At 37.4% G+C, this 64,078-nt stretch overlaps 3 protein-coding genes across 4 annotated transcripts in view; 2 read left to right on the forward strand and 1 right to left on the reverse strand.

Moving 5' to 3' along the window:
- The window catches only part of Smp_084940.1 (putative gtp-binding protein rit), a gene marked incomplete at its 3' end in the record, with an annotated part of 10,710 nt that extends 7,706 nt beyond the window's left edge, over positions 1 to 3,004 (forward strand). Inside the window, exon 4 of one of the 2 annotated variants that reach the window (XM_018799485.1) lies at positions 1,748 to 3,004. In XM_018799485.1, coding sequence (XP_018651270.1) covers positions 1,748 to 1,814 — 67 coding nt within the window. The remainder of the gene's footprint in view (positions 1 to 1,747) is intronic. The other variant, XM_018799483.1, reaches the window with a different exon arrangement.
- A 3,178-nt stretch (positions 3,005 to 6,182) lies between these two features.
- On the reverse strand, positions 6,183 to 9,947 carry Smp_084930 (putative dual specificity protein phosphatase). The gene is made up of 3 exons (XM_018799488.1): positions 9,756 to 9,947; positions 7,250 to 7,573; positions 6,183 to 6,569 (listed from the first exon to the last, which is right to left on the reverse strand). Exons 2-3 carry the CDS (start codon positions 7,488 to 7,490, stop codon positions 6,190 to 6,192), a joined length of 621 nt encoding a protein of 206 aa, XP_018651271.1. The 5' UTR covers positions 7,491 to 7,573; positions 9,756 to 9,947; the 3' UTR covers positions 6,183 to 6,189.
- A 14,620-nt stretch (positions 9,948 to 24,567) lies between these two features.
- Smp_168200 (hypothetical protein) lies at positions 24,568 to 55,092 on the forward strand (the record flags this gene model as incomplete). Its single annotated transcript, XM_018799489.1, has 5 exons — positions 24,568 to 24,974; positions 32,776 to 33,123; positions 34,964 to 36,333; positions 43,432 to 43,571; positions 54,130 to 55,092. The coding sequence occupies 5 exons, from the start codon at positions 24,568 to 24,570 to the stop codon at positions 54,271 to 54,273; spliced, it is 2,409 nt and encodes an 802-aa protein (XP_018651272.1). The 3' UTR covers positions 54,274 to 55,092.
- Positions 55,093 to 64,078: the final 8,986 nt, after the last annotated feature.

Consider the following 64,078-nt stretch of genomic DNA (forward strand, 5'->3'; position numbering starts at 1 on the left):
TAAAGGTATTTAACAGAATTTCGAGTGGGAGATTTCCTTCTGTTGAAGGGCGATTTGGGGCTAGCTGTTTTCGTAGCCAGTTTAGGTGTCAAATCCACCTGTCTCATCCCACCTCTACTTCGTATATGATTTGGCCTAGCGTTCTGACCACACGTGCTACAGTCCAGGGACCGTGGATTGGTCTGTAGTCCCGAGCAAACACCGGACATCTAGCCTTGTACAGCTTCTGGGACTTGGTCTGTGGTGGTGTGGTTCTCGGAAGCATCAGCTTGTGAATCGTCCTCAATCTTCTCATGAGGATCTCTGCTGGGGACTTTTGTTCTGGTAGGATATCATTCGGTGTCGTTCGATAAACGAGTAAGAAGCTCTGTAGTGTTTGGACTGGCATCGCATAATGGGGAGGATTTCTGGCCATTTTGAAAACGCATCGACTACAACTAGATAAGTAATTCCATTGATTGGACCAACAAGGTTGACATGTATCCTGGATCAGGGATACTCGGGCTGTGGTCTTGAAACCGGCGGTACTTTACCGTTAAGTTTCTCCGCTTGCTAACACTGCGTGCATTTGCCTACCAACTCCATGATATGCTGCTCCATAAGAGGTCAGTATGCATAACTTATGGCTGTGGGTTTCATTCATTTTACACCAGGGTGACCACTATGAAACTGCTTCAGCACCTTTGATGGTAGGGATTCTGACACCACCACAATCTCAAAACATCAAGCATCCGTTCATGACACAATGAATCGGTGAATATTCATTAGATGTAGTCTAGGTATTTCACATAGCCAGATTATAATACAATTCAAATTAGATTAAGCAATATAACTCAACTGATACTGATGACTTAAATCTACTGACTAACCCATGAGGCGAGGTCGTGGGTGCACACTGCTGAGGTGTCCCACAATAGGATGAAACGGCCGTCCAGTGCTTCCAGATGGTCTAGCTTCAATTGACTCACGCTTTCAACTAACTCATGTTTCTTTGTCAAAAGCTCAAAGTATTTAATACGTCATAAGTAATTTGACTACGAATTCAATTCGAACAAACTAGACTTTTATAGGTTATCTTTCTCATAAATTAATGCGGTTCAACGAAACGATATAAATTATTTGTACTTTATCTTATTTATTGAATTACACCTTTGAAGTTTTTATTTGGTTTTGTCGATTCTATGGCATTTTAGCCTACCAATAGATTTATGTTTTCAAATATTTGAAAATTAAATTAACTTTTCTGGTTCCAGTCAGCTATAATCAACATAGAACCTGATACAAATAATATATCAGCTTAATCGGCCATACCATATCAGTTATGGAGAGATGAAAATGATAAAAGGAATATTGAAAGAGTCAGTATATTCTACTGATATCAATGATGATCATGAGAAAAACTAAATAATGTATTTTGATTATTAGTTATTGAAGCAAAAACATTTCATTATATAAGCGCTATTTCACTGTTTAGTAAGAGTGTAGTTCATTTATTAAGTATAGACTTATGTACTGGGCTTTAAGTTTTCCTATCTGTGTAGAAAAACTAGTGCTAGTACTTGATGGCTTTCCAACACGAAATGATCGAGGTGAATTTTAAGTCTGTTGATGATGAAGTCTTTAACTAGTCAATCCACTGTTTTATTTCAATTGTTTAGCTTAATAATAAGTGACTGTGACTAGACAAACTAATGAAAATAAAGCCCTTGATTAATAAAATTATTTTGCTTCCATGTTTTTTTTTCAGAAAACTGCCTCCACCACAACTAATCTCGAAAGGTGATCGTAAAAAAGTTCGTTGTTTGTTATTATGACATGTTGGTTAGTGTGTAGGCTACTTAAACTTTCCTCATTTATTTAAACAAAGCGTAATCATCTTCAGTGCCTAGATGCTTCAATATTTAATGATATCAATGATAAAACATCTGTATACATCCTGCATACCCTTACCCTGCGTCTTCATACCATGTTTTCTTCCTAACCGATTTACAATGTGCTCCTGGACGTCCAAACAGATATGTAAAATGGGAATGTTAATTATGGTATTCCAGTGAATTTGGCTAAAATATCATATCAGTTAAACCTGTGATTTGGTATTTACTTTCTTCTACTCCTCACTACCTTCAGTCTCCAGGATTTTTAAAACATCTACTACTAATATTTTTGTTATATGCTTTGAAACGATTGCATTAATGCGGTGTTAGACAGTAACCAAAACAATAGTAATGACCCAAATTGCGCCGATTCAACCTAGTTAACTACTTATTTTTCCCCATCATATTAAACATGCATACACAAGCACTGACATTTTGTACAGGATTTGCTTTGATATTTTATTTCTCTGTAGAACAAGATCTTTATCCTAACTGCTATCAGTTATCATACTTGTACCTTCCAATTTTCACTATTGTATCAAGTCTTGCCTATGACCACACTATAGAGAAGTGGCATTTTTAAATAATGTTGAACTTTAATGCTTCTACGTGATATCTTGTACCTTAGTAATATGTATTTGGCTGTTCGTATAGTTTTTATACTTACCGGATCATGTTTTGTACTTATTCAATACTAATGATGTAATATTTGTGCGTTGTGGCTGACTGAACGGTGTGATATTAAAAACGACAGTAGTAATAATAACGTTTATCTGTCAGAATCGTTTATCTAGGCTAATACAACCACTTTCTGTAAATTTTTTGTTTTCTCTACAGTTCCTGTTTGCAACATGCACATCTATGTCTGGTTAATTTTCTAATTTATCCTTTGCAAGATGGTCACGTATATTTCTACTCTGAAAAAGTCGATCAGCTTGCTGTCAAACATATGTGGCTCACCCAGTTTTCAGCGTCTGTACATCGTAAAGATCGGTTTCTTTTTCCTCTGTACCTTTCTTTCTGTTTCTGTATTTGTGTATCCCCTTTTGTTTTTACTACCTATTAATCCGTCTCGTAGGTGTTGTACATTTCTACCTATTGATTACTTTAATAATGTTTTTCTACCATGTTATTACGGATCTAGTAACTGTGTTGCTTTTTATCATCTAATGGGTTGCTCTTTGGTATTTTAACCACTTATTTTAACTTCAGGGTGTTCAGTATACATGTTCATTTGGCTAGATTTTCCAATGCTGTCTACTGTCCATTTAGAAGAGGGCTACATATCAATGACCTTGTAAACAACTGATTACAGCAGTCCCCAAAGAAAATGGACTAGTGTTTAGTTGTATACTCTAATTAATTGGTTATTTATTATTCTGCATCAAATTCTTCTTCATTAAATTACATCAAGAAGACTGTTAAGTGTTTATATAAAATTATAATAACCCAAAGTATGGTCTTGTCTTATAGAAGTCCATTTGATTTCCTGAAGAAAATTCGCTAAAATCGTGCTTATTTTAAATATATGTTCATATACAGGTAGAGTACTCACGTCTTCATCATAATTGATGTTTAAGACATCATGATGAGTTGGCTTATACTAATGAAGATTTCAGGAAATTTCTGAACTCAGTGTTAATTCTTACTGGGGTATCTTAAGCATGTCTCTTATTGTGTAATGCATCATAGAGATAACTATTTTGCTGACTAGAGTATAGTAAAACAATGTTTCAATCAAAGTAATGATAGGAAAACATGTAGTCAAAGGCGCTAAATACTAGGGTAGCAGATAGGGAAGAATACATTTACCCGTAGGCGCAATTAAAGGAACCATTTTACCTTCAACCTGGTGCATCGATGCTGCCGGCTGATTCCAAAGCAATACCTGGAATTTTTTGTAAAGTTGCTAACAATTAAACTAAGTATACGTATCTTCTAGTCAGTGAATTTGTTTCTTATTCTATTTGAAGAGATTTTTCGCATTATTCTAATTTGTATGCACATGTCCACATATTTGATAAAAAAAAGCTTGAATCTGCAGGCTTTTTCAATGGTTAAATCCTACGTAGTATGTATTTGTAGGAAATTTCGGTTATATCCTTTGCAATCCTACAATTATTAGTGATTTTTCAAAGCTTGTAGATTTTATGACCCGGAAAAATCCTAAACTTTTATATGGCTGTGCAAAGGATCTGTGCTGAGTAACCGTCAGGTTTACTTAGGCATCATACTTAATACCTCAAGTAAACTAGCGGTTCTTGTTTGATTTTCGATATGTATAAGGTATCGCAGTTATATTTTGCTTTATGTCAGTGAAGGTACGGCCACTGTGTTGCACCATCTCTCGGACCCCAGCCAGGGAGTCGGGAAGGACCAACATAAACCAGCCCTTTGCAGCTTTCTTTCATACCACGATATCATGTCATACACTGACCAACACTCCGCTTTTTCCAACCAGTCCCAGCGCCGGCAAATAATGCACGACGTGGGATTATCTGGGACGACATTCGTAGATCATGTCCAAGCCACCGAAGTCGGTGTTTCAAGATAGTGACACCAATTGGGTTATCGTCTCGGCGCCCGAACACACGATGCCGAACCCCTGCATTACTAACATGGTAATACCACTGGATGACAGCAATCGTTTGGACAACGATGATCAAACACAGAGTCGTCCAACATCCTCAACTCAGAGAGGCCAGGTTTCACAAGCATCGAGCGAAACTGCTCTCACCGACGCGTTGCAGATCCAACCTTTTACAGCCAGACTAACATCACGAAGGCGTCAAAGATGGCCCAGATTGGCATAAGCCTCACCGGCTTTCACTATACGTGCATCGATCTCATCACTCACGCCACCACCAGCATTTATGTAGCTACCTAGATACACGAACTTCTCAACTACTTCAATCTGTTCACCATCCAGGGTGATTACAGGATTAGAATCCTGCCAGTCTCGTAGGAGGACTTTGCACTTGGAGGCTGCAAAGCACATACTGTACCTGCGGACACTGATTGCCAACTGATTAAGTGCGGATTGCATGCCTTGGGCATTATCGCACAATAAGGCAATATCATCCGCATACTCAAGGTCGAGAAGTCTTTCTCCAGGCAGCAGATCCACACCGCCAATACTTACATCCATCAGAGCTGTTTCCAGGATGTCATCGATAGCAAAGTTGAAGAGGAATGGTGGGATTGGACAACCCTGCCTAACCCCACTGCTCAAATGGAACAAGGGAGACTGGTAGGTCCTGAGTTCGAATCTCACGAGGCGGGATCGTAGGTGCTCAGTGCTGAAGAGTCCCATAATATGATGAAACGGCCATCCAGTGCTTCCAGGTTTTCCTTGGTGGTCTAGCTTCAATTGACTCATGATCTCAACTATGTAAAATGTTATAAGCAATGATGGATAGTGGCTAGCACTGAAATCCACAACCCGCGTTTCGTCACGACTCAGTATCTGAGTGGATAACGCGGTGGCGTTTGGAGCGAAAGGTACTGGGTTCGAGTCCCAGAGTGAATATCAACTTTGAGATGTGGGTACATCCAGCTGAAGGGTCCCAAATAGGACGAAACGCGCGTCCTGGATTCCACTGCTAGCTACTATCCATCGTTGCTCATACTTGAATAGAATGTATTCAACATGTTTGTTATAAAACAAAACAAACAAGTAAATTCTTAATGATTCAAGATCTGTCGAAATTAATTGTTATAAAATAATAGTGTTCATATTAAATATATAATTCAATATAATTATTATTAATGCAGTTATTAATTTTTTTTAATTTGTGGAATTAACGATATCAGTTACGTGTTCAATTTATCCGATGGAAAATTAGTTAAAATTATCAAAGACAAACTATGGTTGTCTTGAAAAGTAACAACAATAATTTAAAATAAGAAAAGAAAAAGAAACAACTAGATTTCAAATATTTTTTTCACTCTTATAAACTGAAATCTAAAAAATATTTTTGGTGAGACTATAATTTATGAACGAACTAATTAGATTTAGGATAAGAGATATTAAATGTTGGCGCAAAATTCATTCATCTATTTGGTCAAATAACGTTTTGATAGTTTAGTTAATATCAATTAGTGATGAACACTTTAAATCTAGTTCTTAACTCTAACCATCAATTGTGAATCATAATCTTTATTTTTCATACAGGTTTATAACCCTTGTTTAACTGTGTAGTAGGTTGGTGGATAACCCTCAAGGTCATCTAAGTCGCTCAAAGGTCATTCAATAATAAAAGAAGAAAGTGAAAACTGAAATGTTTTTTTAAAAAAAATAGGAAATATCACTTATTCAATTTAATTTCATTAATTGTGATTTAAAATTTACATTGATACATATATTTCTAGAATTATTTACTAAATTATAAGCTTTTTCATATGAATAATTATAAATTCTAATTAAATATGCAATAATAATAGATGGTGCACGTGAAATACCAGCTTCACAATGTATAAAACAACAACCATTATATTGTTTTACATTATTTAAAAAATTACAACATTCATTTATTGTATCATTTAATTGAAATTTTAAATTATCATAAACAGTAAGAGATAAATAATGAAAAAATTCGGGAAAATAATTTGGTGTTATATTTGAAATAAGATTAATTATATGTGTAACTTTATTAAGTTTTAATAAATCCAAATCTTTAGCTACATCAACAGAACCTACAATAAAAAACATGGAATGTATATATATATATATTAAAGTAGTCGAACGCGTCGACAACTTCACTTATCTTGTAAGTCCTAGTGTCTGACGAAATCTCAGCACGGAAATATTGTTCGCATCTTCTGGGATCACCGGGTAAGTAATAGTGAGGTTAGACACAGGGTATTAGGGAGTGATGGTAAATCAGTTGATGAGGTTATGAATCTTCATCGACTGAGATGGTTGGGCCACGTGTTACGTATGCCAGAACACCGATTACCACGACGCGCAATGCTGACTAGTATTGGGGATGGTTGAGAGTTAGGGGGGCCAATCCAAAACGTGGCATCAGAGCATGAAATCACCAACTTCTAGCCTGAGCCATGTTGGTAGATGCAGACTACCTGGTTGGGGTCCGCGTGACTATCGTAACCAATGGTTGGAGACTCTAGGTGACATGGCTCAGAATCGATCACAATGGCGTAGGTGTATACACTCTTTATCTTCCCTTAAACCTTGAGATTAAAATTGCTTCATAACTTTTTTCCTTCCTATACTATATCCTTATATACAACCTTTTATATACTACCACCACTATTTCTATGAATCCGGTGTTGATCTTGTTGTGCTAACGAGGTATGGCAACTTGGACCGGTGCATACATGCATATATATATATTTGAATTACATTAACTTACCAAATAAAATTGTAAATTCTGGAAGATTTATTTTTCCTATTTGTAGATCCAAATTAAAATTTGGAATAAAACCATGAGAAGAAAAACTAGGTTCCGGTCGAGTAAATTTATCAATTTTTTCAATTTCCAAACCATATTTATTAATTTTAGTAGTCGATCCATCTAAATGTCGAACTTCTACAAGAGTTGGTTTTAAAGAATTCATATTGAAACTTTGAATAGCATCTCTTATATTATTCATATTTTTTGAACCTGTAACGTTTAGTCTTAGGAAGGTTTTCGTCTGTTTCGAAGGTATCTTATCTGCTGAAGGAATGAGATTACCTGGAAGAAAAAGGTGGATCGACGACTCAGTAAGGAAATAAAGTGCACTTACACTTGATAATCAAAACAATCGAAAACCAGAAATAACAATATTGCGATGCGAGACTATAATTTGTTGACGAACTTGAGCGACCTTAAGAAGACACTTACTTACCAGGGTCAAAAGAGTCACGGATTAGTGTGAGGACTTAACAATAGGATAGGAAGTTAGGATTATGATTTAGACTAAAAGATTTCTATCACGAACTGAAATTCAGCTTTAAGGCCGAAATACTATTTAGCCATATGGATAACAAAACTTCTCACCGAAATCGAAAACTTCATATCCTTAATTTTATTAGTTCGTCCGTAAATTATAGTCCCACCAATAAAATTTCTGCGCTGTTTTGATGTTGCCTACCTATATATAGTGGCAGTGCTATTGTATCAAAAAGTTCCAGTGAGGCTTCTGTTGACCTAAAGGTTGTTCTTTGGCAGCGCCTGTTTGATCAAAGGTTCTTTTGGAAGAATTTGAACTTGGCTTTAACGATTTCCAACGAGTAAGGAACCTCGCAAGATGTTTTTTTGCTAGAGAATTATCCTTGTGAGGTATCCCAGAAAACATGGACACTAATAGTGCAGTCTACGGCATTCAAGAGTGCATGTTCATAAAGCTATCCTTAAATCTTAAGAACACATTAACCTAGCTAGTGATAAGATTAGCCAAGGAAAGATATTCTAGACCCTATCTAATGAAGATAACTGTTCTTAATTGGCAACTGCCGCTGTTGAGGCGCTTCAAGCTAACTGGGACCCATTTGCATTCGGACAGGTTACATGATTCAAGGACCAAGCAATAAAGCGAACTGGAGCCGTCTAGGGCAAACAAATAAGTAGAGTGGATAGGGCCTATACATTAGGAAAGCCCTTTCTAGGTAGGTTCTCACTCTATTCACATAGGGCTCATTAAGACAAACAGGACGAGGAAGTTCGGGTTTCAATTTGAAGGCATTAATTACTTTTAGACGAAAGCTGTTAATTTACCAAACGAAATCCAATGGTCCCGTGAACTAAGCAACGCTAACATTACTCATCCAATGGGAATACCTGGAACATTTGGGTTGTCTCATATCATGGATCAGGAGCTGATAGTACTCGGAATGCCTTTGTTTCACAACTACAGAAAAAAAGAGAGAAGGGACAGCCCTATACCTACCATGTTGCTTGGTGACACACGCAACGTACACCAAAGAGTTTACCGATCTTGATGAATCTGTATGGTTCTCAGTGAGATTGTCTAATACCTCAAGACATCTAGTTGGAGTCATCCACAAAAAGAACACTGATGACACCGAGTACAAAAACCGTATGCTGTAGGAATTATCATGCTCTTATCACCTCGGATACACTCACATCCTGAATTTAGGACTTCAACCTTTCTCATGTCGACTTTCCTGAACACACATACAGTGATGAAAACTCTACTGAAGCTAGGTTCTTCAACCCCATTGAACTAGGACTGTCCGAAAACGTGAAATTAGCAACTCGGTGGGGAAACAGTCAGACGCAGTCACGTTTAGACTGTATATTGACAAACAAAGAATTCCCAATTGAAAACCTCTCAATGATGACTTATCTGGGAAGAAGTGATTACACCATCACAGTCTTTTATTTTATTAGCAGGACTGGGCTAATACGTCCCACGAACAATAGGCGTTGGAATTTAAGACGTTTGGATGTGCCAGCTTTGCAGGACAATCTACAGCAGGTGTACTGGGACGTCCACACTCAACTTAATGTGGGTGCTAACTGGAATTTCTTAATGCACATAAAATTACGTGCTACAAACCAGTCTGCCCCACAAACGTTCCCCAAAAGTTAAAAACAACCTACAGTCATAAGGAATTAAACTCTTCGAATTTTAAAACCTAAGAGATACTACTAGGTGGAATACAAACGAAGTAATCATTACAGCAGATATAGGGAGTTCAAACAAGCAAGACACCAATGCACTGAAGCACTCAAAGAAGATAGGCCTCATCATCAAATAAGACTAATCGACACCCGCGATCCCCCTATTTCAGAGAAAATTTTGATAGATTTGGGTTTTCCTTGAGGAAATGGAACAAAAACCCGAAATTTTCCCAGGTTTGGGGAAAACCACCACATTTCTTACAACTCTGGCGAAAACCCGAAAATTTACCCAAGGTAGTGAGATTGGGTAGATCTGTCTCCAATCCGGAAAGTTTATTGTTATACAGTCTCTCTTCGGCAAGACAAAGTCGAATTTTCCCAGTTTTTAGATCCCAATAGCTCAACCAACAACGACGATGGTGGTGCAGAACTTTTGGCGATGCAGTTTGTCCAAAAATGTCACATAGGCACGGTGAAAAGTCAGGTCCATTCAAAGTCGCCAGCCGTCCCGTCTCAATGACCTTGAAAGGCCTGACAAAAAGCGGTTATTCCTAATTTCAATTGCTGAGGGTTTGTTGGTTTACATGAATATCAGGTCATTCATATGTAAGTAATTTTTCGCTGCAGCACAAAATCATTGCGAAGAACATCAATTTAGCTATCTCTGTCTTGTAGTGCACACGTTGGACCGATTGTTGCTTCGTAACTTCCCAATCTCCCCATTTTGGGGAAAATTTATACGGTTTGTGTAAATGTTGGTCGAGGGTGTCTTGTTCGGCTCTTCGGGAAGCGAAAAGAATTGCGAGCAGATGTAACCTGGATCGTGGATGAATTTTGACATACCGGTGTCCTTGCAGTCATATGCTATTCCCATACATAAGAAGACAAACTCCTACATGTAAGCTCGATCAACTGCGAAATATAAACTATATAGTTCATCATATTCTTAGACATTTCAACTGATGGAGGATAGATAACACTCACACCTTCCATAATAAAAACAATTTTACTACCCAAACTAAGCAAATAGTATGTACAGATTCAACGAAGCCAATTTTTACTTAAGAATGATCAACAAGTAGTTAAGACTGTGGTCTCTCTAACGCTTGTCTTTGTGTAGTATTATTTACGATAGAAAATGTGGATTGGAATGTAACAAAGTGTGTAGATGTGACAGGAACTGTTTACTATAAGAAGTTCTTTCTAGTAGCGTTTTTAACTAAAATATATATTCAATTTGTAAGCTAATTTTTCTGCATCAAATGTTGCTGTTTCTGAACTAGTAGTAATGATGCATCAATAAACTTTTGCCAAATTTTTATTTTCGTCTTCGTACTTTCATGGGGAGATATACCGATAATCATAATGGGTAACTGTTTGTGAAAATTAAAAACTACTAAATTTTTGCTTTATAAGTACCCATTTCGTTACAAAAACTTCTAGCACTGCATCAGTTTAGACGTTTCGCTAGAATGTTGCGTTGTATTCACAAGTTTCTTCACTAAGACAGTAAATGCGGATGAATACTTGTGGTGGCATTGTTCCCTAACCACATGGTCTTCGAAGCCAAGCATATAATGACTGAAAAGATGTATATTCGACATATAACACTTGGAGAAGGGCGTGGAGACATTCATTCAATCGGATGGCATGGCTCAGTCTTTCAGACGCGCTCATTACGTGTAACTTATTACTATTCACATTAAATATACTATTCTATCACCAGCATACGTATTTCAGTTTGGGAAGGACAGGAGGTTTGATGGCCTATATTAGTCCTGGCAATGATGGTCTCTCAGTTGGTCCAACTTTCTTTCGAAAGAGTGGACGGACGGAGCCTCAACCACGTGCTGAGGTAATGAATTCCACTCGTTGATTATTCGATGGGAAAGTCGGTAGTCAGCTGACAAGTAATTCGTTCTGGGCTTGTGAACATCTTCGGAGTGCCCTCGTAAACTTTCTTTTTTGGGAGACAAGAAAAATGAGGGCATATAAGGTGCAAATCTGTCACTAAGCAATTTGCAAACTGTATTCCAGTTACCTCTATTCTTCGATATGACAGCGGGGATAGGTTTAATTTGGTCAGTCTAGTATCATACGGGAACTCCGCCTGTAGCTCTTCTAGAATTACTGCCGGTCCCAAGCCCACACAAAGGAGGAGGGTTGGGCATGGGGTTAGCGACCCGATCCCGTATAAAACCAACTCGCTAAAAAAACGCTAACCAGAAAAAATTATCCAAACCATTTAAACTTCGCCCTGGTAGTTGAAGGAATAATTGTGACGTCTCATGATGAAAGTCGAGTTCCTTCGGAATTCATGAGGCCGATGCACTTTCTAACATGGAGGTGCTTGGAATCAGTAAATCACATTGGACGCAGGTTAGACAACAACGACTGTCTTCAGGGGAACTTCTGTTATACTCCGGTCATGAAGAAGAAAATGCCCCGCATACACAAGGAGTCACATTGATGCCGTTCAGAAAAGCACAAAATGCACTCATTGGATGAGAATCTCATAGACCAAGGATCATCAAAGCCTCCTTCAAAACAAAGAGAGAGGGCATTACAATGAACGTCATCCAATGCTATGCGCCTACTAACGACTACGATGAAGGCGTTAAAGACTAATTCTACGATAGGCTGCAGTCGATCTTCGAGAAGTGCCCAACCAAGGACCTGACCATTCTGATGGGAGATCTCAATGCTAAGGTTGGAATGGACAATACTGGATACGAAGACATCATGGGACAACATGGACCGGGAGGAAGGAACAAAAATGGTGAGAGATTTGCAAACCTATGTGCCTTCAATAAACTGGTCATAGGTGGCACCATATTCCCACATAGACGCATTCACAAAACCACATGGATTTCGCAGGATCACAGAGTAACAACTGGAATAACAACTGGACAGAACTTGAAAGGAAGGCTCAGGACAGAGTTGGATGGAGAATGCTGATGAGCGGCCTATGCTCCTCGACGAGGAGTAATAGGCGTAAGTAAGTATCGTACGGGAGCTTCGCTATTCTGGGAATCAGCTTAGTTGCTGTTCTCTGAACCCTTTCCAAGAGCTCACTGTATTTTTTTAAACAGGAGCTAACCGCTCGTATGCAGTACTCAAGTTTAAGACGCACGAACATTGTATACAAAGTCAAAAACGTTTTTGCGTCGATATGACTCTAAGCCCTACGTATTGACCATAAACTTCTAACACATTTGGTGACTGTTGCACGACAGTATGCAGTAGTCTTTTAGTCTTGGCTGACGATGAATCCCTATTAATTGTGTGTCTGGACAACAGGTGGCTCAGTGTCATTCATCGTGTATGTATCTGTACCTTGATGACCGATATGCATCACAATACAGTTGGAAATATTTATCGGCAATTGCCAGGTTTGGGACCATTCAGATAATTTCACCCTTACTTTGTATCGCTCTCCATATCTTGACATCGTCAGCATATAGCAAAACTGACGACGATAGTAGACGAGGGAGGTCATTTACGTACAGGAGGAATAACACTGGCCCCAAAACTGTACCCTAGGGGACTCCACTAGGCATAGTTTCCCATCCAGACAACTTGAAGTTCACCCTTACTCTTTGTTGACGCCCAACTAGGAAGTCTTTTATCCACGTCAACAGATTGCCTCCAATCCCGACATTCCTTAGCTTATATGACAGCCGGTTGTGCGGGACTTTGTCGAAAGCTTTGCTGAAATCTATGTAGGCTACGTCTACAGGTAACTTTTGGTCCTTAAGAGCGCACCAGCTTTCACGAGCGGCTAAGAAGTTATTGAGACAGAATTACCTATTCTAAAACCATGCTGCTTCTCCAAAAGATCTGGTTTTCATCGAGGTACTTAAACAGCTCCTTCCAAATAATCTTTTCTAGGACTTTAACAACCACACTAGTTGGGCAAATGGGTCGGTAATTCTCAGGTTTATGTTTCATATCTGTTTGGAAGACAGGCAAGTAAAAGTTTCCGGCTTCTAACGTCTACAAGTATTTCATAGGATTGCAAAAAATCAATACCGATAATGGGAACAAGGACGTCAATTTCTATGAAGCTGCGTGAAAAGTTGAATTTGGGACCGAAATGTAATTGTAACTGCCTTTACCGTATATCTTGATCTCAGATCTATTAATAATAATAATTTATTCACAAATAACAGTTTATTACATGAAGCATGTCAGTTTACAGACAAGATCAAATTGTCACAGAAGTTACAATTTTCACTGTAGTGAATTACTCAGCTGGGTTGATACATTATAAGATATGAATGTAGATGGTTTCAGTAAGAAACGTATCCTCAATATCACAATTGGCGCACTTTATGAAGCTTGCGTTGCGACATGCAACTGATGGTCGGGAATAAATCCATGCCGATTTGGGGGCTGCTAGAAACCACAACTTTATATCACTCTGAAATATCTGAGGCTTTTATAATGGTGCGGGGCGAAGTCACGCGTTCCATATCTGTCTTCAGTGGCGTATCTCAAGGGGGCTGAAAAAGGGTGTTAGAAAAAGAAGGGACCAGAAGCAGAATAGTGGGAGAGGACAGAGCATGGGTTCTGTAATTGGTTACATTCATTCTAATAACAATGGGGTTCGTTATATTCTTTTTGCATCTAGATATTAGGTGGCTCAAAATAAAGTGCCTCACCGGTGGGCGGGAGTTCAAGGAATAGTTAATGAATCTCTTTAGAGTCTAGTAACAAGGTTATTAGCCTTTTGAAATTGGTAAAAGTGTCACAGTTATGGATAGGTATTGGCAACATGTTCCACAATAAACTATACTGCACTGTAAAAAAATTACAACGCATTTTTTGGTGTTTTACGCTAAGTAGTGTGTGTGCATTGTTTCTTAGTCTATAGGCTGGGTCATGGATCGTGGAAATATCGAATTGTTCCTTAGCCTACAGTGCCATAAGGGTTCTAAAGAGAGGTGAGCACATATACCTATGTGATTGACAGTGGAATCACTTCCTAGCAGTTGGCGTTGTATGTGTCAATGCTGAAGCTTTATAGGCGGAAAATTTTAATATCAAAAATAAAGAAAAAGAAGCATCGATAGTAACAGTAGGAAACAATCCACTAGAGCATGACATAAACAGATTTTGGTATTTTACTCATGATACTGAACATACACTGCAACTTTAGGTCGGACTTCCGAAATCAGATTGTGAATATAAAGCTTCGTAAATGGATTTTCGACACATGGTAGCAAGACAATCAGTTCGGATGTACCGCCACTTCTGCATTGTTATCAAAAACTCAGATTAATAAATATTCTCCTTTAAAATCTCTCCATCTAATACTAACTCTGATTAGTATAGCCTCTGGAACAACTCTCTCACGGGTAATAAGATCAGTACCAATAATACCTAGATGACAAAGGGTGAAGCCATACTTGTTAGTATACCTTGTCACTTTATATTTTGCTTCAGGACGTACAACTTTTAGGCCAAATAGTTATCCATAGCGTTCTGAAATCAGCCTTATGTATACTTCATTGCCGGATTCTCAACATTTTTTGCCATCACAGCATTAGTTCGTTCTAAAGGATTTGACCTGCTGATTTCTAGATCAAGGTTTTACGTAGGTTGTGAGTCATTTTTATGGGAACCAAACCATGGCGTTCCCTTAGATTGGCGACAGTGTGGACACTGTTGCTTACTTACTTAATCATGTTATCCTTCGCAAAGAAGCATAGGTCTTCCACTAGCATGCTCCATCCTGCTCCGTCCTGGGCAATCCTGTCCAGTTGTTTCCAATTATCATTCACTCTTTCGATATCTGCTTCTTATTTCCGACGCAATATGCTGCTTGATCTTCCTCTTCCCCTTTCCCATCCAAGATTCAAACTTAGGGCTTGACTCGTGATGCATTACGATAATTTCTGAATTATGTGTCCTATCCACCTCCAACGTCTTTTCCCGATTTCCTCTTCAACTAGAAGCTGGTTTATTCCCTCCTATAGTAGGTTGTTGCTAATGGTATCCGGTCAATGGACATTGAGTATCTTGAGTAGGAAAGTGTTTATAAATGCTTGCAGTTTTATGATAGTGGTTGTAGTCATTCTGAAAGTTTTAGCACCGTACAGTAGAACTGTCTCCACGTTCGTACTGAGGACTATGACTCTGATATTTGTTAGCAGTCGTTTTGAGTTCAATATGTTCGTCAACTGTAGAAATGCCGTCCTTTCTTTGCCAATCCTCGACCTTATGTCTGCATCAGATCCTCCTTGTTCATCGATGATGCTGTCCGTCAGAACATGTAGTGTTGATTACTCACTGGGCCCGCTTGAGTATCTGATCTATCTGAATCTGCCACCTAAATATTTGAACAAGTTGTCTGTTATTTCTATTTTGTATTAACATCTCATTGTGTCTATTAATCCCAAAACCTATACAGACAATTTTATAAAAAGCCTACGTCCTTTCGCTGAAAAATCACAAAAAAGTACAATAAGAGACATCGTGGCGGTTGGCAATATGCATTAAAGAGTATGAATATTATTCAAATGTCAATTCCCGATCTGCTGAATCTCACAGCCGATCACTAATTAATAAGGTGGACTATCTTCAATTCTTACAGAGTCAAAACATGCATCGTAATTGTGACACCATCACAATTCAAGAATCTCGATGAACTGATATACAGGGCGATTGCTTAGTATCACTACGTGATTCCAATATCCATCGACAGGATCAATCAAGCAATAAAAAGAAGTGTGGCGGAGGTGTAGTCACGTTTGTTGTCGATCTACTTTTGCTTGTTTCAAGTTTTCAAATGACTTTATCGACTGTCTAACTTTAAAATGCTGTCCAAAACACCTGGATAAATACAAATATATTTATCTTACCAACATCTACATGACTCCATAGTGCACAACATCTGGTTTTTCTTTCGCTGATGAATTTACTGAGATTTCTGTTACTGCCTTGAGTGGCCCTCATTCAGTTGTATGTGGTGATTTCAATTCGTGTGACTGCAGCTTCCTCACATCACTAGATCACCAAAATGTAGTAGATTTTCCTACACTTTTAGATGTTCATTTGAAATTCGTTTTCATTGATGATATGGGTACATATGTGACTCGTAGATGTGATCGATTGACTAGCTCGGATCACTGTATAATTCATGTTCTACCTAAAGTATATGAAAACGTGAAAAGAGTACACCCTTACACCAGACCAAAAAAGTCATATATAGGAATTACTCAGAAGAAAATATACAAAATATGAAAAAGATGTTTCGTACGACTATCTGGGAATTATTTACAAATGACTCACTGGAAAACACCACTGATGTTATCACCTGTTATCTTAAATTCTGTTTTGATGTTTGTTGTCCTACTGAAACCGCTTTTTTAAGTTTTGACGGACTTACATCTACACAACTAAAACGACTACGGGGGGGGGTAAAAGAAAGAGTGTACAAGAAGAAGAACGCTATTAAAGTTATTAAGCTAAATGGTCCAATAAACACAGATATTAGACGTCTAAATCCTATGTTCACTCAGAAACTCCTATCTTGTAAAAATTCACCAAGTGTGTGGAAACTATTTAAAGAACTTACAGGTGAAATGCAGATTAGGAGCGATAGCCAGCTGAATGTTTATGACATAGATAAGTATTTGCATATCAGTTATCTGACGTCATGCTCCATATATGCATAGGTTTGAAGAATAATTGTGTTCCAATTTTCACTGAAAATGATGTCCGAAAATGTCTCCAGTCACTTAATTCATCCCAATGTTTCAGACCTGATGGCATCCCAAACCTCCTTTTTAAAGATGTGCTGTCGTTCTATTTTATCCATTCACGAATATCTTTAACAGATTCTTCTCAACTAATCTCATACAGAAAATGAAGAGAAAGACGAAGATAATCCCTATACCTAAGAAAGTATATGGTGATAAGAATGTGAAATTTAGACCCGTAGTAATAACTTCATCTATCCACAAGTTAATGGAGAAAATATTGATACTCCCACTTCAACCTGCAATAAAAGAGCCCTGTGATCCGTGCCAGTTCGCTTACAAATGCAAAAGAAGCACTTAGATGCCGTTGTTGTTCGGCATCGCAATGAAGTGTTCAACTTGGGTCCATTGCTCTTTATAATTTATATCAACAATATATGCAAGTGCTTTACCACAGGTAAGACCTACCTTTACGCTGATGACTTAAAAGTCATCTATAAAACTGACATTGGTGATGTACGAAGTACTATGCAAACGATCCAACATGAACTCAACAAAGTAGACGACTGGTGCAAACGCTGGGGGCTAGAGCTCAACACAGAGAAATGCGGTTGGCTATGTATTGGTAACACGTCACTTAAACTAACACTTAACAAAAACCCACTGCTCAGACTGACATCAGTAACTGACCTTGGGGTACATTACTCCGACAGTCTTAACTTCTCTGAACATATTTCAACTAAAGCATCTCAAATGCGGGGATTGCTCGGCTTCATCCTTCGTAATTTCTTTCAAAAGGAAACGAAAATCATCCTGTATAAAACCTGCGTAAGACTCATCGTCGAATACTGCTCGTTCTTATTTTCCAACCTACGCCTATCTGATATACTTAAGGTGGAAGGAATACAGCGAGACTTCACCCGCAAAATACTTAAGAATGACCAACTCACTGACTACAAATCCAGATGCCACATCTTAGGACTAGAACCCCTCTGGAAAAGAAGGCTTAGGTCTAACTTAATTCTTTATTTCAAACTCCTTAAAAACCTTACTTATTCCAATTGTAATGTAGCTCTCTACCAAGACTCACATGGATACAACCTTCGAGACAAAGTATCCACAGTCAAAATTGAAAAACACAGATCAAAAACACGTGGAAACTTCTTCCTTATCAAGTACGCATTGATATGGAACAGTCTGCCTTCTGAAGTACGCATGGCAGACAAATTACATACGTTTACAAGACTCATTAATCAACCCCTCACCTGCATAGATCTGGTGCAAACGAACACATCCACGTCCCACACAGACATCATAGGCTCTCTACATATATAGACTGAATCGCCTTATTTCCCTACCTTGTAGTTGTATTAGATACTTTCCCCTCACTAATTCTTTTCAATTGAAGTAGACAGGCAACTCACTGGATCTATCAATACTCGGTCGCTAAACGACGCTTATAAATACCCTGAAACACCAGAAGAAACGCACAATCGACTGACTACTGCCAGTGGTCGTACAACCACAGAACCTGTCACCCATCAACCGGTTAGCATAGAACAAAACAACCTCAGCGCGAATTTAGTGTGAGTTAATTCTTGTCTATTCTTTATCAGTTTTTACTCATCTGTACACCATGTTGCCTTGTCATTAATATTATTTCACCACTCGTTATCTTACCTTATCTGTAACTAATATAAATCTCCACTTTTCCGCCTACTATGGTAAACAAATATCCTACACTATACCTTTCCTAATGCCTATACTCTGATTTGTAACCTACACTTCACTATATAGTCAATAAAAACATTGCATCGAAGCCTTACCCACAGTCCATAATTTGTAACTGTCTGATAAGCTTGTAACATGGTACTTATAGAAATAGTGTTTTCCAACAGGATGTGAAACACAGAGCATTGTGTGAGGTATGATATGTATCCAAAAAATAAGCGTAAATGAGCCTAACATCACAAAAGGAGGGAGGGTGGAGTTACTGACCAGCAAGCACTGATGGTGTGGGCGATGATTTCAATCCACCCGTGTTTGTGGGGCAGAACATTTTGTTTGTATCAGGCTCTTTATGGATGAGAACAAGTCAATAGGTCTGTGATATTGAGATTGTTCACCTACACTCACCATTACGACTCATGTTTCTAATTTTTGTGCTGGATTAACTATTCTACTAAGACAACCTTTAACATTCTAACTCGGACTTTTACATGAACACTGTGTGGTAGGCATCGGATGAGAAAAGAAAAAAACTGACTGTAAAGGATATGGTTGCTATTTTACTTAACACTACTCTCTCTATGCACTCTCTGTTCTTCCTCATTCCAACCTTGACTTCCCTCCTTCATTGGAACCCACTCCACCTTGATAAATATCACAACTCATTGTTCTTTATTACTGCCTTCTCTCTTCTGGAGCCCCTAATCGCAGTTCACTCTTGCAACATGAGCTAGTATCAATTTAATCTAATAATTTATCATACCTCCATCTGTTCCACTAATAAATGTTAAGCATTGGTTATCGCTCATATCCAAATGCCTTGCTGCTCCTCGGTTTCTCTTTTGTTTTTTCTCTTCAGAATCTTGCTCTGAGGGTGAAGCTATGTAACTTCGGACATCTGGAACAAGCTCGACGAACGCGCTTTCCCAAGGTCATAGCTCGAACCAGGCGCTCCACAAGCCTACTTTATAACAACTATAAACTTAAAAAGCTGCATTACATAAATACTTAGCACTACCGAAACCCTATTACACTTTTTGTCGAGATTGGATCTGGTATATAACGTGGACTCTATGCCCCTTTGGAAACTATTCTTATGAAAACACATTATATGTGAACGAATGAACTGCTATCAACTTTTATAGATTATAATTACTAAACAAGCTTGCTTGGGATGCATACTGTGAACCAGTATATGTTGTAAATTGTAGATCATGCCTGTAAAAATGGCGTGTACCTGCTACTGCAGAAATATATTATTATTATTATTAATATAGGTAACTTGGAAAAGGGTAAGAAGTATGTTCGATGCGCTTCTCTGGACTATACCTTTGCTTTTTATTTTATTCCAAGACACCTCTTACTTAAAAAGCTGATCCGCGTCAACACTGACAGCTGGATAATCAATTGGCTATGTTCCTACCTTTCTGGAAGAAAATAATACACTGTGTTTGGAGGAAAGCGTCCAATGTCTCTTCTGTCTAATGAAGGTATGCCACAAGGAGTTGTTCTTTCGTCTCTCCTTCTCCCTTTTTTCTGCATGATTTGCCATCTTCCTCGGAAAACACTTTTGTGAAATATGCGGACGACCTCAATGTGTGTATGCCAATTTCAACCTCCTTACATCCCATAGAAATAAACGAGTTTTTGCCTCGAATTGAATGGTGGTCTGTTGAAAATGGTCTCTTACTTAATCCATCTAAATGTCAGGCTGTCAACTTTAGCCTAAGACATGGGAAACACCTACAAACTATTTTGGGATCCCATAATGCTTGCGCCAATGGAGACTCCTTGATAAACACAATGTCGAAGGTCAATTATTTTGGTGTGACCTTTTCCTCTAATCTTTCTTGGTCTTCTCATATTCTACTGTCATCGAGAAAATTTTACCGTTTGACTTAGTACATAAAGAGGCTGCATGCTTTTGGGATTACTCGCCATTTACTCTTACAATTTGTCAATTCCTACACATTACCTAATATTCTTTACTTTTCTTCATTATTCTTTCCCGGGCTTTTGAGAAAAGACTTTGCTGTACTGTGGAGAGTGCTGAAAGCATTAAGCAAGGTGTGCGGTGAATCCATTGAGGTCATTATTATTATGGTTGAGGATAGACATCTAAAATCTCGCAAACTTCTGGCAGATATTATCTCATCAGATACTACCCATCCACTTCATTCATATCTTTCTCCTTGTATATCATCTGGTAGAACGAGATATAAATGAACTAAAATCCATGCACGCAAGCAAACCAGTAAACGTTCTGTAATACCTCACCTAGCAAGTATACTATGTGACGAACAGGTTGTTGGAGTTGACCTAGTCAGTAGCCTGTATTCCTAAGCATGTCTCAAATTTGATGAGCCTTAAAGACTCATCTTTTTCACCTTTCCTTTCATTTCTTGTTTTTGTTTCTGGTAAAAAACTTGTTGAAATACCTCGTGCTGAGAATTCTATATTGTGCCATAATATAATATAAATAAAGCCATGAACAATAATAATTTACAGATCCCAGACAGATCAATCTATTTATTCTTCTTGAGTCACATTTCGGCCTTGTCAATTATTCGCTTGTCGGCCTTGACCGTTTTTATATGGAAGTATGTGGGTGTATCGCTTACTCTACTCATCACCCGTCTTCAGCTTATTTTCATGCGGCAACAAGTATTGGGTCACGCTTGATCTAATGACATGACACGCTTGTCTCCTTCACATCGCTTTTCCGCTTCTGATTCTTAGTTTCTGTCTAAATAGAGGAGCGCCTGAAATAAATTCATCCCAATCAATTCGTATTTGGCTCTTTATTATGAAAGATTGTGTTCATGGCATTTTTGTAGTCATAGTGATCCTAACCACATAATCCTCAAAACTGAACAAGAGATCATTGTGAAAATAGATATTCAACATTTAGTACGGAGAGAAGACCAACAATGGTGAAAGAGGGAACATTCATTCATTTCAATCGGATGATATGGCTCACAAACGTGTTTATTCTATGCAGCTTGTCTCTACTCACATTGAATATATTACTCTATCTTTAGCTTAAATTTTTTCTTGACAAACGCCAGACGTTACATTGCGGATAATTACTATACGACGAGTCAGAATAGACAATGATTTGGCTTCCACGTAAGACCTCATAGATTAGGTGGTCATATCACGACAAATCTATAATTTTAGGATCAGATCTATTATTATAATAGTACTAATAACGAAAACAGACCATAGTTCTACATATTCATTAGTTATTTGAAATTGAAGTCAGATCGATGGGGATTTAAAAGCTAAAGCATCTGAGGATACGACTGGCGTTCTAGTTTGACAATTAGCGGCCAGTAGTACCTTCTATATTCGAAACCTTCTTATGCCCGATAGAAATCAGAAGTCAGACGAGAAGAGGTAGGAAAGATATATTTGGTACGTTACCAATATATCGAGAGGCGTTCGTTCTTAGCTAACTATTGAAAACGTAGGAGCTTGTAGTATCAGTTTATATGTTAAGCCCATGCACTTTATTCTAGTTACTGGCCAAGCCGATTCGCCTGTCATGAGTCATATTTTGATCTTGTTAATTATTCGCTTATTAACCTTGACTATATTTTTATATGAGCGTATATGTGTACCCTTCGTATCCTATTCATCATATGTCTGTCATTCATTTTTGTCTGATTATAAATATTGAGTAATGCTTCCTCATAGCGAGTTGGCTTCCCAGCCATCTCCACCATGCATCATCTTTGCTTCGCTCGCTTACACTTGCTAATGTGCCCACAGCTTTCTGGTCTGCATCATTTATCAATATAAATGTAGTTACCGCTTCCTTTTGCCTTCTGATTTTATACACCGTTAAGATTGGTATAATAACGGTTATCGAAGTGAACTATTATTGAAGCACGGCACTACAAGCTGTGTCCCACGCCGAGTTGAAACGTGATCTGGTGCGGATGCATGACCGAAAGCCTTCAGTTAAACAAGTCCACTTAAACAACGTGGTCAGCATCCAATGTCGAACACTTGATGATCTATTTATTTTGTGGAGTTATTTACAGCTACAGAGCAATCTTACTCGCATAGTTTGCCTCAATTAACCTGGTAGATTTTATGGCACAGACAAACAAAGAGGAACATGATCATGATGATTCACCTCGCTCATAATCCTCTTTATCTCAATAGGTTACTAATACAATCCAGTGAAAATTATATTGAGTAGGATATCTCAATCGATCGCGACATTAATAGAGTTGCAAAAATATGTACAAATGTTTTCATCATTAGAATACGTAATATGTCAAATTTGCTATCAGAATCAGTATGAATGGCACTAATGAGTTAGCGTTGAAACAGTTATAAGGACCGCAACTAGATAGTCTGCATCTAGTTGCGTGACTCAGCCGAACAGTCAGTGGTTTCATGGGCAGATACTTTGTCATGGTCTTGTAATCTCTAACCTTTATCCAATATACCATATTATCAGCAACTACTGTGCGTCGAGATAGTAGGAGGATGGAAATACCCAGTGCATAAACCGTAACTGGTGACTTACGGATGTCCTCTGTCTCCAAAAACTGTGTTTAACGCTAATAAAGAATAACAGATTCAGTTGCTGTGTAATATAATAGTTCTCTGATTGATATAAGAAAATCTCCTCTACACCACAGGTGACACAGGCTGGCAAATACCAAGAGAGTTTTCTGAAATAGTCCCAATATTCCAATAGACACTAACTCAACAGGGTTGACGAAAATTCCAAGATAAGTGGAGTGGCCGACACATTTGACGACTTCACTCCCTATCACTAGTTTAGACGTTGACACAGACTCGTTTCGAAACAACGTTTTGCATTGGGGAGAGAATGGAATCCCAAACATGCTAATACTGTTGTTCAGGGTGACCGGAAGACTGTGGTTTTTGTTAGAACATTACGGTATACATATTCAATTACAAAAACGTCAATGTGCTTGCAGATCGATCAGTAGTACTGAAGAATATCTTCTTGAGAAATTTACCTAAGTTACTCCTATTATCACACGAAGTTTTTTCATCTTGAGGGACTCAGACAAAAGTCTTCATCCCTCCAAAAAGAAGAATCTTGTCTGTTAACCAGAACTCAGGTCTGAAGATAATCAACGTAGATAATCTATGTCGAAAGGTTGTGGGCCTACTCCAGTTAGGCGGGAATGGTGTAACCAACAGCTAACGTCGAAGTCACACCTTATGGTCAGCACCTAACATGGATTATTCCTTCGTCGCATCAAGGTACTATGGGTGCTTTGAAGACTGTACAACACAAAGGACGTTATTACAGAAATATATTAGATTAGGTGCAAGCGATAGAGTGACCACCAACTCATGGGTCAGTCCATGGCGTAAGATTAATTGATGCGTGTTGGTTGTCCTTGGCCTTGATGGGGATTGATGAACCGTTCAATATTCATTGAATCAACTGCCAGATGATCTGGCTAAGACTCAGCGACATTTCACTAGCCCTACACATCTTAAGAAACAGATTGGTTTCCATTTCCTCCGAGAAAATTTGAGGTCTGAACCTCTACAAGCGGGTTTAATACACAGTCTGATCATGAATTCATACATGAATCAGAAATGAGGTGAACGTTCTTTTTATTGGTCTGCATTTTAATGCGTCTTAATGACTGGCGGTTAGTTCGTATGGCATTAGACTGCGGTTCGTCAGTTCACTCTTGGAGCCTTTTGCCTTACCATATTGTAAAACATATATACAGTTATTTAGGCGATGAAGTCGTTTACGTTTCTACAGTATGCAAACGCTGGCGTGGGGTCGCATACACCGATAGATCTGTATGGAAGAAACTACATATATGTCCTCCTAATTTTCCAGAAGTTGAAGCTTTCAAGAATCAGATTATCCCCATGAAAAATTGTAACGAGATTACTCTTGAATTCGATCCAAGGGATGAGTCTCATGTTGCTGTTTTGGAATACATACTGAATGCTTTGTGCTCGAATGCTGGAATACATTCCATATCCCTACGACCGACATTAAAACTTTTATACAATAAGTCCTCTTCAAATATCTCGAACCGGCTTTCAAAGAAGTAAGTCACGGCAAATTATTTCCTGCAAATTAAGTCGTGAACAAGCTGTGTCATACATACCCAATCTCCCTATTTTGGGGAAATCCCCAAAGTTTGGGGGATTTTGGGGTTTTTGTGCCATTTCCCCAAAATTTCTTATAGCGGCTCCCCCAAAATAAGGAGATTGAGTAATCATGTACATGTAGCCCGTCCCCATTGTGAAGTTGTGGCGAGACTATAACTTGTGGACGAACCAATAAGATCTAAGATTCCGAGTCATTGATTTCGGCGCAGATATCATCCATCCCCGTGGCTAACTTTCATTCTGGCATTATTGTCGGTGTCAGTCCGTGTTAACAACCCCAAACGTTGTTCGACTCGAACTGCTAGTCTCGATTACCCGCTATCATGACTAGTAAGTGGTTAAAGCTTCTCAAAGACACTTCGGTATCACTCAAACGTTGTTCATAGATTGCAATCTCGATACGGTTGTTTGGGTCCGACGTCGTCGAATAAACAGACATGCCTCCACAATTTGAAAGGTAAATTAATAGTCATTTTTCAGCATTAGAGGTTAGGTTTAAACTACGCCCAGCAACCCATTTCACTATGTAGTACTCCGTTATCAATAACTGACTTCACTCTAAATTTACGATAAGGTAACAAGTAAACTAACAATATATGGTAAAATATTTTTAAGACCCTAGGAATTCTCCAAAGGGTTTCAATTATGAGAAATTTAAACTACATTATCATTTAACAAGGTAATCACGAGGTGCAGAGATAAATAAAACTCAGTTGGCACAAGTGCAAATTGGTTGGAAATCATTTGTTTGATGGAAATTTAATTACATTTTTCTTGGGGAAAGCCATTTACTTTCTTACATCTTTCACCCACGTAACTTTGGAATTGAGTCCTAAGCTTTTTCGGGACTATATAAATGAGTCGAATAGTCAACAGATAATTGATCGTAAGGGTACTGTTAGTACCTTGAACTTCATTTCGGGTTAACAGTCATTCTTCTCTATATAGAAGTTTCCTACAGTAGTCAGGACGAAAACCTGTGACCTGTCACAAAGTGTTATATTTGTTGTTATCAATTTCAGATCACTGGCTGTATGTTACCTTAATTCCACCGACGCTCCATGATTGAATTGAGACAGAGAACGTCCGGTTATAATGAGTTAGATGGAATTGTTTTCAACTATGTTGACTAATTAGCCATATCTCGTTTTACAGAGGGATATTTTGTATTCTAAGACTTATTCATTCCCAACCACCTATTGAGACGTGCTGTACTGGATAGCCTGGATATATGTATAGAGTAATGGCCTAATGGTTAAAGCGTCTTACTTTCAGCTAATGAGCCGCGTGTTCGGATCCCTCCCCACCCACTTCGATTATCCATACCTAATAGTACGGCTAACTCCCACAATGTCTCGGAATTAATTACACTAATCTATACCCTTTAAATGCTTAAATATTTTGATGTTGAGATAAAGCTGAGGGGTGAGATCAAGACATCTCAGTGACCTACCAAGCCATTCATTGTGGTATGGAAAAACCGTATAGGCTTGCCGTTTACTGATCCACTGCAGTTCCTTTGTTGGGGCCCTAGAAATGAGGCTATTCAGTCGCTTAAGACAGTATCAGATATGGCTCAGAATTTAAGCCAGTGGGGATCTTGCTTTAGTCTTCTGGTTTACTCTTTTTAAAGGTGAGATGAGCTTCCTTAACTTCAGGAGAATTATTTCCATATTATATGTTGAGCCGAACTTTATCCCCTACATGACACTACCCTATCACAAGTTTCCAATACCAATGGTAAGTTATAAAAAATACGGGACTACTCACGTAACAGTTATGTGTTGCAGGTTTCAAACAGTTTCTTATTTATTTTATTTATTTATTTATACACATAAATATTGGTACAAAGAGGCACCAAATACATATGCGCCACACAAATCTTATTTGATTCGTGTGAGGGCTGTGATACTGCCCGGGTTCCCAAACCGAAACAGGTGGTTTTTTTAGGGGGTCACACCCCGAGCCTTTGACCGAAAGATCTGATCCACAAGGCAGTGGAGCATCGTGAGGAGATGCAGTCCCATGGAAGACGGTGACCAACAATAGGTTTATACGCCATTTGTTCCATCAGGATCCTGGAGCCCATGTGCACCATTGGTTTGGAATCAGGGTTTTCCCACTCCCCTAGGTATGCTTTCCGTGTCCACCGGCCCGGTTAAAGCGCCGTACATTGGCTTTTCGTCCTCTCAATTTCGTAAACAACACCCCTGCCACGAGAAGGCAGTGAGTAGGACTTCCCTGACAGAGGCTATATACGCGTGACCATGTGAGAGCATTTCGAGAGGGAGAGCGGACTTTCCCCACTCTCGACCGTACCAGGGCATTTTGTTTCTTAGCCCTTGCGACCAATCCATCAGGTTGCGAGGTCATCAAGACTGGTCATGTTTCTTGTTCTGATTACATAGAAGAAAATTATCTCTAATGGTGTGAGAAACCCACGGGGATGTCAACAGTCTACATAATTTCCACGGTACTTACTTACTTACTTTCGCCTGTTACCCCTCGTCGAGGAGCATGGGCCGCTCACCAGCATTCTCCATCCAACTCTGTCCTGAGCCTTCCTTTCCAGTTGTTATTCATCCTTTACACGTCTGCTTCTATTTCCCGGCGTAATGTGTTCTTTGGTCTTCCTCTTTTCCGCTTCCCTTCCGGATACCAAGTTAGGGATTGCCTTGCAATGCACATTGGTGGTTTCTTTAATGTATGTCCGATCCACTCCCAATGTCTTTTCCTAATTTCCTCTTCAGCTGGAAGCTGGTTTGTCCTCTCCCATAAAACGCTGTTGCTGATAGTATCCGGCCAATGGATGTTGAGTATTTTGCGTAGATAACTGTTTATAAATACTTGTACCTTCCTGATGATGGTCGTAGTAGTTCTCCGCGTTTCAGCTCCGTACAGTAGGACTGTCTTGACGTTCGTATTGAAGATTCTGACTTTGGAATTAGTTGACAGTTGTTTTGAGTTCTATATGTTCTTCGATTGTAGAAATGCTGCTCTTGCTTTGCCAATCCTCGCCTTTACATCTGCATCCGATCCTCCTTGTTTATCAGCGATGCTTCCCAGGTACGTGAATATTTCCACCTCTTCCAGAGTTTCGCCATCAAGTGTGATTGGGTTGGTGTTCTCCGTGTTGCATTTGAGAATCTTGCTTTTTCCTTTGTGAATGTGGAGGCCTATCGATGCAGAGGCTGCTGCTACATTTGTTGTCTTCGTTTGTATTTGTTCGTGTGTATGAGAGAGGAGGGCTAGGTCATCTGCGAAGTCCAAATCATCTAATTGATTCTGAGAAGTCCATTGTATTCCGTATTTCCCCTCAGATGTCGAAGTCTTCATAATCCAGTCAATCACCAGAAGGATGAGGAATGGGGAGAGTAGACAGCCTTGTCTGACTCCGGTCCTTACTGGAAATGCATCTGTCAACTGTCCTTCATGCACGACTTTGCACTGTAGTCCATCGTATGAGTTTTGGATAATGTTGACAATCTTTTCAGGAACTCCATAGTGTCGAAGAAGTTTCTATAATGTTCTGTCCACGCTGTCAAACGCCTTCTCATAGTCAATGAAGTTGATGTATAGTGATGAGTTCTACTCAACTGATTGTTCAACGATGATCCGTAGTGTCGCAATCTGGTCTGTGCACGAGCGATCCTTACGGAATCCAGCCTGTTGATCTCGAAGTTGTTCGTCTACTGCGTCTTTCATCCGATTCAGCAGCACTCTGTTGAAAACTTTTCCTGGTACTGATAACAAACTGATGCCTCTGTAATTCTCATATTTGCTCAGATCTCCTTTCTTTGGTATCTTGATGAGGTATCCTTCTTTCCAGTCCGTTGGCACTTGTTCCTCTTCCCAAATCTTCTTGAATAGAAGGTGAAGCATGTTTGCAGTTACTTCAATGTCTGACTTCAGTGCTTCAGCTGGTATCTTGTCAGGTCCTGCCGCCTTCCCACTTTTGATTTGTCTGATGGTCATCTTGACTTCTTCGACCGTTGGTGGAGTGATATCTATAGGAAGGTCAGTGTGTGCTGCTTCGATGTTCGGTGGATTCAATGGGGCTGGTCTATTCAGCAGTTCCTCGAAGTATTCTGCCCATCTTTTCCTCTGTTCTTGAGTTTCAGTGATTGTCTTTCCTTCTTTGTCCTTGACTGGCCTCTCTTGTTTACTATATCTCCCTGCCAATTTCTTTGTTGTATCATATAGTTGTCTCATATTCCCTTCTCTTGCAGCTTTTTCCGCCGTCGTTGCTAGTTCTCTCATGTATTTCTGCTTGTCGGCCTTAATGCTTTTCTTCACTTCCTTGTTTGCTTCTGCGTAGTCTGCTCGTGCTTTGACTTTCTCTGCTCGTGTTTGACTGTTTTTAATTGCTAGTTTCTTGTTCTTCCTTTCTTGAATTTTGTCCAGGGTTCCCATAGAGATCCATTCCTTGTGATGATGCTTCTTAGGACCAAGAACCTCCTGACACGTTGAAGTTAGTGCTTCTTTTATCCCTTTCCAGTTGTCCTCCAAAGTAGTTTCCTGTTCTTTCAGTAGATCCTGTAGAGCTTGGAACCTGTTGTTGAGAGTTATCTTGAATTCGTGGAGCTTGTCAGTATCTCGAAGGAAGGCTGTATTGAACCTTTGTAGTGCTGTTTGTCCAGTCGTCCAGTGTTTCTTTAGCTTCAGTCTCATCTTGGCCACAACTAGGTGGTGATCTGAAGCTATGTCAGCTCCTCTCCGGGTTCTCACATCTTCCATTGATCTTCGGAATTTTTTGTTGATACAGATGTGATCTATCTGGTTCTCTGTGGTGTGGTCCGGTGAGATCCATGTAGCTTTGTGTATGCGCTTGTGTGGGAATATTGTGCCGCCTATAACCAATTTGTTGAATGCACATAGGTTTGCAGGTCTCTCCCCATTTTCATTTCTCTCTCCTAGTCCATGTCGTCCAATTACATCTTATCCTGTGTTGTCCACTCCAACTTTGGCATTTAGATCTCCCATCAGGATGGTGAGGTCCTTTCGTGAGCACTTCTCTATAGTTGATTGCAGCCTTGAGTAGAACTGATCTTTATCATCGTCGTTGCTATCATTGGTGGGTGCATAGCATTGGATAACGTTCATTGTGATCCCCTCCTTCTTTGTTCTGAATGATGCTTTGATTATCCTGGGTCCATGAGATTCCCATCCCACAAGTGCATTTCGTGCTTCTTTGGACAGAATTAGAGCAACTCCGTGAGTGTGTGGAGCATTTTCCCCTTCGTGACCGGAGTACAGCAGCATCTCTCCTGTACCTAGCCTTTGTTGTCCAGTTTGTGTCCAATGGGTTTCGCTGATTCCGAGTACTGCCAAGTTGTATCTTCTCATTTCCATTGCTATTTGACTGGTCTTCCCTGTCTCCCACATTGTCTGGACGTTCCATGTACCTATAAAGAGTGTTGCTCAGGTTGTTAGAAGGTGCATCGGCCTCGTGACTTCCGAAAAATTTCGGCTTTCATCATGGGGCGTCATAATTATTCCTTCAACTCCCAGGGCAGAGTTTAAATGGTTTGAATTATTTTTTCTGGTTAGCGTTTTTTTAGCGAGTTAGCTTTTCTACGGGATGGGGTCGCTAACCCCATGCCCAACCCCCCTCCTTTACCCGGGCTTGGGACCGGCAGTAACTCTAGAAGAGCTACAGGCGGAGTTACTTTCCACGGTACTTGAGATCAACTAAGGACTGTGTATGAAGAATAAACTACAACTGGGTTATTCATATGTGTACAAAAGGTATTTACCCACCCGGTAGCATTTTTCTGCGTTAGTTCAAGATTTTGAAATTTCCTGAGTGTGTCCCCACTTTTATAGTTTTGTACACCTCATTTTCCTATTGTTCACTGAAAGAGAAACAAACGTACTCGATCTACTGATATAATAATATTTAATCAGCCAAACCTGTATTTCTAACCGTCTTCAGTTATTCTGAAGAATAGTGCAATAAGGTTATAGTGATGGTGAAGCAGTCACTTGGAAAACGAAAGACAACTTTCGAACCGTGTGTAGCAAGTTAGATCCCCTCTACAGTATCCAGCTTAGCCTAGTAATACTACTACTCCTATACAAAATTTATAGTTCAAGGAAAAGCAACATAGATCCTAACACATGTATCACTTCAAGTTGCCATGCCATATTAACTCAGCGAGATAAAATTATCGTCAAAGAAATCCCAGAGTAGTAGAAGTAGTAACGGTATCAGCAGTATTAAAAAATGACGAGGTATAGAGAATGAGGTTTACAAGGAGATTTTCAGACACAGGTTCTACAGAAAGACAAAGAGTGAATGCACCTCCGATATTGGGAACAATTCCAAGCCAAAGTCTCTAACCATTGGTTACGGTAATACATGGGTTTGCACTTAGTTAATAAGATCATGTATCACATTTGTAAGTCACAGGTTCAACCCACTTCACTTCGGTTAGAAGATTCGAGAACTATCATCTGAAACCGCAAAGATGATTATTTTATTCCAATGTACATTCTCGTATTTGGACTGTCTAGATTTAGTTTTTAGTAAAAGTAAAACAAGCACATCTTTCTCTACTCTTTTCAGTTTGAAGTTGTGAAGATTGTTGGATTTCATTGATATCATGAATCGATCAATGTTAGACCACCAGTAAAAACGTGGAAGCACTGAACGGCTGACTCATCCTCGTATGGGACTCCTCAGCAGTGCTCAACCATGATCGCGCACGCGGGATTCAAACTAAAGGCCTTTGCTCTCGCGCGAACGCTTAACCTGTAGATCGTCATTAGTGAGCACATGATAATTTTCAGTTTGGGGTTGTGGAGGCTGTTGAATTTCATCCATGTTGACTAGCTTCGCGAAATAATTCTCGGAGTTCTAGTTAGAAGTTGTGACCAGTGGAATTCAACCATGTCGACGTGAGGCAGTTATCCATGGAGGACAATGAAGGATGGTGACGCAACATCGTGAATTGGTTGAAATTAGACAATAACGCCGTTGGACGTCAGCTCAGTGGTCTGGAGGTTAGGCGTTCACGTGCGAGACGGTGTGTTGTGGATCTGATCCCCGTTGTGGGGTCATTAGCGCGCACTACCGAGGAGTCCTATACTGGGACGAAACGGCCTTCCAGTGCTTCCAGGTTTTAAATGGTGGTCTAACATTAATGGGCCCACTATTTCAATGAGATTTGTATGCTATTGTTCGCTAAGAAAGAAAAATAATTTCAACCAAATCCATAAAACCCGTACGAGCAATCTGGAGTACTTATTGGTCCTGCTTTCTGCCTAACCCAGTCAGCTAAGACCAATCTCAGCCTCTGTAATATAAATCATTCATTTCAAGCATACAGACCACATCGTACCATAAAATAAGAAAACAACATTTGTAAAAGATTTAGCCAAATGTGGCTGTGAATAAGGGAGATAGTAATTGATAGACAGGGCATAACTCAAGAATGGTAAGTAGTATACTGTTAGTTCATAGGTCAAAATAAAGCTCATAATAAAAGGGACAGGAATATGAATAGTTTAGTCATTTAACAGGCGTAAGATAAAAATATACGCATAGTATTGGTCCATAAATGGATCCCAAATTTACCATTCATTATTCTTATCGGGACATAACAGATTTTCACTGTATTTTAAGCTATAAGGGTGCTTTTTTTAGATATTCGACCATATAATTATCTATTTTCACTGTTTTTTCTGTACTTAAAAGCATGTTATTATTCTTTCATTTTCTCGTTTAAACTTCAGAATAATAAATGCCTTATGCGACGTCATTATGAATGCTAAATGTTTAAAAAATTTTTATTGGGGTGGAACTTATTGTGGAAGTTATGAAGTCAGCCGTGTATTACAATCATTGACAAAAAGTCAAAAGCATAATTTATTATCACTACAAATTATCAGATTATTTCAAATCAATCAATCCATGTCCTATTTGAATACAAGATTATTTATATTTTCCAACCTCAACCAGTTTTCTATTAATTACCTAAATCTTTCGGAGGATATACTTTTAATTTTATCGGAGAATTCAAACCATCTTCGTATTTTAAAACTTTTTGTACAAAACAATGTTCAAGATCTTCCTATTATTCGGTGAGTTTTATGATTTTAAATAGTTGTATAGTATACTGTTCATAAGAATATAGTTATTGAAAAACTTATTTTTAAGTTTCTATCAGTTGAAATTAATTTCTCTGATGTGTTTCTCTTAGTACTTCTCTTATTATGCCGATTTCACGCAGCAACTTAAATCAGTAGACATTCATGCGAGTTCCTGAATCAAAAGTAACCGACTGACTTATTAGGAATATCAGGTTGTTTTGTAATTATTTTATTTCACATTCTAAGTACGTTGAATTACTGAGTCTTTGAATGTATTTGACACCAGAGGCTTTTAGTTGGTAAAATGGTGACTTAAAATTAATGTGTTATGTTTGAAGCGATTACGAGTTCCCTAATGTGAGAACGCGACAAAGCTAGCTATTCTGACGCGTTCCAGCCCCGTTAACTGGAGAAAGAAGTCCAAGTTTGAAGTGGGGAAATATATTCCGCAAGCAGCCAGAATCACAAGCAATCACAACAGGCACAAATCAAACGTATATATACAGCATAAAATTGTCCTTGGGAAGCGTTACAAAGTAGCATACTAAAAGATACAATGACCAAATAGCGTTTAAGATCCTCCCAAGTGGGTAATACGATATGAAGGTGAAAACTAGCTCTTTTGGCGCGAAAACAATAAATTCAAATTTTTAAAACAAAATTACAAAAATAATTCATTTTCCAAGTGAGTTCTGGAGATCTAACATCCCCAACATAATGACACATTTTTATCTAAGCATTACGGGGTAAATGTAGGATTTTGGTTATAATTCATAAAGATCGAATAATCTCAAATGAAAGGGGAGTTTACACGAATAAATATATACTGGATGCCCTTAATTTTTGTCTTTCCCGAAAACACCATCTCATTATTTTTACTGGATACCGTCATATTTTTGTTCTGTAACCTCATGTCTTATTATGCACGGTTCCATGTATCTGTCGGTCTAGGTAGTTGGTGTATGTGTATAGAGGGATTTCGGGTTTTTCCTCAGGTTTTAGAAGACCGTGTCCTAATTTCTCAAATTGTCGTATACTGATGACAGCAACAACTAAATGCATTGATAACGATATATAAGCCCCCTTTAGTCTCAGAAATTGGAATTAAGGTGACTCCGACTTTTCACTCTATAGTCGGTTCCAAGCTTCTCCAGAAAAATAATCAGTAACCAAATATAAATAGGTTACGAAGAAAAATAGTATATCAAATAGTTGTCCAATCCTGCCTACATGTCGAGTTGTACCTGTGGTGTGTGTCAGTCATTTGATTTGAAGCGTGTTCACCTTGTGTTATGTAAAGATGTGTACTTGTTTAAATGCTATGATTATATATATATATATATATATATATATATATATATATATATATATATCAAATTAGTCATGCTGATTGATAGCCACAAATCGACATTGTCAGTGGATTTATAGTTTCGGGAAAAATAAGACATATCCAAATAATAATTAGCTTAACGATTAAATGTACTATGCTGTTGATCATGATAATCACAACTCATTATCTGTAAATTGTTGGAGTAGTAAACTGTATTTAGCCTCTTCAACTATCATCGGTGCTATTATTATTTCAGTTCCTCGGCTATTTATCTTATTAATTTCACTTTAATTCTCTGATTTAATGTCACAGTTTGGTCCAGGAAACTTTTATGACCCCATCCTACGTTGATTATGATTGACTTCTTGAATCTGCTGTTCGTGATTGACGTTGAGATCTGGACTACTTGTGGTCAACTGATGGTAGCGATTGTTTTTAATCTTTTTTCCAGTTAAACTGTTACTCTAGTCTATTTTCTTTTTGTATCCTCATCTATCATAGAAATCAAATTTGGAGACATGTGCATGAAATACTTCCTAATTTTTGTGTGACTTTATTCCTAATTTGTGTAAACGATCTCAAACAATCAATAGTCCATTCGGATTTAACCAATCAACGAATGTCTTTCATACAAAATACTACTCAAGAACTTGATAATCAATTATCATCATCATCATATTCTTCGATGCCATCATCTTGTTCTGTCACCTCTACATCCTCATCGCCGACGTCTTCATCTTCACCGCATATACCGGTGCAATGTCGACTGGAAAATGAACGTGAACAACACTTAAGGGAGTATCATCATCCATATGGTGAACAAAATCAAATTTATCAATTACTTTCAACCAAACTTTTGCCTTCTGCTTTGCCTTTAAATTCAATTTATATATACTATTGTAAACCAGATCCATTGTCTTATCTTATACAATATTTAATGGATACATTTGCTATGAGTTTAGAGCATTTCTATCTAATTGATACTTTCAATGTAATATCTGTGATGTCAAACAATTCTAACGGTATTTTACATAATATTTCTCATTATACGGAATATACTACCATTACCACTAGTAGTAATGATAATAGTAGTGATAGTAATAATAATAATAATGGCAATATCATTAGATTTATTGCCAATACACCAACAACGTCTTATGATGCTGTTGTTAATTATGATAACTACGACTGTGTTGACTCTGATTATCAGTCAATGTTCAGTTCTTATTCATCACATCATTCATTATTACTGGATAGTACAAGTGATTTTGATATATTGAGCTGTGATTCTTCTTATGATCTATTTGATTATGAAGATAAAAGTTGTAGTAACAATAACTATTACTCAGGTAATTTTTTGCTACCTGTTTCAACCAGTCTATCTTTGACTTCATCATCTTCATCTTTACCGGTACCATCAGGGTCATGCTTGTCTGATAATCAAATACACCAATCATTGGTAGCACCAGTATCACTTCATAAGATGCTTGAACAAACTGAATGCTCTTCTAATTCAGAAATTATATCAAAAAATGATAATGATAGTTTGAGCATAATAAAATCCGCTTTATGTGAGGAAAGTGCTATCAATAAGGGTGGTTGTAGTGATACAAGCCTTGTATCTCATCAAGCGCTCATTTCTACTCATGATAGTATCAATACAACTAATGCCAATGTTAATGATTTTTGTGATTATTTACCTTACGATCGTAATTATTATCCCAATTTTTCCGAGGCTCCACAATCATCTACTTCATCAAATCTAGTTTTTTACTCACCAAATTTGTATAAAGCGCCGGATGATGTCAATCCTGATCCGTTTGTCATGTTAGCATGGAGATGTCAACAATTGTCGCATTTTACACTAATTGGTAAGTAATTTCTTTTCTCACTTCAAATTGTGTATAAAATTCATATTACTAGTCAAATTGGTCTGAACAACTGCGTACGCAAATGCGATGTGTATCAAAACTTAAAATTTGGCTTATTTGATTGGTTATGTGCTTGTTTTCTCATATAATCCGTTTAACCAATGAGGTTGCTTTTGAACTGGTGGTTGAAATCTGAAAATAATTGAAGTAATGAATGTAATATTATAAATAATAGTACATTATAAAATTGTAATAGAATTTTTACCTATAAACATAGTGATGATGACTTGAGCACTTACAAGTAATTTAACGTGTTATACTATTTTTCGAAAAAATATGACTAAACAAGACATGTCAGATTGTTTTCTCAATAAACGGTCTATCAAGAAAAGTCGAATACACAGAAAACTAGATGAAAATAACCAATATGACAAATCATATATATATATATATATATATATATATATATATATATATATATATGACTGCAGTGTAAAGAAGTTCCTTGAAACCACTAAACTACGGTGAAATGAGTTAAATACATTAAGTATTATTCGTATCAAAGTAGACCATTCAGTGAGATATATTCAATCAGCTATGTCCGTATTCAACTATGTGGGTGACATTTTTAACCAAATGCTTTTGATAATAGTAACAAGTTTTTAAAGAGAGTTTATTCTGGTGTTCGAATTGTTAAATTTTAATAAATTTTTACTACGATGGTTCCTAATGAGATGTTAGTGTAGTCAAAATGAACCGTTATGTTGTGTGGTGTATGCTACTGGTGTCGACAGATATAAGTAGTATGTATCACCAATCTAAAGTGGAATACCTGGCGGCAGAAGGTTTAGAAAATCGGAGAGAACGATAATATACAGTGATTAGTATGGAAACGAAGGAACAATAAAGTCTGAGACAATTGATGGATACTTTGCAAATGAAGTATTTACTGTATGGTTCTCAGATTTTACCAAGATATTCTGTAATGTATCAGGATACATTTGGTTGTCCCCTCTTATGTCCCCGTTCACAACAATAGGAGTCTGTAGATCGTATATAATTGAAACTCCAGATTGATAAATTCTAATTTTTATGTACAATGAAAATCACAGTGGAACTGCAATTCAACAAATTTTCGTGTCCACCTGTGTTATTATTTAATTAAGAAATTGAAAATATTTATATTGGTCGAGGATGTATTGATCGTATCTTCACCCTCCGCCAAATGTCAGAACACCGTCATACTTATCACAGGCCAACAGTCGTAGTGTTTATTGATATCAGGGCTGCCTTCGATTCGTTGGACAAGACTGTCCTCTGGGATTGTCTATTGAAGAAGGGTGTGCTTGAGAAGTTTATTAACATCTTAGGCCCTGTATACAAACACCTCAGGCAGAGTGAGGACATGCAACCACTTTTTTCCCTTGTTCCATTCAAGCAGTGGGGTTAGGCAGGGTTGCTCAGTCTCACTATTCCTCTTCAACTTTGCTATCGATGACGTTTTAGAAACAGCTCTGATGGATGTAGGTAACGTAGTGTGGATCTATTGCCTGGAGAACGACTTCTCGACCTTGAGTATGCGGATGATATTGTCTTACCGTGCAATAATGCTCAAGCTAGTCAATCCGCACTTAATCAATGTCCGCAGGTACGGTATGTGCTTTGCACCTTCGAAGTGAAAAGTACTTCTACAAGACTGTCAGGATTCTAATCCTGTACTCACTTTGGGTAGTGAGCAGATTAAAGTAGCCGAGAAGTTCGTGTATCTAGGTAGCTACATAAGTGCTGGTGGTGGCGTGAGTGATGAGATCGATTCACGTATAGTGAAAGCTGGAGAGGCTTATGCCAATCTGGGCCATCTTTGACGCCTTCGTGATGTTAGTCTGGCTGTAAAAGGTCGGACCTACAACGCGTCAGTAAGAGCAGTTTTGCTCGATGCTTGTGAAACCTGGCCTCTCTGAATTGAGGATGTTGGACGACTCTGTGTTTGATCATCGTTATCCAAACGATTGCTGTCATCCAGTGGTATTACCATGTTAGTAATGCAGAGGTTCGGCATCGAGTGTTCGGGCACAGAGACGATAACCCAATTGGTGTCACTATCTTGAAACATCGACTTCGGTGGCCTGGACATGTTCCACGAATGTCGTCCCAGAGGATTCCTCGTTGTGCATTATTTGCCGGCTCTGGAACTGGTTGGAAAAAGTGGAGAGGTGGTCAGTGTATGACATGATGTCGTGGTATGAAAGAAAGCTGCAAAGGGCTGGTTTATGTTGGTCCTTCCCGACTCCCTGGCTGGGGTCCGAGAGATGGTGCGACACAGTGGCTAGAGACGTTATCAGATATGGCTCAGAATAAAATCCAGTAGCGATCCTGGTGTAACCTTTTACTTTCTTCATAAAGAGTGGTTATAACTTCCTTAAATGAAAGAGTTCTTCTGGTTGTACATTTCTGTTTCCCCCACTATTTTTCTTATTATTACGCTAACATACACCAATCTGTGGTTGTTATTGTTCTTTTTTTTCTTTTTGCTTATATGAACCTTACCCTCTTTCTCTCTTCCCATTCTCATTGTTTTGTGTGGCGCATATATATCTGGTGCCCCCTTGTACCAGTATTTATATGTTCAAATAAATAAATAAATATATTGATGAAGTCAATCTTCTGTATAATAAAATAATATTCAGTTATCATATGGTATTTATTAAAAATTAGATTTTCATCGAATCAGTTTACTGAATTTCACTTGTTCATCTACTTAATATTAAATGTAACCGAAGAGTTTAACTTCTATTGTGACGAAAATCACTAATCTGTGGAACCTAAGTTAATTTAATTTTGCAACTGAACGAGGAAGATAACCATTAACAGTTAAGGATTTATTTTGACATTCTAAATACTAGCATGCCTTTTTTGAATTCGCAAAATAGTTCCTATCTAAAATCATCCGTAACGTGAAAACCACGTGGTATGAATGTTTCATAATAAAGATTAATTCTTTTACTGGATAAGTTTTTATCCTGCCATATTTGATAAGCAGGATTTTCGCTTATCACATGTACTGATCACTCAAGCGTAAGTACACTTTAGGAAGTTTACCACATACCGTATGAATATTTTAAATGAAGATATCAAATTCATGTCAGACAATTAATATGGTCTGAAGAATCAGTAGTCTAAGAGAATTCTTACTAATTGATAAGAATATATTGCAACTGCGTTAAATATAATGTTACATAAATCTTAACAAGCTTGTAGTGCATTGCTTCGCTAATCGTTCACTTCTTAACGGTGCATGAAATCAGAAGGCAAAGAGAAGCTGCAACTATAGTTTATTATCAAATGACGCAGGTCACAAAGCTACATACACATAAGTAATTATCAGCGAGCAAGCGCGAGCAATCACATAGGCAAATTTATAGTCCAATTGTATAAGGGCGCAGCAAGACAAAGCAAAAGTTAATAATAAGATTTGAGTGCATACTTATATGGGGAGGAGGATGAACCATCGAATGATATTTAAACTATGAAAATACAAAATCTCCACAAGAAACCCCTTCTGATAATAATAATCATATGCTCACTAGTGACTGACTTCGAGAGGTAAATCCAGTTCTAGTGAGAAGCAGTGACCAGTGGAGTTCAAACGACCTCTGTCGTGAGATATCAACTCACTGAAGACAATTGGTGAGCGGTTGCACAACTTCGTGGATTGGTGGAAGTTAGATATTAACACCATAAATGCCAGCTCAGTGGTCTATCGGTTAAGTGCTCTGGCGCGAGACTAATAGGTCCTGGGTTCGAATCTCGCGAGGCGAGGTCGTGGACGCGCACTGCTGAGGAGTCCCATAATAGGACGAAACGGCCGTCAAGTGCTTCCAGGTTTTCCATGGTGGTCTAGCTTCAATTGACTCACGCTTTCAACTATGAAGATATTTAAACAATCAGCGTTTTGGCTAGAGTCTGTCATATGCTCTATTGATCATAACTGTACAATGATTTATGTGGATTGCTACTATCCAAATGACAATATCTATTAAGTTAATAAAAAGGGCTTAACCATAATCGAAATCGGGTGTAGGATATTTGCTATAATCTGTAGTGGAATATTAAGGTCAGATGATACCAGTGATTTTCTTGATAACAATTAGAAATAGGTCAATTTACAAACAAACATTACTAATCATGAATAAATATAATAATAGATTACAGTGAACTGGATACAAATTATCATGAAGTTCAAATTCATCTATTTTATGCTATTAATGAAATGATTGCCACGATTGTTATTCTTTAGAGTTGTAAGAAATAAAACAGTGCATTCATTGAGTGTGGATGCTAAACTGTTTAATCACAATCTTATGTTTATTTTTTCCCGAAAATACTAAATTTAGTATCAGTTTCAATATTTTACGAAATCATGTCAAGTGATGAACATTCACTGTGGAGCACCCCGCACAGGCTTCATTGTCATCATCATCGGAAACCATCTTAGAAACCTCCTTACTCTCTGTATAACGTTCCATATGATGTAAAATCTGTACAAAGTTTGGTGAACAGCCAGGAGGTTTGCACTTTGAGCACTACCAATGACAAGACTGTCGTCACTAATGAAGCTTCCGACCGGTTTACTAAAAAAGCACAAAAAAGGTTTAGAACCTTCCAATAAGATAAGATTTCTCGCCAGCTATAAATCCAAAGACTACTGGTATCGCTTTCATTGAAGCATCCAATGTTACTAACTGGTAGAGTGGCACTTCTTTATTATATTTTAAGGTGCCATCAATTCCTATGATGTCTGCAAACAGGCAAGCTATGTTATTCGTATCCCATGTACAGAAGAAATAACACTGCAGCTGACTGTCTACGTCACACGACGTCTGTGCTTCACCTTCCAGCTGCATGATGTGCTTTGCGAAGGTTTCAAAACATGAAAACTGCTAAACAAACCTGGAATTTTTGACTGTTCAGACACGGCGACGCATACTCCAGGCATCCTGTGCAGTGAGTTGTTCTCCGTACGTTTCTTAAACGGAATCGATCGCTACAAAGGCTACAGCTCCCGAAAACAGTAAAGGGAGAATGCTTTACGTTTGGTCTGTCAGTCGACAGAACTATGGGCTTTGCTCATAAACAACGCGCGGCTATGAATCATTGACGATTTGTTCACGGTTGACAATCCATCTGCCATACGAAGGATCAACATTCGCAACCAATAGGATGCCTTATTTGGTATATACAGGATATTTTGGACAAGCATACCTTCGCTTTGATGAAGATATCGGCCGTTGACGGATGCTTTTTCATTCTCCATACATATTTAATATAAAAATCCATCTTTTTACAATGACCATCCAATATAATAAAATAACAGGAAGCTTGATTCCTGTGAACCGGTAATTGTCTGGCTAACTCTTCCTTGGTTGGATATCCAACGCCAACAAACATATCTTGAAACGTATTGCCCGCCTCGCTGTTCAATGTAAACATGTGAAACGACATGACTGTGTTAGTAAAACTTGTGAAATGCTGTCCCTTTGAACTTGATGGTTTTTATTCATCTGAAAGCAGGTTCTCCATTGGACCATGGGAATCGCGTTTTTGATTGGTCTAAAAGTTAGGGGAACTAGGGTACATGAAAATACAATTCCACATCCAAAGAAATTACGTTTCCGGAAACTGTCCGTTACTCGTCAAATTGTTTGACCATTTAAATTGAATTAATCTTAATATCTAGTGCTGATGAAACTGAGTGTATCAAAACATGTAAGACTGTAATCCAATGTTTTAATTACTCAAATGACACTGCATTTGTCGACTAAATCATGCGTAGTTTCCAGTCCAAATGTTCTGTACGATTTACAGAGCAGTAGTTTAGCGAAGGCCGAATCGGCTCATACCAGTCTGGAATATCTTTTGGTCTATCACGACTGACTGTAAAATATTAAGGACATAATATATTAATAGGGACAGTCACTTTATGGTTGTAAAACCTAGCCCATCCGAGATTAGGATATTCATTTGAGAACCGCGCCAGTAGTGTCTAGGCTCACCATTATGTGTTAGGGAATAGTAACAATAATTCTGTTGATATAATCGTTGATTGATCTCATACCAGGAAATTCACTTGTCGACCTACTGCTCGTAGATAACACGGTTCTGTGTAGTGAAAAAGCTGACAAAATCCATAATATTTTTATCGCCTTAAACAACAGTGCTGGCATGTTTGGGATTCCATTCTCTCCCCAATGCAAAACGTTGTTTCGAAACGAGTCTGTGTCAACGTCTAAACTAGTGATAGGGAGTGAAGTCGTCAAATGTGTCGGCCACTCCACTTATCTTGGAATTTTCGTCAACCCTGTTGAGTTAGTGTCTATTGGAATATTGGGACTATTTCAGAAAACTCTCTTGGTATTTGCCAGCCTGTGTCACCTGTGGTGTAGAGGAGATTTTCCTATGTCAATCAGAGAACTATTATATTACACAGCAACTGAATCTGTTATTCTTTATTGGCATCAAACACAGTTTTTGGCAATAGAGGATATTCGTAGGTTACTAGTGTTCAGCGATATATGTTTTCAAAAAAGTGCTCATGTGTTGAAACCGCTTAGTTAGCAATGCTGAGGTTAAACTGAGTATAATAGATAAGGAATTGTAAATTGATCGATGAGGTAGTGAGTTTTCATCAGGTCAGGTGTTTGGAGCATGTATTACGTATACCCAATTTGTGAATAATTGGATCATAACGCACAATAAACTAAAAAGATATTGGTGTATACCAGGGTAAGTCATTTAGGATATGAAAATATGATACAAGACTAATGTTTAAATTACAATAGTTTATATATTAAACGGAAGCCTGTGACTAAAGGAATAAGGCAATTATTTAAACTAAATGTTAATAAGTATTGATTAGGAAGCAAGCTAACTAATGATCCAAAACGTAGCTTTCATTGTTTGTTGTTTCTGTATTCTTCTCTTCACAATGGACACTAATCAGACAGTTGTAGATTGATCAGTGTAATTAATGTATACCTTTTTCACACGTTCTATTATTTTATAATTTTATATTAAATGTGACTTTTATTTTACTTAAAGGTTATTGGTTTAATATTGTGGATATGAAAGCTTTTACAGCTCTTCGTGGTACATCACTTAAATCTTTTCGTATTCCTAGTTGTTGTGTTTCTATTGATGATCAATCTTGGCCATTTAATTTGGATGAGAATTTAAATGAAGTAAGTAATTGAAATATCAAAATAAAATGATGTTATCAGTACCTAATTAATTTATTTCTACATGTTGAATGAAAGCATATAACAAAGTAGTAACCTCTCCATTACGTCTTCTGTTCAAGAATATTCACTGCAAGCGATGTGTATTATAGATTAAATCAACATGAATCTTGGTGAAATAAGTCATTCAGTAATACGCAACGTAAATAACGTTACACATACGTGCGAGATAAAATTATTTCGAAATAAATTAAAGAGTAATAAGAGTAGTAAACAGTTTCAGTGGTGTTAAAAAAGATTAGGTAGAGAAAAAGAAAAAAAAGTTATGAGATTTCAAGACTCGAATTCTGAAGGAAGACTAGGAGTGAATTTGTTCGATTTACTAAATCTTCAAACATTTGATATTGTAGCATAGTATTCACAACTTCCAACTAGTGGCTCTTATGAATTTGAATCACTCCACTTACAAAGGTATATATATTCGGGTAAAAACTTTTCGAATTATACATAAAATTACTACAACTCGTAAGTTGGTCTACGAAACTGTGAATAGTTGGTGACTTATTAGCTTATCCTAACGAAAAGAGATGTTTTTTGTTATTGAGAACTGCCTTGATATGACTCTTTGTACTGTACACATAAGTGAGAAATTATGTCACAAAATAATAGGTTGATTCGTATTAAATGAACACAGTAGTAGGAATTAGTTTTAATCTTTCTTTTTCATACCATTATAATATTGAGTATTGTGATTTTGACTAAACTGAAGTTGTTTTTGACAGAGAAAAAAACAAGTGATATATGACGTTTTGTCAATTCGTCATCATTTTTTCTCTCTTTATCGTATCCCTCAATAATATTTTCATTTTGATGTCATTTTCGAAATTACCTCTCATATGTTTTCTAGATCTTAAATTGATTGGAACTGAAATAATGATTGTATTTGAAATTGTTTCCACAACTTTAATCATAAAATAAAGGGAATTAAGTAAAGGTTTCTAGGTTTATTCACTTCCTACGGATTGTGACTTTTATGGTTGTTGTATACTGTTGGTTAATGATTTTACCTAACTCATATAATCTACTCTAGGTATAGAGCGATGACATAATAGTATAGTTCAAAGTTGAATAGTGTTTGAAGTAATCCACTAATGAATAATAAAGCTAGATTAAATAAAAAATTTTTAAATAAACTAAAATACAAGAGTGTAGAACTTTGTTTGAATGAATACATCGTTTTATGTTGTAATAACTAAATGATTAGAAATGAATAACAAGAAATTAACGAAAATTTAAAGATTTTTAATTAAAACAAGTCTTGGGATATTCATAACTTGATGTAAACCATCACTTCTTCGGATAATAAAAATCAAATATATCACATAATTCTGATAAACTTCGTCTTCTCATGGCATTATCGTAACTTTTAATTATTTTATGTGGCGAGTTCTTAAAGTTTGGTAAATTGAAAAAGAATCAAATAGAATTTTTTCTCAATTAAATAATAATTATTTATATATAGTGAATCTCATTGAAGTCAATTGAAGCTAGACCACCATGGAAAACCTGAAAGCACTGGACGGCCGTTTCGTCCTATTATGGGACTCCTCAGTAGTGCGCATCCACGATCCTGCCTCGCGAGATTCGAATCCAGGACCTACCAGTCTTGCGCGCGAGCACTCGACCGATAGACCACTGAGCCGGCGTTCAACGGTGTTAATGTCTAACTTCCACTAATCCACGAAGTTGAGCAACCATTTCACCAATGCCTTCAGTGAGTTTATATCTCCCAACAAACCTGGTTGAACTCCACTGATTACTGCTACTCACTAGAACCCCAGGAAATACCTCATGGAGCCAGTCACTAGTGAGCACATGAGTCCCACAATAGGACGAAACGGCCGTCCAGTGCTTTCAGGTTTTCCATGGTGATCTAGCTTCAATTGACTCATGATTTTCAACTATATATAAAAAAAATTACTAAAAAAAATCTCCACAAACAACCCCCATATAATAATTAGTTGTAATTTAATGAAAGACTAAATAATTCAATCTAATAATGAGTTTTATTTATTAGTTTAACAGTAATTAATTCTCATTAGAAATTTCACTGATCCATTAATGATCCATAACACGAACGATCATTAATCATGTGAATTGATTCTGATTAACTTATTGAAGTTTAGACTAATTCTCTATGATTTTTCATTCAAATGATAATTGTTTCATTTGATATAATTTCTGTAATTAATAATCATTGAATTTAATTGTTATGTAACTGAGTGAATTCAAATATGATCTTACCAGTATATAATTATTACAGGATTTATCTCACTTCCGTTTCATGAATCATTATTGTAAAATTGTTGTGTGTTAATCATCCAGTTTATCTAATTGGTATTGATCTTGTTTCCTATTAAGAAGAGTCTCTCAACTATTCATAGTTAGAAATTATTATAGTTCATCTTAAAGGACAAAGTTGGATGGAGAGTACTGATGGGCGGCTTATGCTTCTCCACCAGGGGTAACAATCATACAACAAAATAAAACATTTGTTTCATGCACTATTACAGGTTCAATGGTTATATCAACAACCATTGTAATTTATTTTAAATTTATTATCGTTAAAAATTATTCTTAACTTTTTCAAAGGTTGAACTTAAGCCAAAAAGCTTAAAAGTAGTTGGTTTTATTCAAGATTTTTGTTATGATCCTTCAGTTGCTTTCATTTTCTTCTATCTTCCTTTCTTTTGAATCCAGAGCTTAGTATCACTCACTAGTTTTTCATTCTTGAATATTATTATACTTAACAGTTGCACGCTGTGAATAGAAAACCAAATCAGAACATTTTGACTGGTCGATTTTCGATTAATCAATCCAAAGAGAAAGATTGTGAAAGAATGTACTGAATTCTTCTCTCATAAATTCGATATAAATCCTAAAACTTTTACCATGATGATCTCATATTGTTCCGCTTATTTAGAATATATTTTGTTTCGCTCTCATTCTTTTGTTGCTTTAGGTATAAGTCGAATGAGGTGCTGCAGAGTAGTTTATTTATTTATTTAAACACGTGAACATTAGTACAATGAGGCACCAAATAGATATGCGCCACATAAATCATTCAATTTATATGAGGGCTGGAATACTACCAGGGCGCTCAAGCTAAATCAGGTGGTTTTCCTTGAAGAGCATCCCCCTAACCTTTGACCTAAAGGTCTAATCCACAAGGCGACCGAGCAACGTTGGGAGATTCAATCCCATGGTAGCCAGTTACCAGTGTTTTTCTACTTTCCTAGGTGGATCATTCATATCCACCAACTCGGTTAAAGCTCCGGACATTCGCTTTTCGTTTTTTCAATTTCGTAGACAACAGTAATGCTGCGAGAAGGCAGCCAGTAGGGATTCCCTGGTAGTGGCTGTATACTCATGGCCATATGAGAGTATTTCAAGAGGGAAAGCTGACTTTCATCGCACTCGGCCTTACTACGGCAACTTGGTTTTCGTCTGTGTAGTAAGTCACATTCTTTCCGACAAGATTTGGGATGAAGAACAAGTGCCAACAGACTGGAATGAAGGACACTTGATCAAAATACCAAAGAAAAGCGATCTCAGCAGGTGTGAGAATTGCAGAGGCGTCAATCTCCTCTCAATACCAGGAAAAGTCTCCAACAGGGTGTTGTCAAATAGAATGAAGTACTCCGTAGACACCCAACTTCGAGACCAACAGGCTAGATTCCGCGAGGATTGATCGTGTACAAACTGAATCGCAACTCTACGGATCATTGTGGAACAATCAATCGAATGGAATTCATCACTCTACCTCAGCTTCATTGACTACGAGAAAGCATTTGATAGGGTAGATAGGACAACATTATGAAGGCTTCTTCGACACTACGGCGTGCCTGAGAAGATAGTCAATATCATACGGAGTTCCTATGATGGATTAAACTACCAAATTGTTCATGGAGGACAACTCACCGACTCATTTGAGGTAAAGACCTGTGTCAGACAAGGTTGCTTACTCCCACCCTTTCTCTTTCTCCTGGTGATTGACTGGATCATGAAGACATCAACATCTGGAGGGAAGCACGGAATACAATGGACAGGTAGGATGCAGCTGGACGATTTAGACTTCGCAGATGATCTGGCTCTTCTATCACACACGCAACAACAAATGCAGGAGAAAACGACCAGTGTAGCAGCAGTAAGTCTCAATATAAACAAAGGGAAAAGCAAGATTCTCCGATACAACACAACATGCACCAACCAAATCACACTTGACGGAAAACCTTTACATATTTGGACAATAGCATTGATGAACACGGTGGATCTAATGCAGATATGAATACGCGGATCATCGAAGCAAGAGCAGCATATCTACAATTCAAGAACCTCTGGAACTCAAAGCAACTGTTAACCAACACCAAAGTCAGGATTTTCGGTACAAATGTCAAGACATTTCTACTGTATGGGGCAGAAACTTGAAGAACTACGAAAGCCATCATCCAGAAGATACAAGTGTTTATTAACAGTTATCTACGCAAAGTAATTCGGATACGTTGGTCAGACAGTTTCAACAACATTTTACTATAGGAGAGAACAAACCAGATTTCAGCGGACGAAGTAGTGCTGGGAGTAGATAGGACACACATTAAGGAAAACAGCCAACTGCGTCACAAGGCAAGCCCTCCTTTGGAATCCTCAAAGCCAAAGAAGAAGAGGAAGACCAAAGAACACATTACGACGAGAAATGAAGACAGATGTAAGAAGAATGAACAAAAATTAGATAGAACTAGAAAGGAAGACCGGGGACGGAGTGGGTTGAAGAATGCTGGTCGACGGTCTATGCTCCATTGGGGGTAACAGGCGTAAGTAAGTATGTATGTAACGGTTTATAGGCAGCTGAATAGTATTATGAATCATTGTTATCATACATAAATTGTAAATGAAAGCCGAGTATATAAACTCGTATTTGGTGCATATGCTGCATATTGATTGAGTTTTTTTCCTCTTAATGTTGTTTTAAGTTATTTTAAGTAATGTATCATGTAGTGGAAGAAAATACTCAAAATCTAAGTGTTAGTAATAATGTATAGAGTCATAGTACGTTCCTCTCAATAATTATGTTTTTCTCTCTCTAAATATCATGTCATTCTAAAGTTTGACTGTTACATATTTGTTTCTTTTATTCTTTCTGTCAATTATAATGGAATAACGAAATCAGTTGTCTCTGCATGATTATTTAGTTAATCTTTGTTCGTTTGTATGAAATTATTAGGTCTACATATGATTAACTTCAATGTCTATCTACTTTGTGTAATCGCTTTTTTTTCAAATACTTAAACACTATTTAATAATCTTGTCGTTGTCTGGCAATTGTAAAGTGTTATGTGTGTTATCAGAAGTGTTTTCTTTATAAACTGATCAAATTGATTTAGTTAATTAAAGAAATATGTTTCGTGTTTGATTGATTGCTAGATGATTTATTTTTATGCAATTATGTTGTATTTATTCACAATTTCATAGGAATTTGGTTCTTTAATCTGTGTAGTTTAGTCAACAAGCTTTCATTGTCTTTCTGGGTGTCATCGTCAGGACAAACTTCAGTTAGGAGTAAGCTACAAGGTTGAAGTTTGAGCTGATAATGTTGTCTAGAAAGATAATGAAAGCCTCACGATCAGTTCATTCAACTGAGAGAACACAGTTTCATTAAAATTATCCTCAAAAGCTACACATCCTTGCCACAATCTCAAAATTTGATGACAAGACTTTTTTAAAATAGAATTTTCATAGCTTCTCCCATCTTTAACTTGGTGTTTTTGTCTGATTCTATCTCTTGTTCTATTATTGTTTCGAAGTAATCAAAAATAAAGTAGATGAATATCAGTAGTCAATGTCAAACCTTATTTCTACCATTTATTATATATTCTCACGTATAGATGAGAAATATATATTCATTCGATGATGGTCTCTATTTAACACTGAAAAATCAGCATGGAAATTTTCAATATGTTGGAAAGTATTCAGAACTGTACAGTTGTATCATTCCTTAGTAAATTAATATTGATAACTGACGTTTTCATGAATTTTGCGCGTTTCGTGCTATTTGGGACTCGTCAGCTCGATGTACCTGCATCTCAGAGTTGATGTTCACTCTGGGACTCAACCCAGTAGTGTTTGCTTCAAACGCCATCGCGTTATCCACTTAGCTACTAAGTCATGATAGCCACCTGTTTGTGCAATGTGGTGAAGTTACATTCACTCGATGTTGTTTACTTCTATCTTCCCATTGTCATTTAAGACTACAATTAATCAGTCTCTTTTTGGCATATGTGCACCCTTGCGGACTTCCTCCATAAGCAATGTTTCATACTGGGAAATAGGTCAATGGTTAGGGAAATATAGATACTGAAATAACATAAAAATTCATGATTAATTAATAAGAAGTGTTCAGATAATTGGACAATGAAGCGTTTATTTGGAAGGTTGGGGAACAGTATTGGGGTCGTACTAGGATATCTGAATTTGGACAATCGGTAGAATTTCGTGTAGTCCTATCGCAATACGCAGTATTTAGCAACGCAATAATTTCGCGACGTAACAAAACTACATTTCCTTGACATTTTGTTAAACAGAGAAGCAAATGGTTCTATCAGTAGAAGTGTGTATAGAAAAAGTTCTTCAGTAAGCCAGTACACATTTCTTGAGCTTTGTACCCATTCATTATAAGAGAAACCTAGTTAAATGTCTTGCAAATAGAGCTAGAAAGATATGCTCAAGCGATACGATAAACAAGGAAATAGAGCTTATACATATTATGTTGATTGGAATGGGTTATTCACAAGGTTTCCTGAAGAAACACTCAAGCAGTTGTAGATTGCAATATAAGGTTTAATCTACGGTTTACTACAAGTACCTGTGTTTGATCTTTAGGAGGGGGGAATTATGATGAATTTTTACACAGAACATATAGTATAAATGAACTGGCGTTATCATCCACCTTTTTTGTCGATTTTCTATGCTGTTTCTCTAATTTAAGATACTATAAAGGTATGTAAGAAACACTCGACCGTTGCTGCTACCTTGACGTGGTGGTCGGGCTTGCCTATCGTGATGAATCAATCGAGCTATACTGGCTGGAACAATCGTTCCTCAAGGTCCTACCATGCCAGGCAGGTCGTTTGAATAGCGGTGAGACTAAAAGCAGCAAACCCGAGGTCCGAAGGCGAAGTCGTACTGCTGACTGTACAGAGATGTGACAGCAGTAAGGTGTTTCCTTCAGACAACCAACATGACAGCGATGCTGCCTTCTCACAAGGAGGGGTGGGGTTAGAAAAGGTCGACCCTAAAAATGCACACCTCGCCTTATCCCACGGATTTCCGTCTCCGGCGGTAAGGTCCTTTGAAGAACGGAGCTAACACAAAAACTACCCACAAAAAGGTCGTGTGTGATCGACCTCAAGCAGTTGTCCCTTGGGCACTGCGGTCAGGCTCTCAGGTCATTAGGACAACCTTTAACCCGATTTCCTTTTCAGGTACCCCTAGAAGAACCCTTCCACGGTGTGGGCAACCGGGAAGTGATAACTGCCCTCATACCTCTAACAGCACTCAAGACCACTGTATTCATAATCAATCTCCTAATCATGTAAGAAACATGTATTATAATTGCCTGGACGTTAAATGTGATACATCTTGAGTCTTATTTATGTTGGGGTTTTTTACAATACGACTGAGTAGTATTAGTAGTATAGCAAGACTTGAATTCGTTATTCATAAATGGTTTCGAGGTTTGTTTTGACGGAAACCTATGAGATACATGGAAAAATCCTTGTCATAGTTATTCAAATGAATTAGCCTACTTTTGATCCAAATAACTATACATATGTTGCTTCTATATTTTGAAGGACTGATCTTTGTGTTGTTATGCGATATAACTTACCATTGAATTTTAAACTCGGTTGACTTCAGTTGTATTGTGTGATGATAAATAACTGTTAAATATTGTCATTTCACATTGTGCTAGTTGTCCAACCATATCTCCCTATGGAAAATACAAATAAGACATACAGACATATGGAGCCTGTTTAATTTGTTATTTGATTGTTCTCATTTACTCCTTTGGTTTCCCAACTGACAATTTTGAATAAACTATAAATATGAATATGATTAAAGTTGACAATGTTTACAATCTTAGAATTTTATATATATGTAGAGAATATAAGATTTATTCGTCTCATTTTATGTCACACATTCCTATCATATTTATAAGCATGACATTTTCAGTAGAAAAAGGTCTCATATGATTAACATAAATTTGTTTTGTATTTCAAATGATAAACAACAATTCTATGGCAAACTGTTATCACATGTTCATTTAGTATTGTTTGTTTGAATCTTCCCATTGATGTTTAGGACTGCAACTGGTCAGTCTCTAATTGGCATATGTACATACTGTGCGTATTGCCTCTATATAGCCTTAATTCACAAGAATTGTAAGCAAAGATGGTTAGTGGCCAGCAGTGGAATCCAGTTTGACGCGCGTTTCGTCCTATTTGGGACTCGTCAGCTGGGTGTACCTGTATCTCAGGGTTGGTGTTCACTCCGGGACTCGAGCCCAGAAGGTACTGGATTCCACTTCTAGCTATTATCCATCTTTGCTTACAATGTTATCACATGTGTTTACATAGATTTGTTTGTTAAGGAATAGTTGTTTATTTTCATTTGTTGTAAATATCCTTGTATTTCTACACACAATAATTATGATTTGTTGTCAATATGATGATTATGTAAGGAGACATAATATTAGTTTAAATCTCACAATTTATCAAGAACAAAGCAACGTATGATATACTAGTGGCTATCTACTCTGAAGAGGTGACTTACATTAAGTTACGAAATATCAGAAATACAATTTCCTACTCGCAAATTCGATATACTAGTTGGTTATGAAAAAGTGATAGGTCGAGTGAACACTCAGGAGGTATAACTAATAATGCATTAATTTAGAAACTTCGTCTCTGAAATTGGTTCGTGTAGCATAAGACGAAAGTCATATAATGAGATTGCAACAAATCAAGTAATTTGTCAAACTAAAAGGTTTCATCTCAATTGTTTCATATTGTTTGGAAGTCAGTCAGTCAGTTTCAACGTAGAACTTCGTACTTACGTACATCAGTTCGAGTTGCCATATCACATTAGCACAGAGATGCAGTTGTCGATTCAAATCCCATAGTAGCAGAAGTAGTAAGAGTATAAGCATTACGTGAAAGATTAGGGTTTGGAGATGTTATTGAATACAGTGAAATAAATTTGGAAAGAGAAAAAGGATAGGGACATGAGGAATTCAGAAGGTCTTCTTCATATAAAATATCAACTGGAAAGCATAACAACATTAGACAGTTAATGTTTCTGATCCTTCAGTTGTACGTATTAATCTTATGTAGACGATACAATTATTTTAATCACCAATAATCATGTAGTCACACCGAACTGGCTTTGTCATTAGTTGATTACCAAGGTTTTAGTAAAAAACTGTGACATCTCCAGTCAATTAAATCAAAAAGTGAGCTGGTGAAGTTGAAGTGCTAGACTGAAGGACAATTCCCATTAGTGATTTCTCCATAATAACATGGCAGTAACGATGGTTCTTTTATAATTTCACCTCAGTGACTCTTCAGTGTACATATTAGTAAAGATTTTGTAGATGATGATGAATTTTCTATGGACGCATTTATAAGTGTTTGAAAGATTCAAGAAGAAAGTTCTAGAGTAAATAGACCTACAGTGAGATCAATGACATTAGATAGCTATATCTCTACAATATTAGGGTCGAAAAATCGACAACAAGCCTTGAAAAGCCAATAAACTGTAATAAGTTTGACAACTTGCGTTGTGAGATACCTATGATTTAAACAAGCTCTGCAAATTCGCTGAAATATGAAAGATTCTGTGGATAAAGATGAATTTAATTTAGAAGTATTCTTAACTATTTCAAAGATTCAGGAATAAACTGTGATCGTGAGTAAATCCGCAGTGAGGTTAATTACGTTCTTTAACGATATTTCTGTGACACTAAGATGGAAAGACTGATAATCAGCCTTGAGAAACCGACAGTTCTTTTGAAAACCCGTAAACGGTTTCAGGTTAGATAACTTGTATTGCAAAATACTTTTGATTAATACAAAGTCTTTCATTCACTGAATTGATTATATCTGTCACTTTAGTCCAAATTCATTTATTTTCGTCTCTCGTCATTCCCTTGTATCATGGAATGTCTGAAATATACGTTCTTCAATTACTTTCATATTCGAATTTCTGTACCCATGTTGTTATCAACAGAATTTGTCAACAAAATACCTACAAAGTAAATAGGATGTATTTCATTAACATCAAAAACATTCGATCGTTATGTAATCAGCCGTGGGCGCTAAAATATTCAATTCATGTATTAGAAACGCTATAACTTAACTCATTCAGTAAAGTAATATACACATACACTTGTATTCATTCTTGAGATAACATTTTGTAACATATTGTTTTATTTTTATTTCTTCCTCAGATGTCACGTAATGTAGGCTACAAATGGATACCATTGGAAGATTTAAATTTACCCTCTGCTGTTTGGAATCACCAACCTCCTGATCCTACTGCATGTTTCTATGAAATTCAAAATTCCTGTGGTCTAGACAATGTTAATGATTAGTAAATATCACTAAAAGCAATTGTTTTATCCATATTTATCAATGCTAATTATTGTCATTAATTCGATTTCTTTACAACAGACCATTTATTCCATATTTATATTTTATTCGTTTAAATATCTTGTTGTCGTTACTTTTCACACATTATGCTTTGCATTTTCCGGATTTGCCGAATTTTTTTTCTTAGTAAACGTTTTAAGAGCTACTTTTGGTAATGTTTATTTCGTTGGTCCGCTAACCTCTGTGTTTCTTATCTTGTGATAGACTACTACAGATGAAAAGAAATATTCTTGATATGTAGACAGTTTGACTCATCATTCATTCTGATAATTATTTATTATGTATTGTTTATTCAAGTCTATTTTCTAATTCTTTTCTTTAGTATACTTTCATGTATGCTTTATAGAACTTGTGTGGGAAATTCAGTCCACTGGTTACCGGGACTACTTTTATCCATCAATCTATGTAATGACACTTTAAGATATCTTTTCTTTCTATCCTTTACATGTGTTCTTATTGAGGTGTTTTTTTTTCGTCAGGTACACGGTATATTTAGTTTTATTTTTGTTCCGTTTGTCCTTAACTTTCAGCTTATTGTCATTGTTGTGATTGCTTTCGTCACTTTATTATCTTCATATCTGCTTCAATGTGCATGTATTTTATTGTTCACTGTTTTACTTTCACGTTTAGCTTAGAAAATATCAATTGTGTTTAATGGGGAAGAGGGGGAGAAGCAGAATATTTAAAATCTCGTAAAATTGGAGAAATATTCAGTGTACCTTTCAAATTGGTTGTTATTAATAAGAATGGCTTGTGTTTTTATCTTTCCTCTATATTGAGACTAGTGTTCTGTGATACTGTCTAGACTATGTCAACTAATATACCATGTATGTAAGTTGGCGGATCTCGTGATGTTCTTTTTCTGTTTCAGCATTCGAGTTTATGAGATTCATTGAAGTGCAGAGTCTTCTGGTAGAACTGAGTAATAATACCAGGATGTTCGGGATGCGTTCCTCTCCATCTAAATGTAAATTGTTACTCCAGGACTGGCCTGCGTTAACACCTGAACTAAGGATGGGAAGTGAAGTAGTCGAACGCGTCGACAACATCACTTATCTTGGAAGTCTGATCAGCCCTAATGGGTTGGTGTCTGACGAAATCTCAGCACGGATTCAAAAAGCTCGTTTGGCATTTGCCAACTTACGTCACCTATGGCGAAGACGAGATACCCATCTATCAATTAAGGGACGAGTATACTGCGCATCAGTTCGCTCTGTTCTACTTTACGGCTGTGAAACATGGCCATTAAGAGTAGAAGATACTCGCAAGTTGCTAGTATTTGACCACAGATGTCTTAGAAATATTGCTCGCATCTGCTGGGATAACCGGGTAAGTAATAGTGAGGTTAGACGCAGGGTATTAGGGAATGACGGTAAATCAGTTGATGAGGTTATGAATCTTCATCGACTGAGATGGTTGGGCCACGTGTTACGTATGCCTGAACATCGATTACCACGACGCGCAATGTTGACTAGTGTAGGGGATAGTTGGAAGAGAGTAAGGGGTGGCCAAACCAAAACGTGGCATCAGTGCTTGAAGTCACTAACTTCTAGTCTGAGCCATGTTGGTAGATGCAGACTACCTGTTTGGGGTCCGCGTGACTATCGTAACCAATGGTTGGAGACTGTGTGACATCGCTCGGAATCGATCACAATGGCGTAGGTGTATACACTCTTTATCTTCCCTTAAACCTTGAGATTAAAATTGCTTCATAACTTTTTTCCTTCCTATACTATATCCTTATATACAACCTGTCTTTTATATACTACCACCACTAAATTAACTATTTCTATGAATTCGGTGTTGATCTTGTTGTGCTAACAAGGTATGGCAACTTGGACCGATGCATATATGTGCCTGGTCGTACGTTGTAGCTGATCGACTGATTGAAGTGCATTCGGTCTTTTACTTTATTGGGGGTAATCTACACGGGATACCAATGTTTCAAATTCAAACTGGTAAGCATTTTCAGATCAGTTTGATGTTGGGGCATAACTGAATATACAATAGTCAGACTACACTATTAATTGACTGATTGTAAGGAAAACTAATTTGTATAGTGACGGAGATAAAGTGGACACTTACTGTTCTGTTGCGTTTTTATTCTGTTAGCAGGGTTTATTTGATGAGTTGACTTTTCGCTAATGTAACCGAGTAGACAATTACAATAATACAAACAGTTCTGCATTTGGAAACGAAAATTCAATAGGACGTACGAACCACTTACTGCAGTATCTTATTTCGGTGCAACAGGTGTTTTAAAAGGCAACACTGTCTATGACTACTAGTAGTCTTTACCAGACATAAACTATAGAAACAGGTAACTTGAATCTACAATAAGCGTTTGGATGGTCATTTGTGAAAACAATTGCTCTAATGAACAGTAGTTTTGTACATCAGTGATATAGAAGTTCCCAAATCGGTAGCTACAAATAAACAGTAAAGACTGGTAAAGTCCATGGACACATTGGAATATGTATGTTAAGTCCGCAGTTCGACTATGCCTAATAATTATCTCGCCATATCACTGAGCTTTAGTACTCTAATGACTAACCGTATAGATACAAGTGTCTACTTCATAGAGTTCGAACGCATTTGACAAGTCATTCACGCCGAAAGCGAAAGTTCTGGACTAGACTAAAGCCACGTTTCAGTACGCGAGTCCTCACTTTCTTGCAGAGGAAGTCAGTTAAGCCGACACTTCATTTTCAACCTTAAGTTTTTCTTATGAACTGTGACAATGACCAGTCTAACTGGGATTCGGGTTTTCACTGGACGTCCCGACATAAATGATTGTGGATTCTTCCCTGTCAGCCTTTCATATATTCCCCAGCTCTAAGTGGTTTCGAACTAAGTTTGTTAATCTATCACCAAAAATAATTTTGGTTGTGAGATCTTGTATCCGGTGGTGTATAAATTGGTGGAAATCTCCATGTGTATTCTTTGTATGACAGTAGTCCTTTGCTTCATTTACACATTGTGGTACTTCCTTTATTGTCTACAATAATGTATATCGGGCCTATAATTTTGTTTATTTAAAGTTATTGATCCTGACTGGTCCGGCCCGTCGTAACAGAACTCATTGGAAGTGTTGAAATTCTTACAGAGACTGTTGCTATTGTTTTAATAGCTAACAGAATGGGAGAGGATTATGACACCAACGAAGCTCAAGATCTCATAGGAGGTCACGACACTGCAGACAATCTGAACTGTCTTGTCGGTGTGACTAGTAGAATAATAATCGATCAACTAGGAGCAGTCCACTATACATCTGGCTCCTGACTAGTCGCAAACAGTGAGGTTGTTTGTTTTGTTTTACTGGGTGTGCACTGTAGCAGACTTGAATCTAGGATAGGTTTCTTGGAAATATATGGAGTTTTAGTTGACGTCAGTAGACCACAATTAGAACTTTGTACGACGTTTAGTTACACAATGGGATAATCAAACAATATTGTTTCTCTAAATCTGTCGCAAACTTCTCCTGTAACAACTTCAATGTTTCAGGACATATTCGCGAAATTTCCAAACCCAACTAGAGAGGGTCCTCAACTTTACATAAGTAAGCTTAAAAGAACTCATGTAGTTAAGCCGTACCTGTGTTTGGGATACCCAGGAATTTCGCCTCAGGCAAAATAGAAGTTACTAAAGCCGAGTTCGACTATATGCTACAATTGTGTACTGTCGGCACCTCTGATAAACACCTGGTCTTATCTCCATACACGATCTTTAAGTAAGGCGATGGTAACTGGTAGACAGTTCGTTGATTACAAAGCCATTAAACATCGGACTGAACCAGGCAGACACCCTGTGCCAATACCCAAGATTCCACATACCGCTTACAGGGTACGACCATATTCACTAAGATTGAGTTAGTCAAGGCATATCACAGTAGCTGGGGAAAATATTCCTAATTAAGCCATCGCTACGGCCTCTAGTTTGAGTGCATGTCATTTGAACTGAGAAACGCGGCAGTGAAGTTCCAAAGATTTATAGACAAATTGCTTGGAGATAAGCTATTCGCAAAGGTATACCTTCATGATTTATCTGTTGCCGTTTCCGATTTTCGATCATGTAAAAAGCATGTGAGAGGCCTACTTTAACGGTCAGATGAAGACGAGATGAAGTTTCTCAGACACAACTAACACATAATGAATCATATCGATTATGAAGTAGCGGAATCATGTTAAACGTTGTCTCATTCTGTATTCGTTCAGATAACTCGGAAGATTTCTAAATTTAATTTACCTGGTTGTGCTCAACAAGTGCAGCCACTGACAGATGTGCTTAGAGAAAAACATACGTTTTCAAGTTTGTTTATGAAGATATTAAGAATCTTACAAGTAGACAAGCTCAGGAAGCTGTTCTAACGTATCTAAACAACAATACCCCATTTCCATTAATGAAAGGCGCTTCAGGAGAAATAGTCCATTTCTTTAATTATTATTATTATTATTCACAAATACCTTATGGGTACATAAGTGCTGTGAAGAAACCATTTCGGGTTTCTTCAAAAATGCAATAATACACAATTTTCAATAGTGTTAACATTACATATGCCATGTTTGAGAAAGGAAGGAAAAGGAAAATAAAATATTAATAATAGAATAGTAATAATAAATGAGGTTCTGTGTAATTAGCAAGAATTTTGAATTGATTTTGAAGGAGGAAAGAAAGAAACTAAGGAAATAGAAATAAAGGAGACGCGGAAGACGTAAATATCTTAACGCAGAACAAGAATAAACAACTATGTATGTATAGCAAAAACGAGTAATAAAAATAAAATAAAACAGAATAAATTAATAAGTAAATAACTTATTATTGCGGTAACATATGACGTTAGAATAAGTGTTTGTGCGAGCACAGTCATAGTTTTGGGTGATGCTCTGAAAGTTTCAATTAAGTGCAAAAGATAATCAATGTGTATGAGGTGTATATACATAGTGAAGATAAAAAGAGACTGATAAGTTGAATTCAGCGTAACACAAGTTATTGCCTTAATCCAAAGCTTCGTAATCTTAAGAATAATATTTATTTAGAAGGAAAAAAAAAGGAGAGAGTAAAGAAATGAACACATAGTGAAAGGGTTCAACCATGATCATAATAGTGTAATGGATATAGACTTTTGAGATGAACGAATAATTTTAAAATAATAATAACAATAGTAACAATAATAATAAACCTTTACTGCACTCGGATAAATACGTGTAGAATTATGTAACAGTATACAGAGTGAAGCCGGGTTGTAGTATAAACATTAGTGCAATAATAATAATTTAGAATGATGCTATCATAGTCATAATTAATTGCAAAGAATAATTAAATATAAATTTTTATATGTTATATGTTGTGAATATTTTGAAAAAAAATTATTTGTTTAAGTGGAACATAGGGGTTTTTTGTTTTTAATTGTAGACTTTGGATAAAATATGTTTAGAAGGACAAGAAGAGATGAAATGAATATCTAATGTGTCGAAAGACCAATAATGATATTAATAACAGTAATAATTATAAATACGAACATAAGCAGACTTTGTATATTCAGATAAATATAAAATAAAGTGAAATAGACGTGAAAAGTTTCAAAGGTTTCACTTTGCTTTTCAGTCAGTTAGATAGATGACGGACCATTTTTGTATAAATCGTTGTTAAGCACGTTAATATTCAAAAGGTGACACAATCCACTTTCGGAAAGAAAGTCATCAAGAAGACTTCGGAACCGGATTATAGTTTCACTGCATCGGAGGTTCATTGGTAGTCTATTCCAGATGGTTGAGTAGCGAATAACGAAAAAATTCTGGCGTAAATTTGTGTGGGTTTTTGAAATCGCTAGAATATTTTCCTTATTGCGTAGATTGTGGGACGGTATCATAGAGTATGAAGGGGTAGATAGCGAAGAGTAAGAAATACCGTTAAGAAGCCGGTAGAGAAAGATAAGGTTTAGTTTGATACGCCTGATCCAGAGAGGTTCTAGTTTGAGTTGTTGACATCTTTGGTGATAGTCTTTGTTGTCAGAATACCCCAAAACAGCTTTGGTGAACCTTTTTTGAACACCTTCAATTTTAATCAGGTCATTATGCCTGCAGTTACTGTAAACTAAGATACCATATTCAAGAATTGGTAAGATACATTTTCTGTATAATAATAATCTCGATTCGGTATTATTGAAATTAATCATTATGAATCCGATGAGCTTTCTAGCTTTGGATACTTGAGATGCAATGTGTTCCGAAAAGTTCAAACTGTCGATGTATCTTAAACCCAAGTCACGAACAGTGTTGAGAGGTTTCAGTGTATGTTTGTGTATAGCCAGATTTAAGTTGAGGCAACGGCCAATGTTAATAAACCCACTTTTGTCAACATCAAGTGGCAAATTCCACGAAATAGTCCATTCGTACAACTTGTTTATTTCTTCTTGGATTACTGTTGAAATATAGCTTTCTTTTGTGGGAGATGAGAATGAATAAACCACTTTTAGACCATCGGCAAAAAGAAAAGGTTTACCATATTGAAAGAGGGAACAAACGTCATTGATAAAAAGGAGAAATAGTAGTGGACCAATTACACTTCCTTGTATAACCCCACTGGTTACATTCACAGGTTTGGAGTAGAAAGATCCAAAGCGGACAATTTGACTACGTTCTTCTAAAAATGACTCGAGCCAAGATAAAAGGGGATTCTGTATTCCATATGAAGAGAGTTTTAGAAGAAGAAGCTTGTGTGGGACGCTGTCGAAGGCCTTACTAAAGTCGAAGTACAAAATTATCACAGACTGACCAACATCTCTTCTCTGGGTAATTTGATCAAAAAATTCCAGATGCGATGTGAAGCAGGAGCGTTTGGTCATAAACCCGTGTTGGGATGGGCTGATCAGATTAGCCGAAAACAAAGATGATAATAGCTGTTTGTGGACTATTTTTTCCATAGTTCTTGACAGCACGGATGTCAAATTAATTGGTCTGTAGTTAGCAATATCACTGCGTGATCCGGTTTTGAATCTGGGAGTGATAAGAGATGTTTTCCATGCAGATGGATAGGCCCCATATTCCATAGATAGGTTGAAAAGTTTTAAACAAAATAATGGGAATTCTCTACTACCATATTTCACAAATGATGAGGGAATCCCGTCAGGTCCACCGTCATAGGACTTTTTCAAGGCAGTTATGGCCTGCTTGATGTTGGAGGGTACAAAATCAATTTTCGACAGGTGTCTGCACGTCAGCATTGGAAATGTATTGATACAGCTTTCAGTTCTAGTGTTATAGCACTGCGAGAAATACTGACTGAATTCTTCGCAAATAATATCGGGGTCATCAATAATTCTTCCGTTAACTATGAAGAATTTGGTCACGCCAAGAGAATTTGACTTCACACGCGATTTAAAAAGCCGAAGTATTGATAATTCTGGGTTCTTATTACCTAGGGCTTTATTTTCTATATTTATAAAATACTTGCGTTTAGATGAAGTACTCTTGTCAATTAACTTAAGTATACTCTGTAGTGTATACAAGTCATTATGCTTGTGGTAACGGTGTTTTAATTTCCTCAGTTTTCTTTTAAAAGTTTTAAAATTATTCTGGCCCCTATTGGCGTTATAAGCCACATGGCTAATAATTGGAGCAGTGCAGTCGAGGCAGTGTATCAAGTTGTGGTATAGATCAGAGATCGCAATGTCAATATTATTTGTGGTAAAATAAGTTTCCCATGGCAAACAACGAATAAGACTTTCAGTCCGTTTCCAGGTTTGTTGATCAAAATGTCTACTCTTGTACATCATTCCAGCTTTAGAATTCAATTGTATGGCGTCGAAAGAATGAATGATACACAATATTACTCTGTGATCACTCTTAAAAAACTCCTGACCAATATGCACTGAGATAGAATCTATGTTGATTGTAAATAGTAAATCAAGTATATTATTCCTTCTAGTCGGTTGTCGGACCTGTTGGACCCATCCATAAAGTCCTAGCGTTTCAACTAACTTGTCATGTCGGCCTGAAACCGGAGTCGAATCCCATGTGATGTTTGGCAGATTAAAATCACCTCCGATGATTTTAAAAGTATGCAGTTGGTGTGAAGCAATGGAAAAGATGTTTGTTAATAATCTGTCAAACCTAGAGTCTGCATGTGGTGGTCTGTATATGCATCCCACCAGTAGATAATTCCGAGATCCACAGTTTACAGTCACCCAGGTGGAGTCATCTATAGCATTAAGGGATTTATCCTCAAATTTGCAGGCCTGAATATCCGAACGGACATAGATAAGTGTACCGCCCCCTAATCCATTACATCTATCGGTTCTAAAGAAAACATAGTTATCTATATGCAGAGAGTGATCGGATACAGATGAATTGCACCACGTTTCCGTAATAAGTACAATAGTTGGATTTACAAGCAATAAAAGGGTTTTGAGGTGAGTAATTTTATTGGGCAGAGAGCGGGAATTGAACGAAAGAATAAGAAATTGAGATTTACCATGGTGAATCAGGTTGGAGTATAAATCACAATCGGTATTTACATGAATACTCGTAGGATTGGCTAAGGTGCGAGTTGTGTTGCGATCGGAAATAGATTCAACAACTTTGTCATCATCTGAAGTATGTGTATTGTTGCCGGCAGAAAAGCCGGGGGAAGTACAAAAAAAGTCTTCTCACTATTATTGGATATAACATTTGATAAAGGAATAGTATTAACATTGGGAGCCGGACCAAGAAGACTATCAGGTCTATGTGTGCGACCAAGTGGCCGTTTACAATTTAGATTGCTATTTATACCTGATGTATAGGGAACATGTTCTAAACTCTTATTTCCAAGGTTTGTGGTTGATTTTGGCTCCTTCGTAATTTGAGGGGGGTCGTGTGTTGTCAAAGATGCTTGAGATGGTTTGCTAGGTTCGAGTATATCGACGTTAAGCGTGTGGTCAGGCAGATAAATTTTATGACCAGTTTTCCAGTTATCCGTTGCACAGTCACTATAACTGGTTTTTGCACTAACAGCGACTTGGACTGTGTTATCCCATTCGAAATCAGTACAACTACTTAGGGTTGAATCTAAGTCAACATTCTTAAAAGGATGGGCATCACCTACATTGGGACTACTTTCTTTTGGGCTTTGAACATTAGGAGATTCAGAAGAGTTTTCCGGTGGTTGCATATTCGTAAAGTTAGATGTCTGCTTAAGATCGGACTTAATTTTATGACCTTTAGGATTATGATACGCTTGGGTGTTTGATGCTGGTAGTCTGTGGTTGTCTCGGCCTGCTATTCGTTGGCATGGTGTTCTATCTGGTAGAATCTTAATATCTTTGAAAATCTGTTTCTGTTTCAATGAATTGGAGGAATTTAAAAACTCACTAGCGTCTACAGATGAGTTGAATTTGAACAAGATCGGTGGGTGCATATCAGGGTGACTTCTTTTTAATCTTGAGCATACACATGGTACGTGTGTCATATTGCTAGCTCTAAGCAGACTAGTTTTGATATTTTTAAGGGCATATGAGTCCGGTATATTAAACACAATTGCATTGCTAGATCGCCTTATTCTTTCAAATACCTCTGATGCAACACGATCTAAGGAGTTATTGAAGTCATTCATTTGATCTGGAGTCTCTGTGAGGTTAGGGTTGATGAGATACTTGAGGGGATTGAGAATGTTCATGTCAACTTGCAGCCTTTTTATATCATTCGTATGGTTGCAGTTGTGATTATCATCATTATTTACCAACAGAGTCTTCAACACGTCTGGAATGGA

Source organism: Schistosoma mansoni, chromosome 3 (assembly GCF_000237925.1).
Source record: "Schistosoma mansoni strain Puerto Rico chromosome 3, complete genome".
NCBI lineage: Eukaryota > Metazoa > Platyhelminthes > Trematoda > Strigeidida > Schistosomatidae > Schistosoma > Schistosoma mansoni.

Coding starts and splice junctions, on each gene's coding strand:
- Smp_084930 (XM_018799488.1), bottom strand. CDS start 7,490: ATGAATAATATAAGAGATGCTATTCAAAGTTTCAATATGAATTCTTTA. Junction 6,570..7,249: donor AGAATTTACAATTTTATTTG/GTAAGTTAATGT, acceptor TTTTTATTGTAG/GTTCTGTTGATGTAGCTAAA.